Source organism: Oenanthe melanoleuca, chromosome 2 (genome assembly GCF_029582105.1).
Source record: "Oenanthe melanoleuca isolate GR-GAL-2019-014 chromosome 2, OMel1.0, whole genome shotgun sequence".
NCBI lineage: Eukaryota > Metazoa > Chordata > Aves > Passeriformes > Muscicapidae > Oenanthe > Oenanthe melanoleuca.
In genome coordinates this window covers 116402670-116473745 of record NC_079335.1, presented here as the reverse complement: position 1 = coordinate 116473745, position 71076 = coordinate 116402670, and the positions used below count along the sequence as shown (strand labels likewise).

Below are 71076 nucleotides of genomic sequence, written 5' to 3'. Positions count from 1 at the left end.
AGCCTAATTTCTGTCAGGGTGGGAGGTGCAGTGGCTCTGACCCAGGCTGGAGCAGGACAGAGAAGTCACAAAGAGTTATTTGGTGGTGGAGCTACACAGCCAAAGGTGGTTGTGGCAATGTTGTTCTTGTGCTTTCACTGTCTTAGTAAGCTCAAAAGACCATTTGAGCTTGACCAGTTTCATACTCAAGTCATAAGGCTGCAGGTGAAAAGAAAGGATTTATGGCATTAGTAAAGGAAAGATCAATGAAAAGCCTCCTGCAGGAGTGACATGACACTTTGAGAAGTTTTGGAAAGGGACTTGTGTTTTCAAGATTTAAAGAATTAAAAAATAAAATTAAAATATGATTTTACCAAAGATTACCAAGGACAAAGATTTCAAGAATGAGAATCTCTGCACCCACAGGGCTGATCCAGTGAGGGGAGGCTGTGCCATGGTAGAGGAGAGTTAAAGAAAGAGAAATTCTCCATGTAAGCAGGGGAGAGCAGCTCCACAGCTCCATTTTCCCTCAGATCCAATTGTGTGCATTCAGACCTTGCATTAAGAATAATCTATATACTTGCTTTTCCTCAAGAATGAGAATGATCCTCAAAATCTGTAGCCTAAGGCTCTGCTGCCTTTGTTATGCAAGTGAGCTTCCCCTACTTTTTACTGTATAAGCCACAAAAAATGAAGATATATACATTTTTTTTCTTTCATTGCATACCCATATGTTTGTATAGTGATTACCTTTGCAGCTAACAGATGCTCTTATTTTAGGATTCTTAAACAGAAACCCAAAATTATCTTGTATCTACATTTTTCTGATATAGACAGATGTGAAAGGGTTGTTTTTTTTAAGTTACTGATGGAGAAAGTTTTTCTCTGCTTGCCTTCTATATTAACATTTTTTTGAATAATTCATTCCCTTCTGGGTAACAGAAGCAGAGCATTTTCCTCTACCTGCTGATCACTTCTGAGCAAGATGGAAGATCTGATGGACCAAAACTCCTTTTAGGTCGGTATGACAAGGCATGATCCCTTAAATAATTCAATTCCTAGTAACAAATAACAGCCCTTCAGGCACAACATTTGTTGAAATAAACCATTGTTTCGTTTTGCCTTGTGGAGGAAGTGCAGAAACCACCTAAGAAGAAAAACCTAAGACTTTGATAGAAGATTTTGAAAGATATGCATAATTTAAGGATTACAGTAATTGACATGCCTCCTATTCTTAGATTTCTTTCAAGTCAGGGGTGTATTTAGTAGATTTGGCTCTTAAATGATAATATGTGTGAATTAGCTATTCATTCCAGTATCTAGATCTTTGCAAATCATAACATATCTATAGAAAGCAATCTTCTTTCATTTTCTAATTGCTGAGCTCTAGGGGCTGGGTGGTGGGTTTTTTTGGTTTTTTGGGGTTTTTTTTTTGCTTCTGGAGATTACACTGGCAGATATTAAATGGTAGTTCCAGTCTGCCTACCCAATAGCAAAATTACAGCTGAAATTTCAGAACAGAATTTGAAAACATTTTCTTCTTGGCTTGTATTTTCCTAGTGCATTCCAGGACATGAAAATATCCCTTCATAAGGGCATGTAAAGCAAGATCTCTGCCCTAAGAAGAAGATAATTTAATCCAAATATGTAGAATAAGAACAAAAAGATCAAGTGAAGACATGGTGGCAGATAGTGCTGAGGGGCACACTGAGTGAAATCCAAGGGAAAGGAAGACATCTGAAGTGATCTTTGAAAGCAAAGAAGGAATTATCTTAATGAAGGAGTGGCTGATCCAAGTGCAAAGTGTGGCTTGAGAGTATGTGGGACCCAAGGAAAGCTTGAGAGAGCAGCAGGCAAGCATTGAGTGAGGGCTGTTCCTCATGCCTGTTAACAGAGATTTGCTTTTTTGTAATTTACACCAGCAAAAAGCACGTGATGGAAAAAATAGTTTTTTCTTCATGAATACATCTGTTCATCAAGTGATGAACAAGCAGCTTCATACATGTGTACATACACACACTCATGCCTACAGAACCTTTATGTCAAAGAAAGAAGATGACAAAGACAACATGCAAACCTACTACAGGGTTAAAGATACTTTCTGCACAGACCTGGCCAAAATTGTGCCAGAGGGCAGCAGAGAGGAGCAGAGACAGTGAGGAGGCTGTTAGACCTTGAACTACCTGAAAGACCTTTCCTTCCATGCAGAAATGCAGGCAAAGAATAAGGCTGCCTTGGAAAGACAGATAATTTCTTTGAATCCAACATATAAAATAAAGGGAATCAAGGACAGGGTGAAGTAAATGGTCCTCAGAGGGACAAAAGAGAAAAGGAAGTAAGGTATGAAGCCTGTGATCCAAACCCTCATGTATATCAAGTTCAAACTGTCATGAGATTAATATGGGCCCTGATTATTTAATTTATGATGATTTAATTTATGCTGAAAAAATATTCTGATTCTGAACAGCACACAGTTTCAGGTTGGGAAGAAAAAAGGCCATCAGCTCTTCCATTTGAAGAATGTATGATGGCTTCAGCCCACTGATGTTTACAAACCAAATGTGCTAACTTTCATGCTAAGTCTGGTGATTTGCTCAATTTTTTGGTATGCCCTAATTACTCACACTTATCCCTGTCATTACAAAATTCATGTTTTTCAGGTCACCTCCTCCATCACCTTCTTTACAGTAAAAATAATGTAAATTACTTCACTTAGCTTCTGCTGATAATTATTGCTATACAAAAGTGCTATTTATTTGAACCAAGAAAACCTCACCACTTACTAACTAATAATCCTGGCTAATATTGCAGCCAACAATTTTGCTGGATAATGGGTAACATATATTTGTATTGCACTTTTATCTACCAGTACTGATCAAGAACTGTAGCAGTCAGAACAGCTCAGGAATTAAGAATATTGTAGAATTAGAAATCAGACCTAATGTTTTGTACTAGACATTGTAGTGACCTAAATTCAAGAGCTAATCCCTGTCTCAAGTAGTTTGTACTATAGATTATACCAGGACAGAGATTGTGAAGTGGGAGATTATGACTCACCTTTTTGAAGTCATTTCTCTTCACAAATTACTCTTTTTGGAACACTGTCACCAAACAAGAGCTTTATTTATTTATACAGCTCCCAAAAGTATGTTAAACATTTGAGGGCAGAAACAGGCAGGATGCAGAAGAGAGACATTTTTTAGTCTGACAGAATCAAGAGTTTGTACGTGAACTGTTAATTTTTCTTTTGTGTGTTTCTTGCAGGGTTTTTTGTGCATTTCCTAAAGCACAGAACACCTTGTCTTATCTCTTTGCAATGAAGATTGGCAGGTACTGCATGATACTGTCTTAAAGGCACAGAGCATGATACATCATGCCTATTCAAACATATTAACAACTTCTTCCAGAGTGCTTTATTTGAGAGACATTCAACTCCACAGCATTCTCTTTAATGCAAGAAAAAAGCTAAGAAATTACATTCATAGATCTTGTCCTGCAAACCTGTCTGCCAAAGCCTTTTTTTACTGGCAGACCATTAAGGAATGAATTTATTTACCTATTTGTAAATAAAAACAGAGCAACAGATATATTTCATTTTGAAATTGTATCACATGGTTCTATAATTAATTTGGCTCAACTGTTCTATGATTCCATTTGTTCCTATTAATGTAGAAGCATGTCAGAGCTTACACAAAGTTAATCACTGACACTAAGACATAGATGTTACACTGTGCAGTGCATCATTTCCCTTATTGTGCTGAATGTGAATTATTGTGCTAGGAGAAACTTGAATAATGCCCCAGATACCTCATACCTTCAAGCACAGGTGTACATCAGTTTGAGTGGAACTATAATGCATTATATAATTTGTATGTGTTCTCATTTGTAGGAATTTGACCCATTCACCCTTTGCAAGCTCCAAAGACAGAAAAGCCAGATGGGCTGGGATGCTGGATGGGATTTCCAGAGTGTGGAGACAAGGGTGGATTTTTCCTCAAGACCCTGAGCCCCCTCCTGGTAAGTCCCTGTAGAAGTGCCTGTACTCATGGCACAGTCTTAACAGGACTGAGATTTTCCTACTCTCTTTTAACAACACGTGTCTTCACCTTGGTGTCTTTATTTAAGCCTCAATATCCAGATTCTAGAGATGGCTTAGGAAAACCATGGACAACAGAGGCTAAAACTCTGTTCCAAAAAGCCACACAGCTGCTGCTGGGGATGCCTGACTTGCCATCCATCCTGGCAGTGCCTGTGGTCCTGCTTCCAGAGGTGCCCAGGCTGCACAAGCTGGAGCTCCAGCTCTGCATCTGCAGCCAAAATCACCTAAGCCTGACCTACCTTCTCCATATACATATATACATAACAACAAGGCTGAGCTAGAGCTGTTTGCTCCTTTTGCCTGCAGCCTGAATAACCTGGAGATTTCCCTTCTTGGCCCATAGGGGTTCAAATTCTCATCTTTTATGGTATCAGACTTCTGGCTGGGCTGAGGGGTTTCTTCAGGCTTTCTTTGAGTGAAGCTGTGACACCAGGTAGCACAACAAACAGTGGTAATGGATTTCCCTTGAATTAAAGTATGAATATGAGCAGTACCTTCCTGTTGAGCACCTTTCCACCAGGTGTCAGCTTGGGTTCTCCATATACTTGCAGTTTCCCTCTGCTCTTGTGGTGCTCATGAAGTTGCTCTCTGAGAGAAAGGAGATGAAACCTCTTTCTTACATGGAAAAAGACCCAAAATTCATGGCTGTTCAGAGGGAATGTTTTAACTAAGCAGACTATTAAACAAAAGATAAACACCTTCACTGTGCTTTTATTGAAAGAAAAGAAAAAAAAATAAAAAAAAAAGGAAAAGAAGGGAAAGTAAAAGGCAATCTTTATGGTTTCCTTAAAAAGCATTAATTATGAGGATATACTGTATGGAGAAGATATCAGGCTCAGAGTGCTGAGTGGGTGGCAGTGCATGACAGAGCTCTGAGACAGGCACTTAAGAAGTGACATCCCTGTGTTCAGCAGGATTCCTTGGAGGAGGGGAGGATAGGCAACACCCCTAACCTGGAGGGGACCTCACTCCTAAGATTATGGTTTAAGTGAGCAAGAAAGGGAAGAAAAAAGAGCATTTCATTCCTGGGGCACGGGGACAAGAGCAGCTCTGGGGTTTAGACCCTGCTTGAGAAAGAGAGAGGAGACTCCTCAGCATTTTGGGACAGGGGTTTGTATTTTGGATTTCCTCCCATGTGCAGAGAAGGTTCTGTATAAACACTGTGCTCCAGCAGGGACACAGATTCCTGTGCTAAAGGCTAGCATAATCTAGGACTGCAACTCCCAGCAGTCTCTGAGTGACTTTTTCCCCTCTGGCAGCTGGAGGAAAAGGAGAGGTTAAAGCATTCTGCTCGAGGAGCTGCCACCACCGATCCTCACCAGCATATCTAGATGCAAAACAGGAATTTCCTCCCTCCACTGCAATTTCCTCCATGCCTGACCACCAAAACCACAATTTTTTTCTCTGACTCCATTAGTAAAAAGAAGTTATTACTGAAATTAAGAACATTTGTCCACAAAAGTTCCCTCCATTCTGTCATGGTTTAGCCCCAGCCCCATACTAGGTACTATGGAGAAAATTAACTCCATCCCAGCCAAACCCAGTACATTTCCTTAAAGGGCAGGACCAGCAGGGGCAATGTGATGGATTTTCAAAAAAATCTTGTCTGCAGAAAAAACCAAGATCTGACATCCCCAGAGTAACATCTTTTGATGTAAGTACTGAATATACTAAAACAATGTGCAAGCGACGTGAGGGAATCATGAAGAGTTTTGATAATTAATCACTTGGAGATCTCCGGCAGTGAAAAGCAGCAACTCAAACATGCCCTATTTATTTTTGACAGCTGCTAGCAGTTGCAAAGTCACAGAAAATGTTAAAGTCACAGAAGAGGTAATGAAGGCACAAAGACCTAATATTATTTCCTTCGAGGTTGCTTATGAAGCCAGCACTGTTCCATTTGACAGAGAGCAGCAGATGTTTAGTATATCTTGTTGGTACACACAGGTATGGTTCTGCTTATCAGGTACACTTAAAATCTAGAAGGACCTGGGGCTCTCCACAGGGAGTATGAAATATTTGTAAATCCTTCACTGCTAATTTGAAAATGTATTCAAAATGTATGAGAATACGGTTATAATGATATAGCTAAAAAGAACAAAATGATGGCAACTTTAAAGCTGAATTAAAGTAGAGGCTTAGCAAATATCTTTATTTACCTAACAGAAAAGTTGCTCTTTTCTACCTACTGGAAGATGTCATGTCTTTGTTAAATACGAGATCTCACCAATCTATTCTCCAATTATCATAACTTCAATCACTGTCACTGAAAGATGAGAGGTGACTTGTCCCCTAGTAAAAATATTAATTAAAAATATTGGTTAATTGTGTAAGGGCTCATATTGCTAAAAATTAAATCTTTTACAAAACATTTTACAACCCACAGTTGTCAGAACAGAAGTGTCCTCTAGGTTTGAACTTGCTTGGAGTTCTGCCACATTTCAAGATTCCCCAAATTTCTGTGCCACTGATGAACTCTGCCATGGCCCTGGGGTCCCAGAGCTGTCCTCAGGGGTGTGCCTATGCCAAGAGCTGGGGGTTCCCAGGACTTTCCTGCTCCCAAGCCAGGGAGGTGAGACAGGTCCTACCTGTGAGATCCTGTCCTGCTGCCCCTGGGATGCTCCCACGCTGCTGGACCCCAGGGAGCACCCAGCCCCCACAGTGCCCTGGCAGTTACTGCATGTCAGCTGTGAAATTTTATTGTTCTATTTGGTTTTATAAAGAATAAAAAATAACTACAGCTGGCAAAATAAATTGTGTTTTCCAATGCATAATCCTGACCTTACTTGTGTGTGTGTGTGTGTCTGTGTTTCCTTGCTGATTTTTATGAATTATAGTGATTTAAAAAAATTTGCAGTAATTTTTGGCTACTTGTGCCAATTATTCTGTTTCTAGAAAATTCATGACAATAACAAAATAGGGATGCATAAAGTCAATCTGGCTTTATCCTAACAAAGTGCACAGAATTGAAGGAATCAAAGCAATGGGTGCTTCAGGATGCTCAGGCTCAGCAGTGCTGATGTGGCTGGTGCCAAGAGAGGCTGGGGAGCTGGGGATTTGCTTCTTCTCTCCTTGTCCCAGAACCTGCTAAGCCCAGGGATCTCCTAACCAACCCATTAGTAAATGAAATGTTCTGCTGTCTTGGAAATCAAATGGGAAACAGAGCATCTTTATGCCACTGCATAAAGCACCAATAAAGGTGTGGAAAAGGCAAGAAGGTGGATTGGAAGTATGGACTAGCTCAGCTGAAGGTTTTGACTGAGAAAAGTCTGTAACATTTGTACAACAAAAAATGTTTATTCTGTTTTGTTACTGTTTCCCATAAAACAGATCATATGATATAAGGCACAATTAATAAAAGGACCAGACAACAGGTTACCCCAAGCAGCATATGAGGATATTGTGGAGACCTCCACGTGAAGATGTGGAAACCTAAAGTGCAAACAACTTTAAAAGGGAATTGGATTAATTAAAATAGGGCCAGGGACAGCTGAGAAAGATGATGTTCCTTCCAAATGCAGCCTCTGGTGAAGGAAGAGCCTGCACTGTGCATTGCCAGCAGTGGAAGAGCTCAGCACAGGAAGGATCCTACCCTGATCCTCACTCTGTCCATCAGTGCTGGGCACAAGTAGATATAATGAGATCTTTACAGGCTGCAGCAATCCCAACACTAAATACCAATTCCACACAAATAACAAGTCCACTAACTATTAAAAACAGCAGTGAGAATATGAAAAGTGTCTTTCTTCTCTCCAGGCTCTGGAGTGAAACTTCCTTGCTGAAGCTGCTGCAGGAAGCTTCATGTAAAGGCAAGCACTGTGACACCCTGGTGACACCATGAGCAAAGGCTCTGAAATCCATCAGCCTTGGAGTAATGCTGAAGATTTTCTTCTCTGCGACATATGTTTCCCCTACTACCAAAGAACTCCTTCTTTTCTTTTTGTGTGTGAATTTTCATAGGAATTGTAAGTTGTTTCTTAGACAGATGGAATGCTTGAGTCAGTCTTGTCATTTTCTTTAACAGGAAAATGGGATTTGTTGAGGGAGGAAGAATTTTGATAGCTCTTCCATAAGATCTGTATTGCTGATTTAAAGGTTCAGAATGATACAATAAAAAATACAAGCATAACTACCCTTTCTAAGCCAAGAAGTGCATTTCTGGTTGTAGTTGTGAGGACAGTTGTTTAGAATTTTTTTATTACATTACAGAAATCTGCATAATACCATATACAAATGCAGTTTATAAATAGACATGTTTGGGTGAGTGTCTTTACTCCTCATTTGTCCAGGGCATATGGACTAGTGTGATGATAAACTCAGTACATGCACATTCAGGATCTCTGGTTAGGCTAAATGTTTGCCTGATTCAGCATAGCATGCTTTAATAATATAATTCAATTTTTCCTCATTTTTAATGTTATTTCAGCCCGTTAACATAATTTGGGGAGCTATTATAGTTGTTACAGCTGCTAGTTTTGCCCTTAATACTGATTTCACTTATGACCTCAGTCAGAACTAGATTTAAAGTTTGAGATGATGTAAGTGAATAAGGATTATTAGATTTATTCACACGGCAATTTAAATAAGAAACTGCCTGGCTTAGAATAAACGGTAAATGAAAAATGCATGTGATTTATAGACCTGTCCACTTTAAAGATTTATACACGGAGTGGGATGATTAAGTAAGAGACAGACCTGATTACATGAAATATGTAATTTTTGTAATGCAATATTGGAAGCAAGCTGCTAAACAGCAGCAGCATAACAATGATTGCCCCAACAGCTTTTATTACAATATTACTGTACAGCTGGTATGCAGTCATGTAAACACAAGCAGCAGGCTTATGACCATTTCTTTTCCTTGACAACTGGTAGATGTTGTTATGTTCCCATGAACAGCATCCTTCCCTCCCAGAGGCTGCAGTACCATCTCCTGGAAGCAGGCTGTGGGGCTGGAGCTGCCTCCAGGCTTTGTCTACCCCTCCCACCTAAGAGCACCATCTTCCTGTGTCTCTGCTTTCCCAAAAATGTGTGCACGAGCACTCCCAAGGCTGCAGGCCAAGATCATGATTAAACTCTTGATTAAATTCTTCTGTATCTGAAATAGGTAGAGATTTCTGAGGCTTGTTGAGCAATTGTGCCGCTCCGTCAGAACCTGAGGATGTCCAGATGCATCACCGCAGAAACAACAGGATTAGAAAAAATCCTCACACTTTTCTACTACTTAACAGAAAGAAAAAAAGCTCTTCCTTTGCTCTCCATCAAGCTTGAAAAGCAAAAAAACTAAATGTATTTCCTTTCATGGGTTTTAAGGGTGACAGAAGGTGCTGTAATTACTTAACCTTTCTACCACAATATAACACAAGCCGTGGACCTCCCTTCAGCAATTCCAGCTGTCTTCCCCTCTAGCTGAGATCTTGGTGAATCCCTCAGTCTCACCACTGCTGCAGTAAAAGGCTTTCATGAATAACACCAGTGAGGTCTGAGCATTGCTACAAACTGTTGTGCCTTCTCAGGCATTATCTCTGCACACAAGAATAAAAGAGCAATATGATCTGTGGCTATTGTGGCTTTTTTGTGTATTTGTGCATTTTCTCCACGTGGAGAATTGAAGACTAAATGGGAAAATTGATACATTGTGTACAGAGATATGCTGCTTTATATGAATTAAGACACTTTTTAGGAGAAAGCTTAATAAGTGTGTTTCAAACCAGGGGGTCTTCCATAACATAATTTGCAGGGAGCGAATTGACCCAGAAAATTTTAATCTAAATCCCAATCTGATTTGTATAAAGTAATTTAATTTCCTCTCTAGTAGTTATATGGATTTTATCAATTATACCAATTAAATTGTCAAGCAGATTTATTGACCAGTCATCTACAAGACATTTTCTTTGATGTACTATTCTGGTGTCATCAACTGGTCATGAATGTCTAGCCTTAGCATTTTGGTGTTATTATGTGCAGCTCAAAAGAGAAGATTCTATTAAAAGAATGTTGTGAACCAAATAGTGAAATGAGGATGGAAAGTTCCTTGTTTTGAATTGCAGAACAAAATTAAAGGTAATGGCAGATGCAATCCATTTAGATGCTTAGCCAACGTACACAGAAGCCACACATTTGATTTCTGACCTCTTAGTTGCACCTCAGTTAGAGATCTCATTGCTAATAGCTATTATCTAAATTTAATAATTCTTGCCAAAAATGTATATCCAGGAAATTTCAAATATGAAAACTGAGGCATAAAATTAAAGCTTGGTTTTGACCTTGCCAACTCATGTTTTTCAGTATGTTGCATTTTTCTATTGCCTGAGTTCTAGATAAAGGGCAAAACTTTCTCCCTATCCACCCTAAAACATTTTGTTATTAAAATAATTTTTACTTTGTCAGAACAGATTACTAGAATCAGACATCTTGCTTCCATTGAGCGAGTCAGTGCAACTTCTCTGTGACCTTTTCCTAACTTACTTCCACAAGTTTGCCAAATGAGAATACTACCAAAAAAAGAGTCAAGAAGTTACAGATTTTTATAATCAAGGCAAAAACAGAAATTGTAGTTGATAATCAAGGGAGGTTGCTGTGGAGCATATTCAAAAGTCTAAAGGCAAAAGCAAATACAAGTAATGAACTTGACACCCTCTGGAGTGCTTTGGTGCCTATTTGGTGACAAGACCAAGAAGTCTGCAAAAATCAATAGTATGAGATGGCAAAAAGAACTGATATGTGAAAGATGCATATTTTTTGGAAAGAAAATAACTTGTTGAAGCATTGAAGAGCTACTAGGGCTATTCCAGAAACATTTGGCCACATGCCTAATCTCTTTTTTTTTTTGTAAAGCCTGACTGTGAATGGATACTTTAGCCAACAGCTCTGTATCACTCTAGTGAATGATGTCATGAAAGATATTTCATTATGGATATGAAAGAGAAATAACAGCTTTGTCAGTGCCAAGCTCAGCCTTCAGAGCAGCACTCCAGGGAAGGATCTCCACACACCTTAGGGAGGTATGCTAGATGTCCTCACCATGAAAATGTGGGACTGGCCTCTTACAGAACATTGACTGTCAGTCATATGCATTACTAGATTATGTGTTGTCAGGTTTACTCAGCAAAATGTGCTTTGCTGCTGGAAAGGTGTTACGAGCCCTTTGGTTTCTTCCGCTCGACACTTGTGACTCTCACTTCCGTACCAGGGCCTGCACAGCCCTGCTGATGCCAGCCTCAGTCAGGAAACACCTGGCTTTCATATCCTCTAAAAACAGCAGACCCTGTGCTCAACCTTATCAGTGATCAGCAGACCCTCCTTGCCCAATCCATCAATGATAAGCTGAAAATGGGACAAAGTTCAAGCTGCTGTATCCCTGCTCAGGCAAAGCACCTTGGCAACTATTTTCTGCTACAGAAATTTAATAGTTTGGGCTTGGTTTCTGGTCTTCAGTGCTTAACCTAGCTCTAACTATGCAGGACTGTGATTTAAGGAGACAGTGTCTCATTCCTTATTAGTATTTTAAATAATACATAAAAAGGTTTAATTTAAAATGTACATACTGGTATCATCTGAGCAACTCAAGGAGCAGGCATGGTACAGAAGAAAGAATCATTAAATGAATTCATTCATCAGACAGGTCAGCATCTGACACCACGGTGGGGAGGAAAACAAGGTCAGCAGCAAGGTCCTTGTGAGACCCTGCTCCAGAAAAAGACTGATGGATCTCATTTGGTTCCGAACAAAGTGGTGGGAAGGATATGAGTTGGCAGCAATTCCCATCTCCTTCTCTGCCAGCTCCTTTTGGCCACTCACATTGGTGATGCTGCCTTGTGAGCTGTGCAGCCAGCAGCACCTCGGTGGGTTACCCAGCAGGTGGCTGTACTCCCTGCACCAGCTCACAAATCCATGAGGGATGGCTTCTTTTTACATTGTCTTCTGTGAAGAGCTGTGCCATTAGTGAATTAAAAAACATGCCTTACCAGGTGACCAAATAAAAGCCCTGTGTTTGAAATGATGTCAAGTTTTTATTAACGTTCCCTTTCTTTAAAGTATTTCAAAGAAGGCAAAGGATTTTTAGAGTGCTTGAGAACGTGGTGGTTCTAATTTGATTATGGGATTTAAAGTTGATTTCATAATTAAGGTATTAATTCTATTTACTCTATTAATTTTATTTATTCTGTTCTATTAATTCTGTGTGTTCAATACAGACCAAGATAGAAGAGTGTGGTTCAGCCAGCATGGAATTTGCTCATAAATGCAGGTAGCAGAATTCGTCACTAGCAGAACTTATCACTAAACCCATGTTTTCTATTGGTTCTTCAAATACTATTGTTATTGTTACTGTTAGATATCAAAAAGGAAAAGACAGCAGAAAGAGATTTAGGAATATTTAAATATTTTGAAGATAGAGTTATAAGATATCTAAGCACTAATAGGCACTGAAGTGAGATTCAAAAATTGCTCAGGCAATTATCAATAGCATAAAGGCAGCTTGACTAAGAAAACTCAGAGCTGAAATATTTTCTTCCAGGCACAACAAAACATTTTCTGACAGGTGTGGATCCCTAGATCTTCGAAATCCTAAGAAAAAATCTTTTGACCTCCTGTAGCCAAAGAGAATCTCCCATGTTCCTGTTGAAATCTCCAGTTTACATAAACTCCTAAAATTGCTAAGCCTTTTAAGACTGAGGTAAACTGCAGAGCTACTTCTCTGAACTCTTTATGTTCCAGCAAATCCTCATGAGTCAAAACATGTTTGGCATTTAGCCATGAACTCCGTTGCTGGCTGGATGCTATCTTTCCAAATGCTGTGGCTGCAAAATGCAATGCAATCTCCCCTTTCACCTTGCACTATCTTTCCTTTCTACCCTAAGTTACCACAGTCCCAGTGACAAATTACTCCTGGCATACAACTGCATCAATTAGGAAAAAGAAACCAAATATAAAAACATCTTGAAAGCACCAAGTGTTCTGTCTCTACTGTTTTTCTCTGCATTGGTAGTTAGCGGCCAAAAGTAGAACAGTGCTTCAGGCTCTCAAGAGTTAAGGCATTGACTGCCTCCAAAAAGTCAGGGCCTCTTATCACACCATATATCCTTGGATTCCACAGATGCCACTACTATGTAAGTGACAGCTTCAGCTGAAAATGAAATGGAAATGCATTTTTTTCTAGTGACAAGTGCTAACCAAGCTTAGTACATGATGACTTCTGTCCTCTTCCCAAGAAAAGCCAACACATTCCTGCCACATACATCAAATTATTTTATTTTCTGCATTTCAGTATATTTTGTTCTGTTCAAGATTTTTTAAAGGATGTTCTTCTTGGACTTTTCTTCATTCCATCTTCTTTTCTATAGTTTTCAGCTAGTGTCCCTAGTGGGTTTTTTTGTTGTTGGCTTTTGGCTTTCAGTGTTTGGTCCTTTATTTTAATGTGGATCTATCATTTCTTACTTATCACTCTCTCCAGGAAGAAGGCAAGTGTTCCTCAAGTTACAACTGTTATTTCCACTAGCCTTGTACTCCAAATGTGTTTCTGTATATGAGTGCTGCCTTCTCCTCTGGCACATGCCATTGAGACTGTGTTGGTAGGAGGAATTCCTGCTGAGCTGCAGCCTCAGCTGGTCCCCAACTACTGTCTGAAGAAGGAATTCACAGATTCACAGAAAGCTCATTCATACAGGGCTGCCACCACCTCTTCAGGTATTGAGATCAATTGATGTAACAAAAAGGTGCCACAGAGGAACAAAGAGTGAATTTCCCAGAGCTAAGGCTACTGGGACAGGACAAATGGCCTGCCTTGTGGAAGATGGAGAAGGAGCTGGATCGTATCCAGGCACACCTTAAAAAATGTTGAATGTTGGATGTCTGCTATGTTTTGAACTGTATGTCAGCAAGGGAAAATTATACCTCCCATGGTTTTGAAAGGAATTGGCATTTATTTTATGTTCTCCAGATGGTATAGAGATAAAACAGTAAGTAGGTGGATGGTATGGGTCAAAAGAGAAAACCAGGACCCATCCCTTCCTGTGGGAGACTGCTGTGCATAGGCAGAGTGCCAGCATGGGGGTCAGCCTGGGTAAGTGTTTGGAGAAGGAGAGTTGGCAGCTTGAATCTAGGGGATGGGTTGTGAAAAGAAAGTGAGTTTCAGCTTCATACCACTTTTTAAAGTCACACACTTAACCAGCTAAATCTGTGAATGAGTGGCTCATTGCCCAGGGGACAAAGCTGTTTACTTTTTACTCTTTCAATACCTTGAACTTAAGGTCTTTCTGTGTCGAGGCATAATAGATCTCCCACCCATGAGGACAGATAGAGAGATAGAGAGATAGAGAGATAGAGAGATAGATAGATAGATAGATAGATAGATAGATAGATACATACATACATACATACATACATAGACAGACAGATTTAGATTTGTATCTGCTTATACCCCTTGCAAGGAGGTATAGTGAGAAACAAGACATGAAAACATGAGTGTGTTAGACCTGCTTAGAAGGACTTCATGAGCCACCCTCCCATGATCTGTGTCCAGCTCTGTAAGTCATGGCCTCAGCAGCACTAATGCAGCTGTTTCAGAGCCCTTCCAAAGGATTTGTAGTAAGAGCACAGCAAGATACATGATCCAGCCTGGTATTTATACAGTGATTTCACTGGCATTGTATCTGTGCATATGACATAAATGAGAGCTGGTTTGAGTGTGTGAAAGTGATAAAAATGTGATGTGTAGAAAATGGGTTCCAGCTCCATGCTTTGCTTGTGCCGTTTGGCTCAGAAAATGCCAGACCTGGCCACTTCAGATTCATTCACTTTTTTTCCTTACTGCCCATACAAACACTGTAATGAATTTGTTTTTTGCAAAGCACACAGCAAAAATTTAACCAAAATTAACAAAGGGGTATTTTTCTATTTGTTTTAAAGCTAACTGTTAGGACTGAAGCCACTTATGCATAGATTTGTGAAAGAATAGTTAAACCCAGTACCAGTTAGAATCTCCTGTGACACAAAAAGTATGAAAGTGAAACTAGAACAGGGGCATCTGTTAGTGAAGTAATAAAACTGTTGCTACTTGGTCACAGCCAGGGTGACAAACTTAATGTCATGGTGAGAAATTAGTTAGATAATAAAGTAGGAAAATTATTACGGTCTAAAGCTAGGCAACAAATTCTTGACATTTGTATGTTTGTGATTGACAGTACCTGCCTGCTGTTAACACTTGCATTAGCTGCCACAAGGATTTCTACTCCATCACTTACATTCTGCTGTAAATGCTCTGATGGTAAAAGAGCCTGTCCCTCCTTTTCAACACTGGCATGAAGCACACAGGCATGTTGGGGACCAATGCACCAGTCTAGCATAGCAGAATCAACACCAAGTAGTTGAGCAACGTACTTATTAAAGTTGATGTCAATGCTTCCCTGAGAGAAGATTATCTAAATAGGTTACCTTGATTCATGAGAAGTAGGTTCGTAAATTGAAAGAATCCAGAATTATGTATGAAATGTGAGCAAATTTCTTGATGTATTATTAAACAAAATTAGTTGTTATCAGAATTTAGCATAAGGGAAAAAAACCAGTTATTTACTAGATTCATTGAAAGTTAGACTGAGTATTTGAAACTAGTGAAAGATTTCTCTGGAATTAATGACTACAGATGCACTTAGGAGGCTGTAAATTGTTGGGATGTAATCACCTGCATCTCCATACATGAACACATGTACATTCTTTGTTCTCTAGGAATTCATACCAGGGGTCTTGTAAAACCATTGTGGCACTTCCCTGGACTATGTGTCCAGCTTTCCTCTATGCAGAGACAAGTGTAGGGGACCACATGCCATAGGGATCAACTTCCATTTCCATTTGAGTAACTCAGGAGAAACACTGAGAAGTTATTGCATTGCAAACTGAGGTAAAGAAGGAGAAGGCAGGTTTAATTTTTATGTGCCCAGGCAGCCAGGAGGGCCAATCCTGTCCTGGGGAGCATCAGGTACAGCATTGCCAGCCAGGAAAGGGAGAGGATTGTCCTGCTCTGCTCTGAGCTGGGGCAGCCTCACCTCGAGTACTGGAACCGGCTTTGGGTGCAACAATATAAAAAAGACATTAAACCATTAGAGAGTGTCCCAAAGGATGGTGAAGTGTCTGGAGGGGAAGCCTGATGAGGAGGTCACTTGGCCTGTTCAGCCTGGAGAAGAGGAGACTGAGTGGAGACCTCATTGTGGTCTTCAACATCCCCAGGAAGGGAAGCAGAGGAACAGACACCCATCTCTTCACTCTCATGACCAGTGACAGGACTCAAGGAAATTACGTGAAGCTGAGTCAGAGGAGGTTTAGATTGGATACCCAGTAAAAGTTTTTCACCCAGAGGGTGACTGGACACTGGAACAGGCTCCCCAGGGAAATGGTAACAGCATCAAGCCTTTCTGAGTTCAAGAAGTTTTTGGACAGTGCTCTCAGGCACATGATGTGATTCTTGCAGTGTCCTGTGCAAGGCCAGGAGCTGGACTCCTGATGGGTCTCTTCCAACTCATCATTTTCCTTGATTCTATGATTTTTCACAGGCTCAGATCAAGCTTTTAGTCAGACATAGGGAAGCCAATTTTCTCTTTTCCCTGAGCTACCAGAGCAGGCCAAACTGGTCTAAACTGTCATATTTGCTGTGGTGCTGAACTTGACTAAGAGGTTTGGGGAGGTCCCTTGTATAAGGGGTCAATTCTAAAAGGAGTGTTCATGCTATAACATTATCTATGCAATGGTCTTTGCACTGATTTCTCAGTAAACATGCACAGAAAGAATACTGACTGACTTTGCAGATCAGGAGGAAGGGCTGACTGTCTATTTAGACAGTGTCTGGTGTACAAAATAGTCACAGCATTGTTTGGGAGAAGGCACACGAGGGCTCTCTGACACCAGTGTCTTCTCTGAAGGACAGTGTTAACTGAGCACACACTTGTTCATCACTATTTCAGGGCAGGATTTTAAAGTTCTGAATACTGGGAGCCAGAGACCTGAACAGAATCCCTAAATCTGCCACCATGGAATCTCTTCTGAGTGAAGGTTATCTCCAGTTTAAGGCATCTGGGCCAGCCTGAGGTTTCAGTCCCTCTCTAGTGGCCTGTATGTGTTGCTGAGGGCCTTGAGGACCACGGCTTAAAACTCAGTCCAGACAAAAACCTAGCAGCCAAAAGCAGTTCAGAACTTCTGTTAAACATTTTGAACAGTTTGTTGAAGACCCAACGACTGAACAGGCCTGTTTCATGTATATCCTTGCAGTGGCCTACAGTGGCCACACAGAGGCTCTTGTCCCCCTTGGGGAGTGGGATGTGCAAAGTTCCTTCTCAGCCACTTGCAAGAAATTCTACAGGCTATATTCAATTTTTCTTATTATCAGAAGACTTGATCTACAAATATAAAAATTATGTGCAAAGCTTCTGACCATGATGAACCCCCTCTCCCAAATAAAAGGTGTAACACCAATGCATAATGTGGAATATAAGGACTTGTGGTGGCTGCCTTGGCTTTTATGCAGTGAATCATGATTGTAAATATATTTACTTTAACACACATATCATTTATTTTTTCCCACAGCATAATCAACTTTACTTCCACTTTAAAAGCCAGAGATCCACCGTGGCATTAAAAAAAAAAAATAATAAAAAAAAAAAAGGCAATGGAAGACTGTATTTAGATTTTTTTAAAGAAAACTGTTACTTCGTTAGAATTCAAGAAAAAAATTTCGCAATAAAACGTTAGGGATACTGTAATACACTCATAGTGTGGTATCACACCAAAAAAAGGGAAATGTCATCTGCGATAACAGCGAAATTGAGAAACTGCACCCGTTACACACAGAGTTATCACAGAGTTATCACTGGAGAAGTGACACTTTCAGGGTCTGCCCGACCAGCCCAACGCTCTGCAAATGCCAAAACAAGTCTGAAACACTCAGATAAGTATAAGTGATGAGAAGTGATATGAGACCTTTTCAGGGGAGAGAAAGAACACAACTGGAGAATACTTCTCTAGCATGTGCAAGTTCCTGTACGCTGAACAGATGCGCCGAGGAAAATGCAGCTCGATAGGTGGGAAAGGCACTGAAGAGATACTTGAGCAGCAGGTCGATTGCAGTTAAAACCTGTATCTGCATCCTGTAGTTTTGGAGATTCTACTGACCGGGGGTTGTGGAGAATCTCTTCGATTTTTTTTTTTATTTTTTTTTTTTTTTAATTTATTTCCGCCTGCTCCCCTCGTAACTCGTCTCCTTTATCTGCAGCTCGCTGCAGCACCCGCACGCTGCTCCTGCCCCGGCACACAGGTGAGATCCGGGCCGGCTGTGCGGGGTGTCCCTGTCCCGTCCCGTCCCGTCCGCGGCGGTGAGAGGAGCGGGCCCGGCCCAGCGCTCCGCGTCCCCGGAGGGCCCGTTCCGGGCAGCCACGGGGCACCGAGCCCCGGGCCCGCTCCGCCGGCCCCGCCCGGCCCGCCCGGGTGGAGCCGCGCCCCGCCCCGCCGCGGCAGCAGGATGAGGCGGCGGCCCCGGCTGAGGCGGCTGCCCCATGGCGGAGGTAAGGGCGGCGCGGGCCAAGCGGGCAGGGCGGTCTGGGGTGTCCGTGGGGGGCGAGCGCTGGGGATGCGAAGAGGGACGCTTTTCTGAGACAGGCACCGTCCCACAAAGGGAAAAAAAAATAAGGGTCTGGAGAGACACACACCTCCGGCGGTGTGTGGGGCTGTCCCGCAGCCTCTGCCCGCGGAGCGAGCCGCACCGGAGCGGGGCCAGCCTCCAGAGGTGCCCGGGCCCCAGCGCCGCCGTCACCTGCCGGGCAGGGCTGTAAGGCCGGGACGGACAGTTCTGCCTGGCCTTTCCTCCGGCATCGCCTCTGTTTCTCCATGTGGGCACAGGGGCTGCTCAGGAGTATCAGGAGTGCAGCTCCTGCAGAGCGTTTCTCATGGTGCGCGCCTCACCGGGAGGTGCGCGTCGTGGTGCGGTCACTACACTTGTCAGGAACATTTCGGGGTCTCAGTGCCAGGGCAGACCTTTATCTGCGCTCCGTGCTCAGCGCGGTATCCTCAGAGCTCTGCAGCGAGCACCAGAGCGCTCACTGACCGCTTCTGTCCCTGTTTGTTCGCTCCTGCGGCCCGCGCTGCGCTTCTGTCGCCTGGTGCCCGCTCGGTGTGTCCTGCACAGCTGTAGCTCCAAGATTAGCCGAGCCGCTCAGCCGCCGGCTTTTCCCGGTTAAATTGCGGTTGGGAACAGCGTTTCCTTGTTTCCTGCGTAGTTTATGGTCCGGGACTTTCGTGGTGCACACAAAAGGTGCGGCAGTGCCAAGAGGTGGGCTTGTGACTCTGATGTTCAGTACATTTTGAAATACCAAGTTGGGCTACCAACATTTTTCGAGCTGGTTTTGAACAATTGTGAATAGCTGGTTCTTACTTTGAATTAATGGATCAGCATCATCTGTTTAATTTGTCGTTTTTGTCAAATTGTTTAATTTGTCATGCATGGTAGATTTTCTTTTAAAATTTTCTTTTAATTTATTTTTCCTTTTCCCTATTTCCCCATGCGTTAACTTGGTTATTTTTGTAAAGTAGTTGCAAAACTAGTTTCAACACCCTGACTGTAAGGGATAGTGACGAGAAGATGATTCATTTCTTTGCTAAATGTAGGTCTGGGCCTCTCTCTTTTGCACAATGCATTTAAGTGAAATAATGATTGGAGCAAGATAAGGCATTGCTCAGTTCTTGAAATCTAGTGTAAAGGGACATCTATCTGGAAACCCCCCTGTATCTTTCACTGGATGTCTTTGGAAGCACACAGCAGATCCAAAACATGAAACACAGATCAAAAAGTAGGTCTTTGTTTTTAAAGTGACCTTTGGTAGTGTTGACTGAGTCTACTAATGCTGTCAAAATGTTATTGTAATAGCATAATGGATTCTAGAGTAGTTCAGTTGATTTATAACCTTCAATTTGGAAAAATAGATTTGAGCTATTTTTAGCATTTTTCTTATCCATACTAGATCAGGACAAGAAGTCTATGTAAACAAATGGAAGTATTGTTTTTTTCTGCTTGGTATTGTGTGGCATCATGAAAAGTTTGCAGCTGGGTTTACCCATCCCTGGATTGATTTTATCCATTGGACTCCAGTCCCTGCTGAGAACACTGCTGGCAGTATAGTGCAAGCTGCTTGTCCTCATCCTTTGAGATGTGGTGCTTAAACTACTCTTGAAGAACACTGCAGATGAAAATTAAGTGGCCAAAGCATGCTGTTGGAGCATACTAAACTGCAGGGGTGTGCCTGTTTTTCTGTCCTGTGCTGAGATGAGGTGCAGTGTTAGAACAGCCTGAGCACTTTGGTTTTGACAAGGAGTGAAGTGAATAGGTGGGTTCTAACACTCAGCTTGCTGCCCAGCAGTCTGGGATCAGCCCTAACCTTTGTGTTCACTATATTCCCAGCAAACTATTTCATTCTGTTTGTTTCTGTAATCAAACAGGCTTGCTGAGGAAATGTAAACCCCACAATATTTTATCGCCTTAGTAATAAAAATAGCAAAATGTGTTTCCTCTGAAACACACCCTTTAATGGAGAAAATAATCATACTGTCTCTGTGTCTTGCTGCTCATTTTCTTAGATGGATGTAATAGGACCAGGGATAAAAGTGTTTGTATTGCTGTGGAGACTATATTAAAAAAAAAGGCTTTTTGTTCCAAATTCTGCCTGTCCATACTGCCCTGTCCTGCATCCCTGCAGCAGGTCAGAGCAGGTGTTGGTAGATGTGCCCCATGGCTTAGGGTATTAGTTTAATGCCTCTGCACTGTTCTGGCCTGGGTCAGCTGCAGAATCAAAGCTTGTAGGTTTCCTTCTCAGGGATGTTTAAGATTGAGACTAAGCTCCATGAGAACCATGAGTTTAGAGGAAAATAAGTTAAAAAGCAATAAACATTTGCTTTGGATAACTGGAAAAACATACATCAGTTCATGCAAGGAAATGGATTAATTTCTGTGGTAATGAAAGGTGGTGATTCAGGCCCTACCTCTTTGCAGAGCACCCAAGACCAAGAGTTCAGGCTCCAGTGGGCATATTTGCTAAGGAAACAGATAAAAAGCCTAAAAGTGAGCCAGGTCTTTTCTTTGGGGTGGTTATTTCTCATGCTACTTTTTTTTTTCCCGGATCCAACAGTGTTTGTGCTGCACCTAGTCTTTCTCTTCACAGTTTGCTGGAAAAAGTTTGCAGTCCTGCTTGGTTTGGTTTGTGGGTTTTTTGGGTTTTTTTTAAGAAGGGGTTTATAATGGAAGCACCACTTGCTTCTTAATATTCAGCTCATGTTTGAATCCTGACATCCCCTATTGAAAACAGGGTGCCTGATGTTTTTTGTCCTACTGAAACTTACACAAGTAAGTCATATTGAGTAGGCCACATTGAATTACTCACACAGGTAAAGTTAGGCATATCTGCTTATTTTTCCCCAGGGTGCTTGTAAAGTGTTGTTGGATTGATCAAGGAAATAGCGTATTTTAAGGAAACTAAAACTGAAATATAGAGGCACTATGTGGCTGTGTACATTTTAAAGTTTTAAGCTCAGAAGGAGCCATAAAAAAAAGGGGAGGCAGGGGAAAAACATGTAGCTGACATTGGGTGTAAGTCTTAAATTGGTGGGGAAAAGAGAGAAGCCCATTCTACAGGCACATAACTTGGGTTACATTCCATGCCCCACTCTGCCAACTGCATTTTCCTTAGGCTTCTCAATATAATGCTGCCTCAACAAGACTTCTGAAAGTTCTTACACTAAGCCATAAGTCTTTAGGAAAAATAAATTAGATGCATTTTCCAAAGCACCCTAAAAACTGTGTGTGGGGAAATGGGAAGCCTCAGTGCTGCAAGGTGTGGCATCAGTCCTATGTGTCTGGTAATAGTGTTTCCAAACAGAGAAAGTCTCAAGAAGCCTGTCACACATCAGTGTCTTAGCTGAAGGTCTTGCAAGGGTTCAGAACTGCTCTACTTGATTCAGTAATTTTCTTTTCGTTTTCTTTTCTGTATATCAGTATTTCTATGCATGTGTTTATGTACGTATGTAGACATTTGAAGAAAGGGTGTTTAAAAACTCAGTGGTTTCTTTATCTTTTACAGAATATGCATGGGATAATATTTAGATTAGCATTTAGATTATGTGTAGCTCTTCAGCTTTTTCTCTGTGTTAGTCTTACAGTAAAAATGTTCATTCCAAATCACATGAACCCCAGGCACTGATGCTGCCCATGCCAGCAGAAGAGGCAGTGCCTGAATGAGAGCAGGAGTTGCTGTGCTGGATCATTGCACTCCATGTGAAACAAGCTCCAGATCAGGGTGGGATGGAGCAGGAAGGTTCTGCTCCCACACAAGCCAAGTAGGTTTGTTATATCTGAATGTATTGCATTCTTTCAACAGATCTTTGAGGCCCTTCCCAAAAGCTGAATTCCTGCACTCGATTAAAGAACACCTGCTCTAATTAATAATTAACAACATAACATTGCTGTTGTTTATGAATTACAAAATTTAAGGAAGAAGATACAGCGGATAATTTGTGTTGTTTGTACTGTTGTCTCTATGTTACTTTTTAGAAAGGGAAGTTTGAGTCAGGTTATGCAACACCTCATATAAGCACAGTTCTTTGAATGCTGTCAGAGGCAGAGTTTTGTGGTATTAAAACACTGGAAGGGGGTAATCCATCCCAGACTTTGAACCCATTTGAAGTATTTATATTTAGTGAGAATAATTTGAGTTATGGATTTTTTTTTTTTCTTGGTGAGTGTCAAAATTTGGTAAAATGAAAGTTAAGTAGGAACTAGGTAGGCTTTTCTGTGAAGATTTTTCTCCAGAGGCTTTCCTCTAGTCCATTTGAGAGCTTCCCACTGAAGCTGTGTGCCTGACTTACAGAACATATTTAAATTATTTTGTTCTTTTCTTCTGAATTCATTGAGCAGTAGGACACAGTAGTATTGCTGTGGAGTTTCTGTCTGGAAATAGATAAATGGGCTGGGTCCCTGCTTGTGAATAGCCCTTACCTGTTAGCCAGAACTCACCTTAAGGAGGTGGGGGAAGGACTTCATGGTGTTTCAAAAAGAGGTGGCATAAGAGAAGAAACTCAGACTTAGTCTTGAAGGGTTTGAAAAAGCCTGGTCAAAAGAGTGTTCAGGCAGGTGTTAGAGGAGGTTGGAGTTGTGGTGTAGGGCTGACTTAGACCAGCATTTTCCGGTTCTCTGGAGAGTGGCCGAAGTATTCCCAGTGCAGGGGGTGCATGAAAAGTGCATGTGAGAGTAGATGAGGGGAATATCAGGCATAGAGAAGGAAGAATTAGAGTGTGGTAAATGTGGAAAACAGAAGAGGAATTACAGATGAGGGTCAAAGGGAAAGCAAAGATACTCAAATCCTGTGACTTTTACAGTGCTCCCTGTTCAGAGCTGTGAGTTGGCAGGCATTTGGTGTTGCAAAGAGGCTGGTAGCGTGGAAAAGCTGGGAGTCGAATAAATTGGGTACCTGAGAAAGTATGTTTGCCTAGGAGGACTCAAAAGGAAGACATCTGGAACTGAATTGTGGACAAAGTTTTATCTGGAAGGGTGGTCCCTGGGTAATTTTGTCTTTATTCAGTAGAGAGTACATCATACCAATGAGGGGTGTATAGCCACTCTATCGTAAAGGTAGAACAGGACTGGGGGGAGGTGTCTTGCTGTCAAATAGTTCACTGACCACAAAAGAAAGTATCTTGGAGCACCAGAGGCATAGAAAGAGGGTTTGGGTTTGTTTTTTGGTGGGATTTTTTTGGTTGGGTTTTTTTTTGTTTTGGTTTGGTTTTTTTTTCCTTTGTGGGGCCGGGTGCGGGGGGGGGAAGGGGCACATTTGGTTTGGTTTGTTTTTTTTTTACTGTGCTTCATCTGGAAGAGTGACTGAGTAAATTCAATTACCCTCATCACATTTACTCTCAGGGATATTGCATACTTTTCTAGCCAATTTTGGTATCAGTAAACAAACTTTCAAACACAATTTGAAGTATTAGAAAGCAGACATTCTTTATTCTTAGTGCGCTGAACACACCCAGAGGATATCTCCTGTAATTGGGTGTATTGTGAAACTTTACAACAAGGTATTTATTCCATCAAGACCATGCATATTCATTATAGTGTACTTCCTAGCTAATACATAAACATCACTTTGCCTAGAACTAATTTGCATGCCTGTGCCTCTTAGTACAAGCCCTTTTATGGTCCCAGGGGGTTGTCTGAAGGGGTCTCTGGTGGTCATACTCACAGAGTGCCCCCAGTGTGACAGATGACCTTGCCTTGAACTTGCCGTAGGGCATGCACTGTTGCTTCTTGTTACATGGCTTTGCCACAAAAGCCACTATTCCTCATTATCTGTTTATCCACTGGTTCCAGCTGTATTAGCATCCTGTGTGTCTACTTCTGCATTCTTTTATCTATTTTGCTAGTTTGTCTTTAAGCTCTATTTAGCAGCTTCGAGGGGAACTGAAGATTTCTATTCTCTATGTTGTCTGTCATTATAAGGAAATCAGTTTCTGGTGAAAAACATCTGCACAGGACCAAATGGCTGGAATGTGCACCTGTTTGGTGTGTATGTTAGAAGTTGTTTTAAAAGCTCATTTTGAAGAGGATATTGAGCTATTTTCAGTGTGAAAACTGATGTTTTAATTAAAATAAATGACAACACTATCAGTCTCTGTGTCTTCAACATGTACCTGTCTCTGCCTCCATCTGGGGAGTAGGCTGGTGTTAATTTTGTGTTGGAACAGTGTGCACACAGTGTGTGTGTGTTTTGTAATAGCTGACACAGCTGGCCCCTGCTATCTGTGCATGTGGTTGGAGAGGTGCTGTCATCTCACTGCAGCACACAGGAGGGTTCTCACAGGGAGTGTTTGGTTGCAGCCCAGATGGCATTATTAGGATTTAGAGTATGTATGTCATAAATGTTTGACAGGTGCCACATTTGGGGTGACATCTATGAGCCATTTGATTTACTCAATTGCATTGCTTAACTTTCATGGTCATTTTTAAGTCCAGCCATATATAACATGGAAGTTATTTTGATATTTGGTGTTTCCATCCACTATTGTACCCTCCACATATCCTAAACTCTGGCTGCATTTCAAAAAATAAAGTACTGTTCTGCTCTGGTGTTTTCAGGATATTTTAGGGTTTATTAGGAATATATAAAAACAGCAAGGAATATTTTTCTTTCTTTTTTTCTTATCTATTAAGTATATATCAGTTTGTAAGATTACTGTCACATGTTTAAAGTACCCAGGCAGAGAGCAAGATGACTAAAATTAGAGCTGAATGATATCAGGTACACATCATTATATTTAATTATTAATTGTATTTAATCCTACCAAGTAGTAAAATGAAACTGCTGGTTATGTTACTAGAAACTGTTTTGCTTAACTTCTGCTGATATTGTGCAAACTTAAAGGATTGTTCCAACACAGACTGTTCTGTGATTCTATTCTGGAAATGCTGTTTAATTATTCAAAACGTGGCAAAGAGCAGCAGGCTGTGCCACATCATCTTTTCAGCTAATAACAAGGAGAAGGCTAGTTCTACAGAGAAGTGCAGTTAGTAATGGAGAAGGGACAAAAGTTTGTAGAAAACCATTTCAAAGGTTAATGACATCAAAGGAGCAGTTTAAAACTTAACAACTAAAATAAAGAAAGCATAGTGTAGAGTAATTAGAAGATAGCACATGAACAGGATACATGAGTAATCAGAAAAAAAAAAAGTTATTTTGCAGATAATTGTGGTCATGTACCTTTGCTCCAGCACTGGGATATTTGTAGTGATAACTCTGAGTCTGACTGCACTGAAACAACTTTCCAGGGGCACATACCCCCCCTGCCTCTCAGTGCTGTCTGTGCACCCAGGCAAGCTACCCTGCCTGCTCTGCTCTCTTCCAGCAAGACCTTTCTGTTTCTCTAGAGCTAGTTCAACTCCTTCTGTGCACTTATAGCCCTGGATTGTGTAGTTTTAGTCCTATGTGCCAACTGCACACAGATCAATAGCTGAAAACAGATTGATTATGCTTCCTGCTGCTCCTTCAGAGAAATCTTTTTCACCCATCCAATACACTGTGGTAGACCTTTTTGTATTTTGATGTCATTACAGGTTCTGCTTCCTGTACATTCTTTTAAGGACAGTAGATAAGACATGGGTGTAGGAAGCAAGGGGAGGAGATGTGTGGAGGGATAGTTTGATGAACAGTACACTTAGTTCATGCTAAGATCAATACTCTGACTTACTTAATTGAAAACTGAAGGCTCTATTTATAACACAGAGTAAGAAACTCTGGAAACCTGCCAGAGCAGGCAGCATGCTTCCAATTAAGTGTAGGCCAGGCCACCCACAAAACCATACTTTCTCTTGCTTCCACATTGATTCTTGGCTCTCCTTAAGTAGCAGATTTGACATAAACTACTATTTTTCATATTCCAGAGACTGCCAAACTGAAGCCTATAGCTGATCTGTGGTAAGCTGTACTGTAGAGAAAGGGCAGGTGCATGGTTAGAACCCAGCCCTCCACATACAAGGCTGGTGGATAATTTGGTAAATCATACTCAGTCTCAGACTGTGTTCTTTAATGCAACTGGAACTGGTAAGTGGCAGAAGCAAGATGAAAATTTCAGATACTTGGGATTTTATTTTTTAATTATTATTTTGTGATGAGGATTTTAGTGTAACTCTCTGGCTCTCTGTGCTTGCACAGAAATCCTTCCAGATGCAAATCAAAAGTTGCCCTCAAGTAGGGTTGTAGTTTACCATTTGCAAACAGCCTACTGTTGGAGGCATGAACTTCCACACCGTCCAGTGGTAGAAGTGGAAAGGCTGCTGCAGTAGATAGATTTGGTGGTATTTTTAAGTTTTCCACAATCAGCAAAAATTAAGTCTTTTTCTCTATACAGAGACAATCATGTGTTGTCCCGATTACTTGGTATTGCTGTAACTCAATTATTGTTTCTTCTGTTACCCTTGTTGCAAAATAAGGATGGGAAGGACAGAAACACTGAATGTGGCAGCACAGTGCTGAGTAAATAGTGCCTACTTATCCACCTTGTCATTAGATTAATACCCAGACTCTGTAATAAAGCTTTTGCCATTAGATGTACATCCACTATGTAGAATTAAGGTATCTTTAATGAAATGCCTTATTCAAAAACATAGTTTAGTTGTTCCTGGGAAGACACCCCTCCTATTGTCCCCATAGCAGTAGTCCAGCAGTCAGTCCCAAGTCATACAACAGGCATGGAAGGAAGCATTCTGTTGTTGAGCTATGCTGTTCAGTCATTCTTCATCACTGAGAAAAATTAACAAGCTGATGTGAAGTGTAATAAAGAGCATAAACCTTTATCAGCATTATCCAGGGGATTTTTGTGAAAAGCCAAAGCAGAGAAACGAAGGCAAAAAAGGTTCTGGTTGTTTGCTATATAGAGGATTTTGCTGAAATTATCTCATAGGTGAAAATTTGTGATGTGAAATATCTTACATGTGCTGTATCTGTTCTGCCACTGTTGTGAAAACCTGGCTACAGGGCCAGGATCGTTCAGCAAGTGCTCTGGTAGTGGTGAAAACAGATCTTTTCAAAGGATGGAAAACTTACTGCAGTAATAATCATTGTGAGCAGGCATGAGTATATTTTAATATAATCTGCCAGAGGAAGAAATGGTGTTAGTAAGACTAATCTTCAGAGCAACACAGTGCAGCATTATTAACTCACTCAGAAGAGATGGCACATTCCCTTTGGTAAGCTACAGGGATGGGCATGACTTCATATGAGACCCTGCTTCCCTCCCTTCCCCACTGGCACCTCTGTTCCATTCACATCAGCAGGAGCTCTGTGCAAAGATCAGAGGGAGATTCTGACCTCCCTTCTGTGCTTAAGGCCAAGAGTCCTTTAGACAAAATGGTTTGTGATTCTGTAGTGCAGCTGGCAGCTCCCAGCCTGGAGACTATGGGTACCATGGCACCATCTATGGCTGAGTAGAGAAAATAGTTTGTTGTGGTTTTCTTTTTTCTTAAAAGATACATAAAAATGAATGCAGACTCCAGATAAATTCCAAAATTTGTAGTTGGAAATATTCTCCATTTCCTTAGCAGTCAACAGTTTTATATATTGATAAGAGAAGACCTGAAAATTCAGTTACCTTTGACAACTTGGGGAAATTAATGCAAGACTGTTTTCACAAATTTCTGTGAGCTTCAGGAACATTAGTTTCCCTTCAGAAAGGAGATGTCCCATCAGGTACATCAGAAATTTAGTTGTCCTCACAGTGGTTTGGGGAAAGACCATCTTCATTTTAGGCTTTAGCAGACCAGTATCATCTGCAGTCAGATTTCCACTTTAAGAAAGTTGAACTTTGAGAACTTTGAATAGGACACAGCATGGGCTCTTCCCAAAGTTACCCTAAACTTTTCTTTTCCCTGGCAGGGGAATAGGTTTATACCCCTGGAAATTTTAAAAGGAACAGTCAAGTTGTGACTCATATACCTTCTGTATACAAACCCAGTGCTTGCAGTTGGTTTTCTGAGGCATCACATTATAGATAACCACATTTTGAACTATTTCCTGCATTTGCCTCTTCTGCAGCCAGTAGAGTAATGAATTTGCTGTGTTATCCACGAGCTGAATGCTCTGCCACAGCAGCAGCTTTCCAGGCCACTTGGCTCCAGAGGAGCTGCTTAAGATCTTTAATTGAACATTGTCCTTGACTTCTTACTGACTTTTGCTGATCATGAATTTCATTAATTAGAATATTAACGGGTCATATTAATTGGACAAGTATTAGCTTGGTTCTCTGTAAAATTAAAGCGTAGCCCTGATCTTGCAAGCACATAAGTATGGTACTAACTTCATGCCTGTGATCTGCTCCATTGGACTCCTTTAAGTGTTTGCAAGTAGCTGCTTACCATGTTCTCAGTGTCCTGTATAGTAAATGCCCTCTCCTGTTTAACTACATAGAGAAAACTGTTGGTTAGGAGGTTTGTTTTGTTGTTGTTATTGTTGTTTCATGTGTATATCTGGTTTTAGGCAAATATATTTGTTTTCTCATATTTGGCAATAAAAAATCATCTGGTCATTTCCACATGCAGCTGACAAAGACCTAAATGTATTGGAATATAATTTCTAATGAGTAGAAACTGTGTGAAGCATCATTGAAGGAAACTCTTCACTCTTACATCAGAGTGAGAGATGAGTGCCCTGTACATCTGCTTATTTTTACAAATGGCTGTTTATAAACCCAAAGTTCTCCTCCAATCTTGAAAAAAAAGTACAGAAAAAATGAAAGCCAACAAACAAAATTAGTTTAAAATCAGTTTTCATATTTTTAAATATTTAAGTAGAATATGCAAAATGGAAAATAATATTCATTTGTTTTAAGGTTATATTTAATTTTACTACAGAGTCCTATTTTTAAACTTTTTATATTTACTTTTTAATGTGTTTTACATGAAGAAACAATTTTAAAACTTTTATATGTTTTGATGACTGTTGAAACTGTAGGTTTTATGTAATTTATGGTTTCATTACAAACCTGTAAAGTAAATTGTTTGCTGAGATTTTGAGAACTGAACACTAGCTTATTATGTTTGTTGCTTTTGAAGACTTGTCTTTTTTGCTCCTGCCACAGCATTTTGCTGGAAATATCTGGAACTGATGCAGTGTGGCCACTTGGTTTCCTGGCTGCCATTCCACTGAGTGGAACATTTTAATAACACAGACTTGCCCTGAAAAAGCTGAAATACCAAAGTATTTTAAAATATAAATACACACTTTTTAAAAATAGGAATTAGTACTGATTCCTTTCTACTCTAGCAGTACTCCAACCCTATATAATAAACAATGAAGAAGTCTGATTATATGAATATAAATAAAATAAAACTTGAAAATTGCTTCTGAGGCCCTTAAATTTGAACAAAAAAAAATCTCATCACTGGAGATTAAAAAACTCCATCATTTGGATAATTAAAAATGAGTAATGTCTACATGAAAGTGATGGGAAATAGAGTTGATTTTGCTAACTGGCCATGTATAATTGCTTATTTTAAGATTCCATCATTGAGTATCTGTCTGGCTTGGATATGTTGTTGTGAAATGATCTCCAAAAGACACTGATAGTCCAAACTTTTAGTGAAATCACATCATAGTTCTTAGAAGAATTTGTTTCCAGTGTCCATTTCTACTGGTTGAGTAGATGGGTTCAGTGCCTGGGCACCAAAACAGGAGGAGGTGGCTGCCCCCCCCTGAGCTGACACTGGTCTTATTCTGCCCCCAAAGTCTACACACTCAGTTCATCCACACAACCTGTTCAGTGCATATTTTATTTGCACATTGGAAATTTTATTGGAATGCTATCACTGGAGAAAAAAAAGTGCATTTTAAAGATTATTTTTGACAGCATGCTGTGTAATAGAACTGTTTTATTTGTGTCTTCAGGATGTTGACCTGAAAGCATGTCAGGGTGCTTTGGATGACTGCTGTCCACCTCGAAGAGAGGACCAGCTGGAACTGCAAGAAGAAGAGCAGAAAGACATAAATCAAGTAAGTGATGAAAAGAAGGGAAGAAGGAAAAACTGAAGAGGAAGCGGGGAAGGATATGGAACTTATCACTAAGATAAATAGTAGTGAAAGGTTTTGAAAGAAATAATTTATTTCCTCTTTTTATTTGAAGTGTTCCTTGCCAGGGCAAGAAAAGAATACTAACTTCACACAGTGCTTTGTGAATGATGCCCTTTTACACTTTTTTGAAAATTGCATCCTTCCCTCAATCCCCCACTATTTTTTCAGTAGTCAAAATATTCACAAGTTTACAGAAAACACTTGCAACTAATAATTTTTAGTTTGGGTTTATATTCTCTGTTGTGAAGGTGTTGTTCTTGTGGGCAAGGATGTTTTTGCCCACAAACACCAGAGACATGGATCCTCAATTATACTGCTCTCACCATTTATGTAAAGCTTGATGCCCAGATGTAGAGTAACATTTGGGATAGTGCAGTCTTCAGTTTTGTTCTCTCTAAGAGCTACAATGAAAGGGACACTCAGTTTTCTTGAGACCTTGTGAGAGCTGAGAACATCTAATCTGGTGTCTCACCAGCCTCTCTGTTTGCCACTCTCCTGAGGGCTTGGCTTTGAAAAAATACCTGATTTTTCCACACTGGTGGGGAGGTACAACTCCAGAGGAAAGCCCAGTTCTGCTGTTGTGGGCAGAGTAGGGATGCTCAGGCCATGGAGCTGTTCTGCTCATTTACAGCAATGTTTCATCTTCCATCAGGATGAAGACTTGGTGGTGGGGTCACCAGCAGTATTGCACTGTGCTCTGTTTCCTCTCAGACTTTGATTTTTACCTCCTTTTGTGTAAAATAACTGCTTTACACCGTGTTTCTCTTTCTTTTGTCACAGAGCAACAGCAACCATGTAGATTCCCTTCTCTCCTTAGAGGGCTATTTACAGCTTCTGCCATCGCAGGTGGAAAACATGCTAGAGGTAAATGAGAAAATACATGTATTGCCAATAGATTGGAGTACAGTTAGCAATTACTCTGCTTTATCAAACAACCATAGCCTACCCCACCCACTCTGGGAATATATTAGCAAATCAATGTAGTAAAACTTACCTGAAGCTTCTAAAGATGCTACTATCCACCTTTCACCTCAGCTCTCATTGGCTGTACTTGAAAAATTTTGCCCAGCAATTTGTCTAGTGTAAGAGCTGTGTCTTTACTGTGATCTGGTGGTCAAAGTTGGATGGAGCCATTGGACAACTCAATTAGTTCAATTAATAGTTGCCTTTCTGAAACCTAATGCCAGTTTGTATTTATGCAGCAGCTCGCAGTCTGTTTCTCTAGAGCAACACTGATTTATTACACAGTAGCAGCTATTGGGCATTTGTGGTGAAAGATTACATTTGTCATAGACATTGGGTCAAGTGCTTACAGGGTTACTTCTCTCACTGCAAATCAGGTCAGTCAGCATTAAACCCATTTAGTGTTTTGGTTTCTTGGGTTTTTTTTAAATCTTGTGGCCCTCTAATACTGTATTTCACTTTCTGTGTGCCCGTCTTCACAAAACAGTTGTTTTCTTAGTTGAAGTCTCCCTCTTCTCCCACAGCTCATGGCTGCAACCATTGACCATGAAGCTAATCCCTACATTCCTTTTTTGCAATACTTCAAGGGCTTCTTACATACACTTCCTATCATTGGATCCTCTTCTGGGGTCATGAGTGTTTTCCATATAACTTCATGCTTATCTAGTTTTGGGAATCTCCAGCTTGGATATTGCCTTCCAGCCCATAAATTAACCTCCTCTTCAGTTCAGCTCTGGAAATGGATTGCATACTAATGAGATGTGTAAGTTAATCAGTTTAGTTTTCTCTGTTCTCAGAATTTGAAAAGAATTTGGCTGTAGCCTTTATGCAGCTGTTACAATACACAGTAACATACTGCATATTTTATTTAATATTATTAATGCACTGCCATCTTGTGACAATCTATCTGTTAAATATGGATTGATTGTTTCTGCCAATTATCAAGTCTTTACAGTGAGTGGGATTTTTTTGACAGCTGACTTACTAAGAATCATTCTTTTCAAGGGATTAGTTGAAAATAGCATCTCTGTCTCCCAGACTGCAGATGGTCTAGTACAAGGTAACTTCCTAGGAGAAATAAGGCAAGACCTTCTTCTATTACCTGAGCTTCCAGTAAGAATAATAGAGAACTTCAGATGTTGTTGCCCTTATGGTACATCATTCCTTCCCTGTGGAAAGTGCATTTTACATAGTCTGTTCACTAAATGGCAATCAGAAAGTCCTGTCCTGAAACACAGTAAGGATACTCAACTATGGAGGAATCCTGTACACCTCCTACTTGATCTATTTACATAATCTTGGACAGTGGCTCTGTGTTTCTAAGACCCAGCAACTATAACTCAGCTCCACAAAAAGTGGGCTTTAGTGCTACTGCAGCATTACCAGTCCAGTTGTTTGAACATCAGGACCGAGGCATCATATGTCAGCTTTGGTTTTGCAAAAAAAAAAAAAATCCAAGTAATAATTCAAAGTCCAGACATCCACAAAAGAAGTGATTTGGTGGGGAGGATGTTGCCTCCAAACTGATCAGTAAAACTGTTCAGCTGAGTTTTAGATGCAGTCGACCTCAGTTAAATGGAACTAAACCAAATGTGGCACCTCACAGCCCTGTAAACTTCTTAAACTCTGAAGGAAGTAGTGAGACTGCAAGAGCACAGTCTTAATGCTCCTGTCTTCCACTCCTCTTTTCTTCACTGCTGTCCTTACTGGTTAACTTCTGCAGAGGAGCTATATATCTTCTTGAAAAGGTTTGTTTTCTAAGTTTAGCACCTTGAACCAGCTCACCCTTGAATCATCAATACCACTACCATGACCACTCCTCCTAGAAGGACTTTTTCTTAGACCAGATCAGACATAACAGATAAACCATAGTTTGTACACTTGGCAATAATCCCTCATTCATTTCTCAACCCTCATCAGTCCCACACTGTTCTTTGCAGTTCTTCTTCCATCCTTCAGTCACTTTTGCACCCTTCTTTCTTCCTTCTGCCATATGCCAATACAGATTATGCTTTGTACAGATGGGAAACAGCATTCCAAATAGCTAGAAGAGTTTAACATAAAAAGATTGGCTTTAATAGAATTAAATAGTGGAATATTGAAAAACAAATTGATCGTGACTGTGTAGGCGAGGGATGTAGAAGCATTCAGCTTATGAAAGATCCCATTTTTCCCCCCCTTCATCTTTTAGGTGAACTTACTGGAAGATTCACAAGTTGCTTCTTCTAGTAGAGGCCAAGACCCATCATCCTCACACCACAATATAAATTTGACCCAGACACTTCAGAACAGTTTCAGTCCTCCTGATGCCATCCTACTAAGAACAGACTACCCCACTCAGTTAAATTCAAAACCAAGACACTTACAAAGGCAAGAAATTTTCCCTCAAACAAGCTCCGATATCACAAATCCAGAATCACTACTTCATGGGTCAAATTTGATAGGGCTGTTTTCAGCTGCTGACCTTAGAAATCTAACAGCCCATGAGGATAATTTTGATGAAATTAAGCTCATGTCTTTGGCTTTGGAGGAAGGCTTTAGTCCTATAGAAGTTTCTCAGATCTTTGAAGAGCCTGGCTCAAATTCAGGACTGTATTTGAATTCAAATCACAGCACCACCTCTTACTCAGTCTGCTGTGAAGATTCTGTTGGGTACAGCAGTGATGTTAAATCTGCTCCTTCACATGGCTTAGGAGTTGTTGGTGGCCACTGCCAAGAAAACATTAAGCTCAGCCATGTGGAATATCCAGGTGATGCAGAGTGTTCTACAGAAGCCACACTTCAGCAGTTTCTTCATAATCACACTTACAATCAACTGCCAAGTCAAGCAGCATTCACTGCAGAGCATTATCAACAGATGTGGATGAAGAAATCAAATGAAGTAAAGGACAGGTGCCATAATTCTTCTGCTACACACCAGAGCAGAGATGAGCGTTGTGCAAAAGCTCTGAGAATACCATTTTCAGTCGATGAAATTGTGAGCATGTCCGTCGACTCTTTCAACACCATGCTAGCAAAGAACCAGCTGACAGCAGCTCAGGTATCGCTTCTGCGTGACATCAGACGAAGAGGGAAAAACAAGGTAGCTGCCCAGAAGTGTCGTAAACGCAAACTGAATGCAATTCTTAACTTGGAAGAAGATGTGTGTAATCTCCAAACACAAAAGGAGAGCCTTAAAAAGGAGCACTCCCAATGTAGCAAATCAATCAACCAGATAAAGCAAAAGTTAAACAACTTGTACCATGACATTTTTAGTAGACTGAGGGATGACCAGGGTAGACCTGTTAACCCATGCCAATATGTCATTAATTGCAGTAGCAATGGTAGTGTTTTCATAATACCCAAGCATTTGGCCAAATCTGAACAAGATAACAGAAAAGAGCAGAAACAAAAGTAAGATGACTAGAGATCACCTAAATCACCTTATTTTGCCTGAAAGGATGATAAGAATACTTGTGTGAAGAATAGAGGTCAGTGATTACAGCAGTTCAAAAGAAGCAACTACACTTGAGGAGAAACACTCTGTCTTCAACGGTCTGGCAAATCCAACTGTGATCTGTTAGAAGGTCCATGAGCTTCTGGATGAGGAATGCTGATTAGTTTTAGTTAGAATTAAAGGTGCTAGACCATCAGTGTAGTGTAGCTTTATAGACCTATGTTAAAACTAGGAATTTAGTTACTGGTAATGGGGGCAGAGGGGAGAGCATCAGTGAGGGATAAAAGTCAACTTTAGATCAATGTTACACATGCAAGAAAATATTTCAGTTTTGAATACTTGATTCTTTATACAGAGAATGACCTTATTTATTCTCTAGCACTGAAAGAAAAATTACCTTCAACTTAAATTCATTGTGGATTTACATAGGTTCAAGAGATAACTGCGTGCTTTGCCTTTATTCAGAATGGCTCTGCTTTTCTTAGTTTTCCTTTGAGAAGAGCAGCCCAGGAGGCTACTGCATTTTTTCTCACTACTTTCACCATCATAAATCCAAGCAAAGATAATCTGCCACTTAAGTTTACAACTCATACACTCAGTCTGCAAGCAGATGTTGAAAAAGGGTGATTCAGTACTGTTTTACCTTCATCTTCTGCAACTGAATCATTCTCAGCTTGCTTCCACAAAAATGACCAATGGTGAAGGAGTTCCTGTTCTGTTTCCTAGTGACAGATACTTACTTATGTACCTTCTCTTTTCCTCCCATCTTGAAACCTTCCTCAAGAACTACTTGAGTTTTTCTCTGTGGCTTTTTAACTGGTATTTTTAAGTGTCTTTAATGTTTCAGATTTAATTTTTTAAAACACACATTTTATCTAGTCTTTGAACCAAATTACTATTTATCTATGCTTATAATTATGAGGTTACATTTTGATAGTGGTCCAAATAAAGTTTTTCAGCTTGACATTTATTTGTGCTGTTAAAAAAGAGAAGTTTTATTCACTCACGTACTTAAAACATCCTATCCTTTACTGTTTTATTGAAAAAAGTCTGCAAAAGAGATGGTCTAAAAGGCCTGTAATGAATAAGGAAGGAATGTTGAGGTATATTACTGTGAAAATAACTACTATATTAATATCTTGATAACAAAAAATACTTCATTTTATAATTAAAATACATAAAGCTGGTATTTAAAAAGTTCTCATTGGTCTTGGCATGATGGCAATGGAGCAAATTTGCATTCAAGTATGTTATAAAATCACTAGTACCAAACGTTCAACAACCACAAACTGCACATACAAGCTTAAATGCTCAATTATACCTACGGCCACCGGCATGGAAGTCACATTGGCTGCTTGCACTTTGTGTAATAAACCTGATACTATCAAGAGGTATTTTCTAAAACGGGAGCCCTAACATGGTGCCAAGTGCACTGAATTACCGAGATCAGCCTGTTTGAACAATTTTCTCAGCATATTCTATTAAAATATTTCTTTAAATATATGTGTGCATGTGTTCTTTATTTGTCTCACTACAGCCTCACATTGGTAAGGGTAAATTTGTAGCAGAGGCATTACTGAGGCCATGCAATTTCTTGCTGCTGGTTAAATCAGTGTGAGACACATCTATCCAAATTGGTATTCACATGGGATTTGTCTAGATTTGGCTAGATCACAGACTTCAACCAAAACATGTAAGAGGTATCAGATACATATGACAAATTGTGAACTTTATTTCTAGTTGTAGGGCAAAAAAGGACATATTCAAGTCAGCATGATCATAATTGATTGAAGTCCATGCACTTACCCTTTGCAGGACGAGATCTCTAAACCTACTTCACACTGCCCATGTGCGTAAATTCTGATAGCTACTAGGTTAGACTCATAACAGAGAAACCCAGAAAGCCAAGTACTTCTGCTTTAGGGCCTCACATGGGGTGAAAAAAAAAAAAATAACAAAAAACAAAACAAAACAAACAAACAAAAAAAACCCCTAAACTTTCTAGTGCCCACTCCTTCAGTACCAGGGGCAGGTGAGCTCTGTGGGACTTTTTTAAGGCCCGCTGCTAATGGAGTATTGCATTTACCCAGCTGGTAAATAGCTAGTTAAATTTTGGCACATGTGAAAAATAAAGTATACTGTAACCCTTTCAGAACACAATCCTAATGGAAAGCAGCGTACTCTGATCCCTGTAAGACATCAGCCCCAGTCCCATTCTATTACCTGTAAATTTGCAGAGCGTAAAGGATTCTGAACTGTCCTCAGCTAATTCAGCTGTTATTGCCCAGTAACTATTTCTTTATTAAGCTGATGTATGAACCTTAGTTTCTCAGAACCCAACAAAGCAACTCTAACCCTACAAAACCTCTGAGCTGAAATATCAGTTTTGGGGAGACTGAAACAGTACTGCTGATACAATGTGTTATGCCTGGATGTGTGTTTTTCAAATCATGAGCAACCTGCCCGCAGGACAAAACCCTAAAGAATTCAGACCAATGTCCTGTTTTTAATTGAAGCAATCATATTTCACCTAAAAGCTGCTGAAGTGTCTTCAACTAGCCTGTTGCTGAATTCTCTGAAACTTGCCTGTTTAAAGAGAAATCCCAAACACACACACTGGAATTGAACTTCTCAGGCATTTCCATTTTTTGATGGCAGCAACGTGTACTGTGGAGCATTACCTGCTAGCTGCTCTAAGATTCACACATGTCCTGGAGAAACATCCACCAGCAAAGGTAAGGCAAATACTCCATCAAACTGCAACTCCCATTGCATGTTTTTTGACCTGTAAGGCTGGATACACTCCTGTAGAGGGATCCTGTGAAGAAGCACTCCCGGAACAGACAATATTCTGCTGAAACACTGCACACACTTTGAACAACCACTAAGTACTGCACTGAAGTGCAGTTCTAAATTCATGGTTCAGGTTTTATTCAACAGATCTGGCTTTTTACAATGCCGAATTTTACAAGCTTAAGATGTTCCTGCTCAAGAGCTTACAATCTAGTTTTAGATGGGGAAACCAGAAGGACAAACTTCAATGAGGAAAGAAAGGACAAAGCACTTCATTGAGTATCAGTTTGCAAATGTTTGTCCCAAAACACACACATTAGTTCATCCTCTGGGAGTCAGTACAGTTCTAAGAATCTTGAGGACAGAGATGGCAGAGACCTATAAATGAGGCAACAGGACACTCAACGCCAGGGTGTAGTAAAAAACTTTATTAAGTAAACCAGATAGAGATAGAAGACGTAACCAGGTGAAGTCTGTTTACTGTAGTGTACCTCAAAGTACTTCCACTTGAAACCTGCTGCACAGCTACTAGAACTCCATGTAGGTCCATCAGCCACCCCTTTTCACCAAAATGAACCAAACAAAGGGGAAAGGGAAGAGTGCTAGTAATAGCAATTTTCTAGGCCTTTCCCCCCAGTCACCCTTTTTTGTACAGTGAAGAAACATGGGAGGTCACATAAGGTAGTCTGTGACTAGGAGGTGCCCAAACACTGTTGACCTAGTATGTTCATAGCACTCTGTCAGGCAAGTCATACAGCTATTTATACACTGTTAATTTTACTGCTGATAAACAAACCAGTTCTTTCTCCATTAGCTGGAGTAACTCCTGACAAAACTTCTATGCAACACAAACCAAAAAAAGCTGCAAAGCAAAACATGACTGTTAAAAGGGACAGTACTTCTAGCAAAATCGATCATTATTTCCCAGGCAAACCCTTCCAAATAACACTTCCTATACATTCCTGGACACACTGAAAACATGGCTGAAGAGAAACAGCCATCTTTCTTAGGTGAAAAGAAGTAACAGCACTACTATGGGGTTTCACTTCATCACACACTGCTTCAAAAACCAACTGAAACACTAGACCTACAGGGAATGTACAGCCCCAGTATGTTCCCAGCAAATTACCCTCTACCAATGAGGTCAAGCTGCCAACATAAACTCAGCTGACAACTGTTTGAAAATTCAAATCCATTTCTGTGGCTTGGGTTTTCTTCCCCAGAAGTGGTATGATTTCATCACCAAGAGATCAAGTACATTCATCATCAGACTAAAAGATTACACTCACTCCTACACATAATAAAGTTCAAGCCCTGTTCATTTTACAGTATTTACAGCAATTTTTCACATTTTCTTGAATGTTTTTTAGCACCTAGAGCACAACATTAGTGAATAAAATTCAACTTTCAATGTAAATAACACAAAGTCTGAGTGGCCAGAACCCTACTACTGACCTCTTTTCACCATCACTTTATAAATACAAGTCATACCCAGCTTTTGTGTGTTCTCTGGCTCACATAACAATTATCAACAAATTATATTGTTTTCCTTTCTTCCCTCCCTTTGCTGCACAAAGTGTTTGTTGGGGGAAAGCTGGACCTAGTACTGACAACCTGATCCTCAGCTGTTAGTACCTACAAGCACTGTAAATGTTACACGAAGACAATGTCTGTAGTGAAATATCCCACTTGATAGAAAGAATCCATTGTCTACCAACTGATGACCAGTAACTGACCACACAATAGCACTTTTATTTGAAGCTGCTAACTTTCAGTATCAGGTTGATTCGAAACTGGGACTTCTCTTACCACATTCATTAGTAAACAGTTGTTGACTGTCACATGCCTTAACTTTTAAGGCCATACAAAGAGAAAAGTCAGGAAAGTTCAATAGCAGGACATCAGGAAACTTAAATACACCAGGTTTTCAAGACTTTAAATATCCCGAGTAACTTCATTCTTGCACAGTGCTGTCCCCCTACGTGCTCCCTTCCCCCACTGCCAAGAGATCAAAATGAGAACATCCTCATTATGGAAAACACACTCAATTCAACTGAATTTGAAACTGTGTTGCTAAACTACTGAAACAGTACTTTAAACAGAAAATAATTAGAGCCCTTTGAAGTGGTTTTGTTAGTTTTTAAAAATTGTATATGAATGTGGACTTGGCAACTGTAAAGAAAAAACTTCCATCAACTACATCTAAGTTATAGGAAAGAAGGCAAATTCCTTATGATCTGGTCATTCTGTTGGAAAGAAGAAAGTAAAGCAGGATTTGTGCGTCTTCGTTTTCTGCTTCCGTTGCAGCCTGCTGGTTACCTATGCAAGTATTTCAAAGTTTAACTTAAGAAACAGAAAAAAAAAATTGTATGTGAATCTTTAAACAGTATTATAAAGGTTAAAGACACAATGATTCTGCCAAAGGATATAAATATCAAGTATTGAATAAACCATGCATGAAGATAAGTGGTTAAAACAGTATAACCTCAAGACACCTTCCCTTAAATACACTCTCAACTGAAGCTTTCCCAAGCTCACACTTAGTGTTTGTTTTAGTGGTTTTGTTTGGTTTGGCATTTTTTGTTTTGGTATTTTTCTTCCAGATGCAGCTATGGGCAATACAGTTTTGTACAGCAGGAACTCTACATTCTAGTCAGTCTGTCTGTCTTCACGCTAAAAGCTCTTTAAAAGTGCAAATGATAAAGCCCTTGTCCTATTGCAATCTGGTAAACTGACTTAGGTTGTAGTTTCATTAACTGGAAAGTATGAGGTAATATAAAACACAGTCAAAAAAGCTACTTTTAAGCACTTGTGTCCAACAGCAAAGACATCAGCACTTTAAATTTGCAGCACTGTTTCTCCCAAAAGAGAACAGATGCCCAGGTCAGAGAAACAAGTTCCATGAACACACTTGTCAAACTGATTCTGTTTTAAATTCACCTCAAAATGGAATGTTTCAAATCATGAAAGGGTCTAAACATAAACATTATTTAATGTTAGATACGCACTAAGTTTTTATTAAGCATTACACTAGAACTATTTTGGTATAAAAATACTTTTATTTTAAAGCTATGAAAGTTATAAATATATGTAGTTAAACTTTCTACTCACAGAATGTTTGCTATTTTAACATTAGTGATTTGTTTCTCCTAACGAATCTGAATTTTATTCGAAAGGTTTACAAGACATTTTTACTATAATTTAAAAAACCCATCATTACAGGGAGCTGTACTAATTGTGATGTTTTATCAGTATTCATTTAACCTCTAGATTTTTAATGAAGGCAGCAAAAACAACTATTTTCTGATGATACAGAATTTCTTATTTCTTGAAGCGTTTCTGTGGTTGACCACTTCTTCATTAGTTACCTGCAGCATGGCACCTTCCTGCCAAAGAAAAAAAAAGTGTATCTGAAGATGTTTATCACATATGTCTAAACCAAATTACCAATAGGGGAACTTCAGCCATTTTTAAAAAAAAGTATAAGCAGTTCACTGGTGTGTCTAACACAAAAGGAACAGGACTTTTGTTAGCTGAGTCCACGTTCTTCAGTAGGTAGCCTTTTAGAGGCTATGAACTTTGAAATTAAGGCATTTTTGGTTGCCTTTTTTTTTGGATAGGTTTTGTTGATTTTTATTTTAAAACCAAATCTAGTAGAGTATACCACCCTTACTCTGAGTAACTCATTCATTACTTGATAAATTTCCATCAATTTGAGGTGCAAACATTCAATGCAGTGAGAGTAAGGCTGAATAAATTTGGCACTAAGGTTTGTTAGCTGCAAGAACTATAAAAAATGGTGGAAACCTCAACATTCTAGCCAAATTCCAATTTACATAAATACATTGTACACTTATGAAATACCACCTGCAGTTTCATTTGAAGGTTTCACTTCCCCTCCTAAAGAACTGCTTATGCAGTTGTTAAAAGAATGGACGACACATTCCTTCACAGAGGCAGATGTATTCTGTGGTGCAACTTTCCTTACACGTAAACAGTCTACAGTTACTTGGGAACCTTCAGGATGAAATGTGTTATATAGAATAGATTACAGCAGACAAGACACGTAACAACATAGTTCATTTTCAACAGCACAGAACTACCTTCATTGCATTACCTTGCAACCACCATAATGCATAGACTCCCAAGAAAAAAGAAAATGTTGCAGGATGCAAAAATAAAGTTGTATGATTTAATTAACTTGTGACCTACCATTTTAACTACCAACACCAGGGATGGAACCCTTGCAAAGCTTTACTAATGGACACTTGCAGGTCTCATTTGTTCAACTGTAGCAGTGTACAGTGGCAGCAGTCTATGCTTGTCCAGGGTTCATATCATAGCTAGATTCCAGTAGGAAAAAAATATGTTAAGTAGCTGAAATTAACAGATTTTTTTTTTGTAAAATAATTTAATAATACAAGAAAACAGGATTCACAAATTTCTTTTCAATTTGTAATTGTTAATTCATTGCTATGTTAAACTACATAACGATAATCACTATACTGAAAGAATACTGTCATACATTATTAGTTTCTTGGTTTTGAAACATTAAGAAAGGAAAAATAAATAAGATCTTACCTAAAGAAGTTTAACTGAAGCTTAGAACTATTTTGCTCTACACCCTCAGCCTTCGTTGCCATCCTTATAAACAATCTACCGTAGTTAAAGCTTTGCAGAGATACAGCACAGCTTTTTAAGACTGGCTGAATTTTTAGTGACGTTTTCAAGAGTTCTCTTGTACTAGACCTGCGTCCCTGGAAGAGTACCTTGCTGGGGGTTTTTCCTTTCCTTGCCATTGAAGAAGCAGCATCTAAAAAATCTAGAAAGGTGTTTCTCCTTGCAGAGATACCCCTTAAGTTACCTAGATATTTTAAACCTGGTAATTTACAGACAACATACTTTTTCTCACCAGCATTAAATTTTACACGTACAACAATAGCTTTGTATTATTTGTGGGACCTTATACTACCCACTCCTTGCCTTATTTTACAGTATTAAAAAAAAAATCTAAAATTACACAATATTTCCTTTAGAATTATTTTATTAAAATCATAAATGTACAACAGCTTCTTAACTCTACACACACACTTAAATTTTTAAAAGGAAAACGTTATGTCTTATTACACCATGATCCTGGCTAAAAGCTTTTCAAAACTTTGAGAAAAATCTTAAAAAAGGTTTCACATGTCACCTGAAACTTACAAATTTAACATTATCAAAGGAATGCTTCTACACTTACAAAGACCACTAGAAAGAAACAACAATTAAAAAGCTAAGAAACTGTCTCAAAGGCATTTTTACAATCCTTCCTCCACAGTAAGGTAATGTTATTAAATAATCCAAATCCATTCACAAAATGGCTCTCTGCATCTGCTCTGGTGTCTTCTGCCATATCACTGCATATTTATGCATGACTGAGATAAGTGTTTCCTTAACATTGTTATTTCGATAACCTGAAGCTGTTCTGTTACCTCTGGGCTCTCATCCTCTCCTATTTATACAGTGAAGCCTGTTTCAAACAGAAGTAAAGAGTAAAAAAATAGGTTATGAAATTATTCATCTAACCATTTTTTAAAGGAAAGATAATATCCTAAAAAGCTTTTAACTCCTGCAGCTACTCTCAAGAATCACTGCAATTTTAACACTTAAAAACATACTTACCCATGGCATGCTTGAAGAAACTCAGTAACGGCTCCTCCCTCCATATCCACCACTTCCTCCACTGCCCCCTGGACCATAGTTTCCTACAGATGCATAACAAGAAACAGAATGGTCCCATCAGTACATATTTTAATCTAGGAAAGTTTTTGACTGAAACAATCAATCAAAGCTTGACTGAATGAAGAGTAACATCTGCTTTACTTCCAGTGACAGCATATGGAACAAAGTCTTAACATTTCACTGTCTTCCTCTAAAGAACCTACAAAGACTGCGAATGGAAGCAACTACAAGCTGAAATCTTAAGATTCAACAGTGCCACATGTAATTTGATGCACTGTGCTGCCTTGAGCCCATGAGGGCTGAATTTGCTTGCAGGCTAAACTTTAGAAGAAAGGGCTTCATGTTTGTTTCCATTTCACAAGCCTCATATTCCATATTAAGTAACATTTACAAACAAAAAGCAGGAAGCATCAGAAAAAAAGACAAAAGAGGAGGATAAAAAGAAATCACAGCAAATACGATTAAATAGGAAATTAAGTACCTAGACTCTACAAAAAGAGTGTGAGCTGACAGCAAAGGAAACTAAATAGAAGCTTTAAACTCAAAACTGCAAAACACTGTAGGAAAAAGTTAGTACATTTTATCTGTTTCAAAATAAAATAAGTTTTCCCTGAGATGAGCTTTACAATCCCAAGATGAAACACTGAAGCCAACTTGCAAAAAGAAAACAGGCACTGAAGTCTATCTATTGCAGAAGTTATCCAATTTCTAAATATCCATCTTGGAATCATATAGAATGACCTGGGTTGGAAGGGACCTTTTAAGGTCATCTTGATCCATGGGCAGGGTTATGTGTCACTAGACCAGGATGCTCAAAGCCCCATCTAACCCTGCCTTGAACACAGCCAGCAATGGGGCACTCACACCACCTCTGAGCAACCTGTTCCTGCCTCATCACTCTCACAGGAGTTTTTTCTTCTAATCGCAGTCTACAATTTTTTTAGTTCAAAACAGCTACCCCATGTCTTCTATTTCCCCCAAATTCCTAGAAGCCCACCCACTCCAGCTACAAGGAAATATACAAGACATATACAGTACCTCCACCATATGGTCCCCCCATGTTCCTGCTGCCACCAAAATTTCCACTCTTCATCGGACCGTAATTTGAAGGTTGTTGGTTGTAGTTGCCAAAATCATTATAGTTTCCACTTCCATAATTGCCTGCATTATCAACACAGAAGTGGAGAAATACCTAGATGAGCTAAAATGGATACAACACTCAAAGATACCCCATTATAAAAATTTTAAGTAGAAAATCACACATGTATGCCAGCAGTGTGTACACCAAACATTGTTTTCATTCTATTTCATACTACTTGAAAAACTTACAAATACCCCTCCCCCTCAGCCTCAAAAGATTTGTAATAATTTGTAACTGAAATGATTGAACATTTTAAGCCTAAATGTTACCTCCTCCATAGTTGTCATAACCACCTCCATAGCCCCCACCCTGGTTTCCATATCCAGGTCCTCCTCCACCATAGCCTCCTCTTCCTCCTCCATAACCAGGACTACCACCAAAGTTTCCACCTGTGATAACATAATCCTTTTTAATTAACTTTTCCATACAGAATGCACTCAAATTATACACAAAGGTGTTTTTTCTGTTTAGAGGAAGAGAGAGAAAGAAAAAGGTAGTTTTGTAAAGAAATTTCTATGAACAGTATTTTTTTAAAGCACCTACCAACTCCCACTCTAAGTGAGCTATGACCAAACCCCACCAATCACACTGCCTGAAGACCTCAACTGAAAGGTTTAATTAAAATCTTAATTTCCAGGAAATTTAAGACCCACTCTTATCTTAAAGGAAAAGAATGTTTCTCCAAGAAATGAGCATACAATTTGCCATATGGAAATCAGACACTCCTTAAAGCCAACAAAATGGCTCAGGTAGTTCAAGTAAATTTTATACATATGGATATAAATATGGAAGTATTTCCTAATGAGAGAAAAAAAAAAATCACCACCACAACAGCAAACTAACCTCCAGGTCCTCCGCCATATCCGTTATATCCATCACCAAATCCACGGCCACTTCCATATCCATCTATCAGGAAAAAAAACCCCAAAGGATTTCAATTTACCTGTAGCAAACTAGTCAAATCCTCGAAGCCTTATGACCTTAAATACTAAATCTGGGAAATTATCAGTTAAGAACACGTACAATTAATATCAGAAAAGTAGAAGTGAAACATCCAATCACCGTTCTACATTTTTCCTTTTCTTGCATTTGTACAGTACCCAGTTTTAAAAAATGCTGCATAGAATCAGAGAAATCTCTGACCTTCTTAGAAAATAATTAAGTTTAGGTTACTTTTGGCTTTCAATAAAAGCTAAAAAAACCCAAACCAACCAAAAAAACCAACCAAAACAAATCAAAACAAAAAAAAAAAAATCAAAACACAACTTCACTTGCAAATTACTTTTCCCAAAAATTCTCTCAACTGCTACAGCTGCATTTAAATTAAACAGCGTCACAGCATACAAATTTATCCAGAAAGACAGTATTAATAAGGTAAAAAATGTAAATGCTACAAACATGCCTGTCTTACCAGCTCCCCCTCTGAAATTGCTGCCAGGTCCTGGACCAAAGTTGCCGCCACCTCCGCGAGCATCACCAAAACCGAAGTTCCCTGTATCAGTTTAATGTTTACAAGTAGTGAGATTGTGGAAAGTGAACACCAAAATCAACCACAAACCATTAACCACCATTACTTGTACATACCTCCTCTCCCACTCCTAGAATTTTGAACTTCCTGCATTTCCTGTCTAGAGAGAGCTTTCCTTACTTCTGCATTATGGCCATTGATGGTGTGGTACTTCTGCACTGTAACCATATCAAATAAGAGGCTATCAGCATTTAACTGGCAACAAATCAGAATATCAGAATTCCAATCCAAACACATTCTGAATCATACAAAAGAACAGAGAATACCATATGATTTTTAAACAAGGATGTCACTACTTATTTTAAATACATGTTCCCACACAATTCAGCAATCAATGATGTAAACATAGACACATAACTAATCCCACTATCTCTGGAAGTTCAGCTTTACACACCGAGGCTGCAAGAATTAATACTATCCAAGCAAAGAGTGAAATTACTTACATACAATTTTATCCACAGGATCATGGTCATCAAATGTAACAAATCCAAACCCTCTCTTTTTACCAGACTGTCTGTCAGTAATGATTTCAATGGTGTCAATTTTTCCATATTCCTCAAAGTAGTCACGAAGGTGGTGCTCTTCAGTGTCCTCTTTAATACCACCAACAAATAATTTTTTCACAGTAACATGAGCACCAGGTTTTCCGGATTCCTGTTAAAAAAACTTTTTTAATTAGCACAAAGGAAAACAATTTCACAAAGCACTATTTTACCAGTATTTCAGGAATAGAATTGAGATAAACTAGGATTTTTGAAACTCTAAGGTACAGTCCCTTTTATGAGGTATGACCTTGCAAGCTCATTTAGAGCTTCCTAAGAGAAAAGTAACAGGGTTACTTGGAGGTTTTTCCTCCCTTTGTATCAAAGCCTTAAAAGCACTGAAAAACTATACTGATCAACTGTTTGAAAGAACTGCAAGTATGCAATGCTTAAGTAAGAGCGTGATTTTTGTAATTGTTTAAACGAAGATGCATCAGCTTCTTCTGTCCAATTCCCTGACTGCAGTGAACCCACACTCCACTCGTTTGAAGGTCCTTTAACCTCGTTAAATTCACAACTATGCATTTTAACCCTATTAAAGAGTATACACACATGCTGCTGTAATTACCTTTTTCCAAATGCTAACCAACCCTGCATTCTGCAGAGAATTGAAAGAAAATTGGCATAGCTAACAGGGGTACCAGTGATTACAATTTCCATTTTCCCATACCTTTGGGACGGCTCATTCAAATCCAGTTCATTAGTCCAAATATATTGAACACCTCAGTCTAACCTTAATCTGGTAAACACTCCCAAGAGCTCCCATGTGGTGAACAGAACTTGCCTTACAATGCACCCTTGCTCCTCAATACCTCTGTGTCACAGTAACCTGGCTTACAGGTTCACCTTGTTCCTGTACACATAACCCCAATTTGTACCCTGAACGGGAAATCTGGAGATCTTGTATGCCTGGAGCTAAAATCAGCACAAGTTCACAGATGATTCTGTGCAACACCACTGGAAAAGCTTCCCCACTATATTCTCTTTAATGTACCTTTTAGAAATACCCCAAAAAGATATTGGAATAGTCAGAAAGACTGACAGGAATTTTATTAATTTGAGGCTTGTAACAGGAACTATTCCAGAGAAGAGTCACTTTGGAATTTGCGTAATTACAGATATTCAACATAACATGTTTGCTACAAGAGTTTTCAGACCCCAGATGTGTCCCTTGCAGATATGGTTCCACAACTAAAATAATGTAATAATTGACTGTAATAATCCACATTTATATAAGAGACCAAAAGTATGGAAAATAGTGCCCCAACTATAAGCTTTTAACCAGGTAATTTAAACCCACACAATTTCAAACAAGAACAAAGCCTGTCTGACCAAAACAGGTATTTTTTGAAGCATGAGAAGCATTTGCTTTCAAAGCCATACTTACCTCTCTAGCCACAGCTCTCTTAGGCTCAACCACCCTTCCATCAATCGTGTGAGGTCTTGCAGCCATAGCTGCATCGACTTCAGCCATAGAAGAGAACGTTACAAAACCAAACCCCCTTGATCTTTTGCTTGCGGGATCCCTCATTACCTAAAACCAATACAGACATTTTAACTATTTATATCGGTCTCATGTTATTTAGTATTTAGAGTAAGTGTGTAAGGCTAATTTATATTTTCCTTATACAACTATTGTAAAGTACCAGACTCTGTTGATTTAATTAATTCTTTTAAGCTTTATGAAGACCACAGACTTTAAATCTGTGTCATGATTTACTACTCCCAAGACAATTCTACCAGTGCCACCATCCCTGTCGGTATTTAAAAGACACACACAAACACTGTGCTTACAGACATGGTTTAGTGATGAACTTGTCAGTGCTGGATTAACAGTCGATGACCTAAATGGTTTCTTCCAACCTTAATGACTCTATGAAAACATCACAGAGAAATAAAACCATCCTCCTCCAGCTTTACTGAGGCTGCTTACTGCTTACGACAATATGAGCATTTTGCCAAATGTTACCAACCACACAAATGTACTAGTGCTCTGTGTAAGCACTTCCTAATGCACTTCAGCCAATGACAGCAAAGTTGAGCTGTTGAAATCAGTGGTTAGAGATAATCTGGGAGAATTTTGCAGAAAACAGATTATGAATGCTCCCTAACTCTTATCAAGTCTGCAAGAGAAAAATGCATGCATTTTTACCATTAAAATCTGATTTCCCATCTTCTCTAAGCCATCCAGAAACCAACTACCATTTAAAGTTCCTGCACATTCCATGTCATTGCTAAGTATTGGTATGCCAAACTTACCACACAGTCTGTAAGCTTTCCCCATTGCTCATAGTAACTCCTCAAGCTTTCTTCTGTGGTTTCAAAGCTTAAGCCGCCAATAAACAGTTTGCGGAACTGCTCCTTTTCCCTCTGCCACAGAAAAAAAGAGATTACATTAATATAATTTAAAACACCTCTTCTGCACTAGCAAATCAGACATTAACCAAGATTTTCCTAAGTGTCAAAGATTTTCAGCAAGACTTATTTCCAAAATAAGATCTGGCTCTTCTAAAGGTTCTTCCCCTATTAAGGAAATTAAGCAATTTATTCAATTCTGCAAGTCCACTTTTAAAATAAATTTTTTTTTAATCCTTATTCCTGTCTCTCCCTCTAGATATCAAAAACAAGGGACCACAGTTAAAAACTTTCAGAATATTCCTCTCAAAGACCCATATGAGATACTTTTTAAAGAAAATGACAACTTTGCGATTTGTTTTTATTACAGGAAATATGAATCAATTTATACTGGCTGATTCTATCCCAGGTAACATTCATTTCTAAAAACCATTCTGGCTAAATTGTGTTACATGAATACTACAGTACTATTAATCCAAGGCATTATAAGTAAAAATAAATTAAATACATCCAAGTATGTTCTGTAACAGATTAACAATTCATATTTTCTCCATAATTACTAAAATAAAGTCAAGAATCTATAAAATTAATCTGGGATCCCACACCACTGGAATTAGCAACAAACCTAAACACCCTCAACAGAAGCAGTATTCAACTAATGCCCTTTAAAGTAAAATGTGAATAATACATATTCACATCCACTAATATCATGCTTTTGGTAAGACTTATTTCCTTGCAGAGAAATTATCACTGCACTTGTTAAGCAGTGATCTCTTATGAAATGACAAGTGCATAATAAAAAAACCCAAAGCAATCCAACAAAGAACAGGACCAGTAATAAGGTATTGCATTTACTTTTTTGTATTTTGTGGTAAACTAAAGCAGGAAGAACAACCTTCTGACTTCTACCAGTTTGAAACACTTATATAGTAACTTTTTCTACAAATCAGGCCTTGTAATTGCCAGTTTCTACATACAAAAGTATCACTAGATCAATTCATACACGTGAAAATTTCACGCCAAACTATTTTAAAAATGCACTAAGAAGTAGTCCCCTTTCACAAATGTTCTTTTGAAGAGAACTGTTCTGCTCAAGAGAACTCATTAACTAACTTTAAAAATCAAGAAAATCTGCTTGGGTGTTGTTTTTCTACAACTCAAGCACAGCAGCAATTGACAAAAGAAATTGACAAAGTGTAATTGACAAACACAACATGATTTAACTGTGCAATGGACATTAACATAAATTTTAAAACGAAACTAGGAAAACAATGAGACTAAGAAAACAAGGAAAATACTTCCGTGCACATATGCTTTCAGAAGTATTAAGCTAATTTGCATGTAGACCAACCCGTCCAAGGCAGGCCTGGATCGAGATGCATATTAACTCAAGACAATTACTGAAGGCAGTAACAAACCAGGTTTTATTTTTAAAATACACCTCCATTATTAGCAGCTTGACATACTGCAAGTTGACAAGAAGTCAACTTTCTGTCCTCCTTCTTCCAAACACATACTCTATTTAAGACTAATCAGTTCAAATTTCTCTTGAAAATATTTGGAATCTGCTGTTGGAGCTTGTTTTTTTTTCTTCTAGAAACACCAAGAAAGCTACTACTACTGTCTCCTCCTTGCACAGACAGGCAAAGTAAGACAAGTGTTCATAAGCAGCAGACACATGTTTTAAGTAATTTCCTTTCACCTCATTGCATAAAAGAACAAATGAAAGAACGCAGCATACCAGACCAGTATTAAATATTTTTAAGCAACAAAAAAATCCTCCCTTCAGTTCTGCTGCTTGAGAATTGGGGACCACTTGCTTACAGTTTCATTGGTCTACAAGACACTTTTTCCTATATAATTAATTGCCATGCATTTAATAATGATCGTTATTGTAAAAATATAAGAATCAAGAAAACTTAGTAGGCAGGTAGGGTATTTCCAGTAAGTGTTATGTTTACCCTGAAAACAGCTATAAGCCTGTAAACAGAACTCAGGAGAAGAATGGAATCTATCAACTGTAACAATGATAAAAATATACTACACATAACTGAGAGACATTGAACAGAATAGTAATGAGTTTTACAGATGTATTTACGGTCACGCCCTCCCCAGAACAACATCTAAGCACCACAGAAAACAGAAGTAATGAAATTCATTAGCAGGTCTTTAAGGAAAACCAGTGCAAAAACAGCACACACATGCTGCTCCACTAACACAAAAACCACCTCTCAATGTAGAGAACCAATTTGTCTTAAACAAGCCAGTTTCAAGAAGCTCTGGTTAGCCTAACATCAACCTCCCACCAGAGCCCAGAGAGTTCTGCCCATGCGAAGTTTGTGCTGAACGTGTAAAATATGCAGTGACTATCGTCATGCCAGGACCTCTTAGAATCCTGAGGAAAATACTCTTTTGATAAAGACACAGATACGTCATTCCTACGAAGGGCCACATATAAAAGTTGGAGGTAACACGTGTTTCATGATTTCTACAGTATGCCCCGTGGCAGGAACCAAGTGCCAGGGGAAAATTTTACAAATTCTGTAGGATAATCATCCGTGTTTCTTTTAAAGTTTCCTTCACAGGCTTAAAGCAACTTGAAAGGACGGGAAAACGCACAACCTTGACTGAAAAATGAAACATCAGAGCAAGGAAAGGTGTTTAACATAGCAGTAACGTGCGCGCACCCACAATCCACGCTGACTGCGGAATTAAGAATTCGAGTAACGAAAGTGTTTAGCGGAGACAAGCGAGGGGGTTCCCTGAACTCCAGGGCTGTGCAATCCCAGCGGCAGCTCGCCCGCCGCCTGTGGCGGGTGTACGCAGCGGCCGGGCCGGCTCCGCCATGTGGCGGCAGCGGGAACACCGCGGCCCCGCGCCGGGCGGGGAAAATGGCGCCCGGGAGCAGCCGCCGCCTCCCGGGAGAGCGCCGCACGTTGCTTCTAGCGTGCACCCACACACACGGTGCTAAGAGCTCTCCGGCGCTCCTTCTCGCTCCCGTGCATACCAGACGACTACAGCTAGCCCGCGCCCTAACCGCTCTGCAGGAGCGATCCCCATCGCCCTTTGCAGCCGCGAGTCTCGGCCAGGCCGCCATTTTACCCCTCCCCCTCGCCAGCGCCATTACCCGCAGCGCCGCCTCGGCCGCCCCGCGCCTGGCAGGGCCAAGACGGCCCCCGGCCCGCGGAGCTCCGATTCCCCCTCCTCCGAAGACACCTCAGCAGCAGCGCAGCTAACAGTCATGGCCACGGGCTCAAGAAACGCGCTGTCCGCCATGCGCGGTTACCGCAGCTTCCGCCGCCTCGCCCGGCTGCGCGCCAGCCCCAATCGCCGCTTCCAGAACCTTCCTCTGCGCAAAGACATCCAGCATCAGCCCCGCGTTGCGACCCGGCAGCAGCGCCCGGACTTGCGCGGACAACTCAAGCTTGCTTGTAATTCCCAGCCCCGAAAAAATTCACTCTGTCTGCACAAGCAATACGTCTCCCTCCTTAAAAGCAAACTCTAAATCTTCCCATTCCACGTACCATGTTCTTCATGGTTTACGTATTCCTGCTCGAGAGTACCGTACAACCGGTCGGTAATGGCTGCCTGAGCTGTTACGTAATTTGAAATTCAGCTCCGCGTAGTGTTAGCGCCCTCCTACTCCAGCCCGGGCTCGCTTCCGAGGTTTAATTAATTAAAAAAAAAAAATTAAAAAAAAAAAAAAAAAAAGGCCAGGATCTGGAGCCTAAATATCTCCAAAGGGGCTGCAGTTCTGAATAACGCCCCGACGTGTTTTTATCGTGTAATGAAAAGTCATCGACTCCGTTAGTAATGGCCGTCTCCGAAATGAGCCGAAGGAGCTGTCGTCGTCGAGCTTATCCGCTTCGACAGCCGCCGGAAAAAGCCGAACCAGGACTGGAAGCCCATTCGGCTCGCTTCGGTAATTTCCGGAATCTGCCGCAGCAAGCGAAAATGGCGCTCGGCGCCAGCTCGGCAATTTCCGGACAGAAAGACGCAGCAAGTCATCGACTACTTCAGCCAGCTCGTGTGTTTCCGACAACCGACAGGCTCGCGAGCGCAGCCGAAGCGGCCTGGAACGCTGCTGGCATCGTGTCACTTGTGTTTGTATTTTACGGAAATTGACTAAAGGCCCCGAAGGCTCAAATCTCTGCGTTAATATTAATCGGGGACGGCCGCGCATCGCCCCCCTAAACCTCGCCCTGGCCCCGTTCCCCCCTTCGCCCGGGTGAGAACTACACAGATTTTGGCACAAGCGCGGCACATCGCGGAGTCCCGGCGGAGGGAGGCGGACTTTGCCGCAGCCCGCTCCGCTCTATCCCGCACCGCCGGCATCGGGCGTGCCGCCCGCTCCGCCGCTGTTCTCCTCCCCTCTTCCATCCCGTCCCTCCCTCCCTTTTTCTCTCTCCGGCGGCCCTGCACGCACCGCGACAAAGGGTGAGTGCTGCCGCCCCGCGCGCCAAAGAAATGGCGCTGGAGCGGCTCCTTTCTTCCCGCCCCCTCTGCTCCCCCTCCCTTTCAGTTTCACCGCGGATCCACCCGCGGATCTCCCGCCCGCAGCGAAGCCTCCCCAGCCGACTCCCCCGACCCCTTTTCCCACTTATCAATGAGTTCTCGGGCCCCAGAGCCCCGATGCTTTCCGATCCCGCTTCCCTCCCCCCACCCCTCGCTCACGCCGGGGCCTCCCCGCCGCAACGCGGGAAATGGCCGCGCTCCAAGGGGCGCCCCCCCAAACGTGCCTCAAACCCACCACAGCGCTCCTCGCCCGCCCCGCCCGCGCCCGGGGCCCGCCCGGCCGACTCGGCCGAGGGCCTCGCTCCGCGGCGGCGGGCAGCACCGGCCCGGCGGGCAGCATCGGCCCGGCGCGCATTCGCAGCGGCGGCCATGATGGCGGCAGCGGCTCCGAGCTCCGCCAAGCCCGTCCGCTACCGCAGCCTTACCCAGTCGCTCTCCCTGTCGCCGCGAGGCATCTTCCTTCTTTTGGACGCCTGGCGCGGTCCTGCGCTCGCCCCGCGTTGGAGAGACGTCTTGGCCCCCCTCCTGTGCCGGCGGCGACGACGGTCGGAGGTTGTAGCAGCTCGCGCGTAGGCGGCGGCGGCGTCGTGCGCTCTGCCCCGTCACAGCCGCCGGCGCGCAGTGCTCGCCCAGCCCAGCCCAGCCCCGCCAGCCACCGCCGCGCCGCTCCCCGCCCTCCGCCTCCCGCCCGCCCTCTCTCTCCCTCCCTGCCCCCACCCCCCGCCTCAGCCCCCCGCGGATGTCGCTGTTGCTGCCTGCGCCGCTCAGTGCGCGCAGGGCGGGAGCCAGGAGGAGACGGGAGACCCGAGCGGCTGGGCACCATTGAAGTCTGTATCCTTCTCTCTCTCTCTTTCCCTCTTTTCTCTCGCTGCAGCCGCCTCCTTTCACCCCTCTCACCCTCGACTCCCCTTCCCTGACTCCCCTTTCCTCTGCGGCTCGCTGCGGGCCGCCGCGGGGAGATGCGGAGCGCAGCCCGCCCGCCTCCCCCCACCGCCGCTTCTTCCCCACCCCCGCTTCCTTGGCGGTGGCGAGCGGCGGGCGGAGCGGAGCTGTCGGGGGATCGGGGCCTCGACACCCGCACGGGGAGGGAAGGAGGGAGGGAGGCCCCCGGACCCGCGGGCGCTGTCTCCCCGGGGAAGGCGAGCAGCGCCGGGGGCGGGGGCAGCGGCACCCGCGCGGCAGACAAAGCCGGCCCGCCGGCGGTCCCTGCGAGCGCCCGGCCCGGGGGAGACGTGAAGGGGCGGGGGGAAGACGGCGCGGAAGGGGCCCTGTCACGGCGGCGGAAGCGGCCCGGGGCCTGCGTCCCCGTTAGCTCGCCCGGGGTGGCCCCGCCGGCCTCATGTGCGCCCGCCGCAGGCCTGAGGCGCAGCCGCCCCAGCAGGCCGCCGCAGGCTGCCTCTGTTTGATGGTGGGGGGGTTCTTATGGGGTTTCGGGGTTTTTTTTTTTTTCACCCCTTTCTGCTACCTGTCAAGCGGGGGGGACACAAGGCAAGACCTTCCTTCGGCGCTGGCGCCCTGGCCCCGGCCCTTCTCCCGCCTCGCCTAGCCCACCGCCCATGGGACTGCCAAAATCCGCCTCCTGTGTCAGGGGAGGATTGGGCGAGATTGCTGAGTCCGGGAGGCTTTCTGGCCTTAAAGGACTTTCCTGCCTTACCCAGGCATATGGGGAATTCTAGCAGTTCTATAGCTTGCTGCGGGGCGGGGACAATACATGCCTATGGAGCTGGTCGGTATGAGAAATGACATGGAAAAGGGGATGGGTTGTGTTCAACGTAATTTGCGTAGGTTAAATATGTAGTATGTACATCTTAGCTGAGTTAATATTGTTCTAGGACCTTTATTCTTGCAAACTTGAGAATCAGAAGGCAACGTTATAGTTGCATTAAGATAAATTTGCTGTTTATAAGAATTTGCTAGTGTATAAGAATAATGGGGGATTCATTACACCACAAATATGTATCTGTTCCCCATCAGATTTGCCATTAATATACCTTAGGTATATCTTCAGCTGCTAGAATCTGAACTCTTGTTCTATTTGGTTTAAGGAAATAAGCATCCCTGATGGTCCTCCCCCTTTTCCCTAGAAATATGTCTGTGCTTTTGAAGGCCTTGGGAAAAACCGTTTTTCAACCCTATATACCACCTTGTCAGTATCATTTATCCTGGCTAGCCTGATGGTGCATTACTGAGTTATGCCGGACAAAGTAGTAACCTACTTTTTGTTCTGGATTTAATCCGTGTAAGAGATGTTGTATGCAATGAATACATGGGGGTTGGAACAAGGACCATGCTTGTCTTGGGATGCCTTTCTTTGAGTAATGCAAACTTCCTTTTAATTGTCATGCATTTTTCTAGTAAAAGCTCTGCAAGTCTGCAATAAAAATGGCCTCCAATAAAACTACATTGGTAAGTTCATGCACACCTAAAGTATATAAGGATTTAATCAACATATTTTTCTTCAAACTGATAACTTGGCATCTCCATTTAAAAGATACATCCACATCTCCCCTCCCCAGCATTATTCTGACCAAATTTTCAGATCCAGAAAGTAAGGCTACTAGAAAGGACATTGTCTTTGGTTTTAATAAATCTGCCATTTCTAAAGAGAAACTTGTTGGGAAAATAGTGTGAAAGGACTCTGCACTATTTCATCTATCCTACAATAGAAAACACTAAGAATTTTTTTAGCCTCCTTTCAGCATACCATGTAATTCATCATACATGTAAAAATAAAGTCTAAATCATGCAGTCATTTAATTTCTCCCACTCTATTTGGAGAAAACTATTTGCCTGACAAAAGGCAGTCTTTACAGATTAAAAGTAACATTATTGAGAAATGATGTGGCATAATTAAAGTGCCTTTTGAAATGATTTTTAACAAATAACAGTTTCTTTGAATTTCATAGGAGCAGAGATTATCAGATGTCAACCCCTCCTGGACCATTTTAATGATGCATTCATGGATCTCAAGTCCTCTAAAGCTTTGCTTGACATTAAAATATGGACTCCTAAGGGCAGTTGGTTGCTGGTTACAATTCAACTAATAATGATACATAGTTTCCTGAAGGACAGACCTGTAGAAGTATAATGTGAGATATATCTGAGGTTGAGATGGGGAAGTAAGCAAAAAATATATGTGCACAATTCAAAAATTTAGTAGCAGAACAACTGGTTTATAATATACTCAAAAGGCCTGTTCTTAAATTTGCAGAAATTATTATTCAGCTCAAAATATATTCAAAACTTGTGACTCCTGGCTTAGAAGTGCACTGGAGTGCTTCCTCTGTGTTGTACTGTTTTAAAATATTTCACCAAGGTGAATGTCTAAACTTTCTGTTAGCAATTGATTGTCCACTTATCCTAATTTGAAGAAGGAGTTAGCCAGCCTGGGGAGGGGTGCTTTAGAGAAAGGAAAAAATCTTACAAATGCAGTATTTTTAATCTTTTGATGTTAAGAATTTTGCTGCACAGGTCAGGAAAATCAGTTATGGTTCCCATGGGAACCATAACTAATTCTGCTTCGCTATATATTTGCATGCAAAACCTAAATATGTTAAGGGGCAGAGTAGCTCTAGAGCTGTAATTCCAATTTTCTTACATCTTGTATGTTAAAATTCTACACCACAGTGGCACATCAGTGTTTTAATCTTGCCCCTGAAAGAAAGAGTGATTATCCATAGATCTGCATGTCGTATGTGGTGTCGTATGACTTATGAATGCAGAAAGAGAAATGAGCTCTACCTAAGCCTTCAGTGGTCAAATGCCCAAGTTACAGCTTACAAGATGCAACCCTAGAGAGCTTCAAGGGTGAAGTGGACATTTAGAATGCTTTAAGTTTAGTCAGGTGTCAAAATTCACTTGTGGGCTGAGATTTGCATGGGCTTGTATAATCCCAGAATGTACAGGTTTTTAACATGTTCAGTATTTCTGCAGGCTCTGCAATCAAGTGTTATTTTAATAGGCTCAAGAGTTTGAAGAGCAGTGCTGATGCACAAGACCTAATAAATCTCTAATATTTAAAACAGAAGCAGCATACTCTTAATTTTGCTATTCCTTACTGCACTTCAAGAAAAAAATACAGACCCCCATGACATTCATTTTCCTTTGTGGAAGATACTTAAGATACTTAAGTCTTAGAAAATAAAAAACCAAATTGTTGCTTTGATACAGAAATCCAAAACATTGATCTTTAAGTGACAAGAATTAGTGAAGCCGAAAAGAGTACCAGAAAACAGTCTTCCATTGAATCAAAGAATTTTAGTCCAACGGAGAATACAGATGGAGATGTTCCCCACTTGTAGCCTGCTTGCCTCATCACCAGTAATTATAATGTTATTACTATGGTATAATGAGTCTGTCTTTTTCTGTGTTGTCGTTTTTCCCTCTGCTACTTTTATTGTTTGTTTATTTTCCTCATATCTACCCCTTTCTATTTCACACTTCCATTTTTTGAAAGAAGCTGCCCTCATAGAAGCCTTGGACATCTTCATGTTGTATTTCCCTTCAATATCAGTCTTGCATTCTTTTTCCTGTGAAGGCAAAAAAAGCCAATATGCTTAAGTTAACACTTTTCAAACATGAATGCTGTGGTCAAAATACACCTGGGATATGCAGGCACTTAAAATCTAATTGGAAGTACATGCTCTGTTCACTCTTCTATGCTCTCAAGTCAAAACAATTGCCATGTGAGATATATATACAGAAACTTGCTGTTTAAATGAAAAACTAGAAAGTTTTTCTCCTCTTTGTTGTTTGAACCTTCAATTTATGGGTTGCTAACCATGAAGAGTAAAGTATTTCGTGGAGGGAGGGAAAAATTAATTTATGAAAAATAAGAGGTAAAAGACAGGGCTTTGGCAAGAGAATCATCTTCCAGTCTTCACTAAAAGAAGACAGTTTTTGTTCTAACATACATTTTTTTTAACCTTTCACCACATCAAGACAAAATTCTACTAAATCTAAAAGTTTGAAAATTTCAAAATTACAGTGTTGTCCAACTAACCCACTTTAGAGAGGACTAGAGAATGACTATCAAGCAAATAGATGTGCTTTGTGATATTTGCTTGTCTGTGTTTTGTTATAGAGGAAGTGCTTTAGTGAGGAATTAGTTCTGTCCACTTTGATTTAGGGTGCTGCATAACTATGTTTAAGGAGCTTAATACTTAGTTTATGGCTGCCACTTGACAATTTCCTTATGAAGTGCAGTCCAAAATGGCAAACAAACTGCTTTTGGTCTGCTAGTCCTCCAGAAATGTGATACAACATGATAGGCTTGTTCAAATTTTTTTAAGATTACAAACAAGGAAAATCTGAAATGTGTCCTTCTACTGCTATTTAATTGTGCCTTATTAAACTGGGAATGCCTTGAGGATGATGTGGATGTAAAATTTGTTTTAAGAACTTAAAGAATATTACCTGAACTATCAAATGTAAACTTTTAAACACTTAAAAAGTTTTGTAAGTTAGCAAAATTCCTTTTCTGTGTTAAGTGCTCTACTTAAGTGTAGCAGTCTTAAATTTATGCACCTTTGTGACATCTTTTGCAAGTTACATGGGTGCAATGCTAAGAATGAGAAGGAACTGTAGTAGTGGAATGCTCCTAGCATGTGTCCTGTTCAATAGTTGCAGATTGTTGTTGAGTATTTTGCTTTTTGTAGCAATACATCATAAACCTTCACTTTTCTGCCATCAGTTTCTCCTTGGTTTTTTTTTGGAAAAGGTAGAAACCATCGTATTTCAGTACCATCCCTTTTCTATTTTATGCATTTTCACAGTTCCCTTATTACTTCTCTTTACTTCTGCCTTGCCCTCTGCCTTTTCACAGGCATAGAGTTAACTTTTAGAAGCTTCCTGATGTTTTGAGCATGTAGCACTGAGAAATAAATTTTTAAGGGGATTATAGTCACTGAGTATGTGGACAAAAAAAATTTTCACCTTTTTAAAAACTGGTGTTGGGTATCTCATTAAGCAACTGAAAAAACCCCAAAAGAATAATAACATGTCTTGCTCAGGTTACCTGACCACATGCACTAACATGAAAGGAGTCTGAGCTTCTGGCTTTAGTGTTAATAAGCCAGTGAAGTAACTGTAAAGCAAAAAAAAAAAAAAAAAAAAGAATAACGTCATTCTGAATTTCTTTTGTAGCACAAAATGGGAAAGAAACAGAATGGCAAAGGTAAAAAAGTTGAAGAGGCAGAGCCTGAAGAATTTGTTGTGGAGAAAGTCCTGGACAGACGTGTTGTAAATGGAAAGGTGGAATACTACTTGAAGTGGAAAGGATTTACAGAGTAAGGCATTTCCTTTTTTTTTTTTTTTTTTTTTTTTTTTTAGAATGGTAAACACCACTGATTTGAAACAACTGTGCAAAGAGGAGATTGGATGATGGGCATCCACTTTAAAGAACCTTGAGGGAAGGACATGCATAAATGCATAGTCAAGTGGGACAGTTGAGTATGAAAATAAAATAGAAGATAATGTAGTTCATTGTTCACACTGTATAAAATATTTGAGCACTTTTACCAAGTTCTTTGTGGTTGTTCTTTTACCATTCTGATAGAGCTTGTGTCCATAGCTGTCAAGGTAAGATAGACTGACAGTTACCATACATGTAGCAGAATGAATGGTACGTCTGAGTAACCAACCGTGCAGGAATGTAAACTGCAGGCAGCTCTGAAGCAGATAGTTTGCTTATTACTAATTTTCCTGAACTGTTCTCAAATCAACTGAATTTGCCTGTGGAATGGTTGCCTTCATTAGGCATACTTGAAAGGAAGTTTTGAGTGTCTTTCCCAGAACTTACGTATGTACGTGAAAACTTTACAGTAGACTTAAGAAGCTGATTGTTTAAGAAGGAATGTAATTGTGCCTCCTTCCAGTGGCACTCTGTGGCAGCTTGCTTTACCAGCTAAAACAAGATTATACACCTTGAATTTCTGCAGTGATATTATTGTTGCATACCTCCCAAAGTGCATTGCAACACCATGCGCTCTGGCAACCTGAAATATGTGCATAAACACAAAGTACAATGTGTTTAGTATTTGAGGGTCTGATTTGAACTCATAATAATATGTTACTGTAAAGGAAAATTATTTGGAGGTATAAGTTGCTTCTTTTAGGGGGAATCATGGGGCTAGTTTTACATTTTTCTTCTTTACCCAGTTTTACATAAATGCATGTATGTTTCAGTGCTGACAACACATGGGAACCTGAAGAGAACTTAGATTGTCCAGAGCTAATTGAAGCCTTTCTGAACTCTCAGAAAGCTGGTAAAGAAAAAACCGATGGTGCCAAAAGAAAATCTTTGTCAGATAGTGAATCTGATGATAGTAAATCAAAGAAAAAGCGTGATTCTGTAAGTATATGTTCACGTGTTAAGCTTTTGTTTCCCTACATCTCTCCCCTTCCTCTCCATCCCCCAAAAATCATATTGTGACTTGGATAATGAGACTAAATACTGATTTAAAATGGTAAAAATTTCATAGCATCTATATCTGTGGTTTGAAAAGGGTATACATTCATTGCAGTTAATGAGACTGTCCAAATGATTAATAAAGGATGATTGACTGACTTGATGATTAAAAGTTTTTACATTGTCCAATAACACTTACTGAATAATTGAAAGTAAGACTGGTCAAGAATTATTAATTAATGGTATTAAGTGATAGGTTTATATTAGAGCAAAAGATCCATTATTGGAACAAAGATGAAGTTCTTGTTTGCTGCCATATTTAGTATATGATTTTGAATAGGTGAGTGGCAAGATGGCAAAATATGAAAACCAAGCAGTTACTTAGACATGATGGTGGAGAAGGAGTAGAAAGGGTGAGTGAAAAAAGCTTACCTTTCCTAAGAGACCTGGATTTCTCCTTCAGTTTAAATGAGTAAACAATTTGACACATTTAGTGCTGATAAGTACAGAGTAATGCACACTGTTCAATAATAATGAAAAATGTTGAATAGTTCACATTTTCTTCCGTAAACTTCTGGACTAGCGGTTTGAAACCACTGACACTGCCAGTCATTTTCATGTACTGAAGAGAGCAGGTGGTTGGATGTGGTTACTGTCAGAAAGGTTGGAAGGCATCAGAAATAATAGTTCATGAATAATAAAAGGAATATTTTGCTTTCTCTGTAGAGTCAGTTGTTTGGCTTCATCTGGTACAATAGTGGCCACTGTCTCTAAAAGGATATTGTGCACCTATAAAGAAGCTAATACAGGAAATAGTTGTGATATTTTTGTCACCAGTGTGATGTCAGTAAGCCAAGAAGAGTTGAGGTGTTCCTCAAGGATGCAGTTTCACTGTTGGTTTAGCCAACACAAGCCTGCTGTTTTTTCCACTTCCAGGCATGCATTTTTACTTTGCTGCTTTTGTTATTTTTACTGACCATGCTTGCTTTTCTGCTGCAACGATTTTAGACCATTTGTTTTGTCTGTCATATTTTCAGAAATAAATGCTGGAAACATGGATATAAAACCCTTTATTAGTACCCTACCTTTAGATGACTTGGCCTGAAGATTGATCATGAAAAAATAATATGTAATTATAGACTTGATGGGGTTTTAAGGCTCATTTTTTTGTTCTGATACGTAAACACACAAACATACATATACATGTATGTCTCTAATACCAAAATAGAATTTTGTCTTAAACTAGATAACCATCTTCTAACTTACTAGGTTGATAAACCAAGAGGGTTTGCAAGGGGTCTTGATCCTGAGCGGATAATTGGGGCTACGGATAGCAGTGGAGAGCTTATGTTCCTCATGAAATGGTAAGTCTTACATCCACAGTTCTTGTCCATAAAGGAAGGGCAGGCAGCTGCACTTAGGCTAAAGAGACAACTTCATTGTAGGAGTAAGATACAGAAGCTGATGGTCTCCTTATTAGCCTTGTATTCTTAGAAAAGCAAGCCTTCTAAATTAAGTTAGGACTTAATCCCTCTTCCTTCAAATCTCAAAATACCTTTCATTTCTGTTTGTTCAGTTTTACTTTGAAGGGTAATTTCTGATAAAATAGGGAGAAATTAGCATTTGTATGGTAAAACTGGATCTAGGTAATGCTCTCGCAGAGGGAATGGCAGGCAGAAATCCAGCTTTACATGTTTCAATAAGCAGAAGCCAGCTGCTGTATAGCCAGCTGTTTAACCAAGTGTAGTGCCAGCTGTTCTGCATGCATCAAAGTGGAATTGGAAGCAGCTAGGGGAGAAAACAGAAGTGGAGATGAAGAATAAACAATGTGGAGAGGCTTGACAATATGGACTAGTAAGAGGGGAGAGTGATGTGGAGAGTTTGTGTTGTGGGGAGGGTAGGTGGGGACCAGCTTTTTTAGCTACAGTGTTGGGAGAAGGATTTCTTGCTTTGTGAACAAATGGGATAAAATTATTGCTTCTTCCCAGTGTTGAGAAATGGAGATTGAATTAACATTTACTGAGAGTCAGATTTCTTAACGTGATGGGATAAGAAGAAGGATAGCTTTCCACAGCCTTTGAGAAGGGCAGATTTTCAGAATGGTGTCAAACTGAGTGATCCCCTGAGATGTGATTTGTCTTGGGATGTGCCTAGACTGCTGAACATTAGTGCTGTGGGACACTGTCTGCCTTCTGCCTTGTCAAATTCTCTATAAATGTTATGTGAAACTTAGAAAAGTTGCAAAGCAAAGATCATAAGTGTTTATATTTTTGTAGTGGTAACTGGAAAAATCAAACACAAAGGACCTTTTTTGTTTGTTTAGTTCAGTTGCAGTTGATTAATTTTTCGTAATTGGTCTTAGGTAACAAACATAGATATGAGTTTGTATGCACAAAACTGACTTTAGAGGCAGCATACACTTTTAAATGGAATCTGAAGCATGTCAGACTGGCAAGCTTGGTTTGTTACCCCAAGACAGCATCAAGAATAACTGTATGAAATACAGGAAGTTACTTGCATAAACAGTAAATGTAATTTGCATGTAAGTACTGGCTCTTAAGATTGGTCCCATTGATTTTTAAGTTTTACTTTGAAGCTTTGATTTGTCTTTAAAAGACAAAATTAATCAAGTTTTACTTTTTTCATTACATACTGCAATATGTAACCTTATAACTGATTCCCTTAGAATGGCATTTTCCTTTCAAACAGAAAAAACATGGGAAGAACAATGGAGCTATGAAACTTAGTCATTACCATTAGCATGGAAAGCCTTGGTAGTTTAAGTGAAAGTGTACTGGAAACTGATTTCTAATTGACATTCTTTTCAGAACATAGGACTTATCAAGAGATGCTAAATGTTTGAAAATACTGATTATTAATTTGCTTAAATCCTGCTCTCTTCTACATCAGGAAAGACTCTGATGAGGCAGATCTGGTGCTGGCCAAAGAAGCTAATGTGAAGTGTCCTCAGATCGTAATCGCTTTTTATGAAGAACGGCTAACTTGGCATTCATGCCCAGAAGACGAAGCACAATAATTGTTTGCATTGCTTTTTTTATATATAAGAATATTAAAACCCGAAATTTGATTTATTAGCAATGTGAGAGGCATACATTCTAACAAGTTTCAAATTTGATATTTTTTTGAAGTAGTATGTTTTGCATCAACAGCAAGTAAATAAAAGCTTTCTGCAACTTGTTTCATTTATCACAAGAGAGCATTTGATACTACTACTTCCTCCATATTAGGTAAAAGCTTTTATAAAACATCAATGAACTTCCATAGTTACTACAGAATCATAATGAATGTCTAAACAAACTCACAGATGTTTTGTAGTCTTCTATACTATTGATGTGCATGTATCTTCTTTACCCAAACCTAGCCCTTTAAACCTGTAGGGTCATTCTTTTTAGTATTTGGGATCACCTGGTCTTACAAAGACCAGGTGAAAACTAACTTTGTAGTAATTTGAATGTTATCAGACTGTATATTGTTTACTTTATTGTAAATACTGGTGAGCAGTGGTCAATAAAATAGTTTTATATTCTTCCTTTATACTGATAGGCTGTGACTCTTTTGAAGCGGGGTATTTCTCAACTTTTGATATGTTAAACTCAATTTGTAATATATTTAACTGTAAGTTGTTTTCTTGGGGGGTAGGTTATTATTAATATTACCCCACTGCTACTCTTACCCAATACCAGACAAGTACCAGGCGTTGATTATTAGTTGGGAGGTTTTTGTGAATACTGCCTGAGACACGGGGTTTTTTCAGTCAGGAAGGGCCTGTAAAATTAATGTGGTTTGAGTACTCCTGTAAGTCACAGATGGCAACCACACGACTTAGGTACAGCAGTTGGTCAAGTAGCCTCTGCAGACATAATAGGAAATATTGGGCATGTATTGACGGTATTAGCCCTTGCTTTAAGTTCAGAATTATTCTTCAGGCCATCACCTGAAGAGTACTTACATAGCTCAGCTTTTAAAGTGGAATATTTAAATTAAGATACTTAAGTCATATACTTGGAACAAAAGACTTCATTTTTATTTCAGATTGAATTTTAAGATTAGTCCTATAATCAGCTGCTTGGAGAATACCTTCAGAAGGGCAGAAGTAAAGGGTGGGGAGCTCAGGAAGAGTAAAGTTGCCATTCATCTTTTCACTTGCTTTTATCTACACACCATCTTTTCTTTGTGTTTTGACTACCTTTGTATAGTTTGCCTTAAGCTGTGCTTATATGTCAATGGCCAAGATTATTTCAGAATTATCCTTAATTTACAGTTTTGACTAAAAAATATAATCCTGTAGTACACTGTCAGTATCAATAGACTGATAGAATGGTTTGGGTTGAAAGGGACCTTGAAGATCATCCAGTTGCAACCTGCCTGCCATAGAGAGTGACACCTTTCACTAGACCAGGTTGCTCAGAGCCCCATCCAATCTGGCCTTGAACACTTCCAGGGATAGTTTGTCAGCAACTTCTCTGGGCAGCCTGTTCCCGTGCCTCACCATCCTCAGAGTAAAAAATGTCTTCCTGTAATATCTAACCTACTATTCCTATAATATCAAATCCTGCTCTCAGTTTGAAGCCATTTCCCCTCATCCTGTCACTGCATGCCTTTGTAATTCCTCTCCAGCCTTGTGAGCCTCTTTTGGGTCCTGGAAGGTTCTCTAAGGTCTCACTGGAGCCTTTTCTTCTCCAGGCTTAACAATCCCAACTTTCTCAGCCTGTCATCACAGGAGAGGTCCCACATCCCTCTGATCATCTTTGAGGACCTTCTCAAGGGTGAGACAGTTGGGATTGCCTGGGTATGTTATTTCAGAAGATTAAAATAAGATGGATATTCCTGGAAACCCTCATATAGTGTGCATAGCCTGAAGAATGAAGGAAGGAATCCAGTCTCTTTTGATTTTGTTTTGATACCATTTCATCAATCATTACTATAATTATTTGTCCTTTCAATAGTTTCAAAAGCCATTTATATTGTGAAACAAAGCCTGTCACCATAGAACACCTACTTATATATAGTTAAATAGCAGTGGCTAAACTTGCTACATGAATTTTTTCCTAAAGACTTTTTTGTTACTGGTTTTGGGCAGGATTCAGTCTCTTTTTGTGGCTCCAGGAAAAACCCAATATTCCTGTTAGTAATAATTTCAGCACCTAGCTAACCTTTCTTGCCTGTTTCTTAGACAAATCACCCCGACTTTATCACATGTTTAAGCCTTCTACAGAGTTATGGCTTAAGTTTTAGGAGGCCTGTAACAGGAATATTTATACACCTAGTATATAGGATTCTGAAATCCTTGCTTTTTTATCTAGGAGCTTGATAAACACATGGGCTAAAGAGGAATTCCAAAGCAGCTTGTGTTCTGTCAGTTCCTTCAGTATGGAGTGCTTTGTAAAGAGTCTTAAAACCATTACTGTATAAGGTGCATTTTACTGCCTGAAACTTTGCAGTTTCTGTAACACATTTCAAGTGTGGTTATCGAGTCTGTGTGAAATTGCTGATTTGAAGCGACACAGGTTAAACAGTTGTTTGTAATTACTGTTGGTGGTAGACAAAGATTTTTGTTGAGAGGTTGGTTCTCCTCAATTTGTAACCCTTAAAATACAGATTTGTAACTAGATACAGCTTTTTACATTATATTTGGTTCTTCCTTCTGACTTAATAAAAATACACTGTATTCACTTTTGAACAACTTTGCAGCTTGTTAGACAGTTATTTAGATTGCTGATTTTTTTATGTTATGATGGTAAATATGCTGACTGGTATTTGTTTCCTTTTTTTTCTCCTCACTTTGTGTCAAACTGAGTTTTGCTAGTAATGAAATGCAACACTTTAAAGGTACACGTTATGTAAAGTTATGCTGAATGTGCTGCATACATAGGCAAAAAGTTAACAAATGTTATTAATTTAAAGTTAACTGATTAAATAAATGAGATATCTTCTGTAGTTAGTTGAGTTGTGCAGAAGTTTCTCGTCATTGTCTCCTTTCTTACACCAAACCAAATGGGTTTCAGGCTGTCATTTTGTGATTGCTATGAATTAAAACCCCACACAAACCACAAAAATTCCAGTTGTGCTTGCTCCAATGCTTCTCACTGAAGAAAATACTCAGGTTAAACATAAGTGGGTAGTGCTATGTTATGTCAAATTGAGATGATGATCAGTTATGACAGCATCCTCTTAGACTCTACTCTTTGCTAGGAAAGAAAAAAACTCATACTTTGTTAATTAGTATTGTATTAATTGCTAATTATCAGAGTAATTGCTGTTAAATTGAATAAAACAAATACAATACCTGAAAAAAAAACCTATTAGCGTTGCAATTGATTTTTATCAGTCCAGCACCAATGGATTCTGCATGTTCTGCTAATTCTTCTAGATTTATGGTGCAGTTCTCCTTAAAACTATGTGACAGTTTCTTAGCAGTAGATTATTTTACATTTTGGACTCAACATATGTTATCATAAGAAATGTACCTAGAACTACATTTTTCTTTTAACTGCAAATTATCTTACTTGCTCACCTGAATTGGGCTCTTGCTGCATAAAAGATTGTATTCCTTTCCTATTTTCTCCAATATTCTCAGCATTCTCCTTGCCATTGGTGTTCTTTTTCTGTTTAATATGTCTTCTCAAAATGCCACCTTTTATTTCACTCTTGAATTTGGCTGCTTGTGTTAAGGCATATCTACTCTGCTGTCAGAGGCTTCTAAACATGGGCTAGTAGCCAAGGCAGATGTCCCCAGGTTTGTTTTTGAGGTGCCTCTCCTGAAATGAAAAGTAGCTGCACAGACCTACTGCACCTTAGAAGCTGAAGTGCAAAACCACAGAAGTAGGGCTGTGTGGTTCCTGGAACAAAATGTCACAGGATCAAACAGAACCATGTTTTTCCCTCTAGGTTTTTAAAGCTATGTCTCTACCAGCTCAAGGTGTTGTGCTTTGTTTTGCAGAGTGAATATCCAGACTGGCTCTCGTAGGTTACCTGACTGATGTATACTTTCACAGGCGGTTTCCACCTGACAGTGTTTTCTATTCTCTTAGCTTTTAGTTCTGACAGCACTTGAGGGCTTGCAGCAGTGGAGCTAAAAGTGTTTGGTAGTACCTTCATCTCAGCAGGACCAGGAAAGAGTTGCAGAGGCTTTGTGCTTCATTCCTGCTGCCTTTTGTTAGTGCAATCCCAGCCATGAGTTTGGATAATACCACATCCTTTTGAAGTTTAAATGGAAAACTTCCATGCCCCAAAATGCCTGTCAGGGACTCCTATGAAAGCATTCTGGGTTCTGATTTCAAATAAATGATAGATGGTTTAAGCTAAAAAACTATTAAATTATGCCAAGCAAAATTGAAACACGTCCCAAAAAAACGAGCCTGCAATTGTTCCAGTCTGATGCAAGTAGAAATGGTGCTTTTCTTCCTCGTAGAGTGCTGCAGCATTTTTTAATTTGGTGAGAGAATTGAATAAGATTCCCAGGGCTCCAGATGGCACCTGCCAGATGGAAGCTCATATTGTCTTAAGATGCTGGCATTGATGGCATGGTGTTTGAGAATGCAATAACCTTTTGTGATGGGTTTTCTTACTAGATAAAGTAAGTGGTCAAGTATTTACTTGCATTGCAGTGTCTGCCAAAATATTTTAATCTGGTGAAAAGGTCACACTTTTGGGGATGGGATGGCAGAGTTTGGTTTCTTTTTTTTCTTTGACTGAATGAAAAAACCCTCAGATTTGCTTAGACCAGAGGAAGCATCATTGGCTTCTATATACAATTTCTCCTTCCCAGGAATGTTATCCAGGTACATTGTTCTGCACAGAATTACAATTTGAAATGTGTATGTAGTTTTGCTCCAGAATCTTTGTTGAAAAGCACTGGGTCTTGTTGCCTGAGTTTTTATAAGCAGGATCAACAATCAGGAAGTTCTGTCTTTATAAAGAAAAGGCATGTTAAAGAAACTTAGAATCAAAGAATCATTTAGATTGGAAAAGACCTTTAAGGTCATTGAGTCCAAACAGAACCTCTGGTGTCTGGCCAACAAGTGGATGCAGCACCATTCATCACCACTCTCTGGGATCAGCCATCCAACCAGCTTTTTACCCAGTGAACAGTGCACCTGTCCAAGCCATGAGCAGCTGGTTTCTCCAGGGGAATGCTGTGAGAAGGGTGTCCAAGACTTTGCTGAAGTGCAGGTGACGAAATCCGCAGCCTTTCCTTCTTCACTAAGTGGGTCACAAGGTGACAGGAGATGAGGTTGGTCAACCCATGCTGGCTGGGCCTAATTCCCTGGTTATTCTGCACTTGCTGGATATATGATGAGCTGCTCACTAACCTTCCCCAGCACCAAGGTTAGACTGACAGTCGTGTAGTCACCCAAATCCTTCGAGCCCCTCATACAGATGGGTGTCACATTTGCTGACTTCCAGTCAGCTCAGACCTCCCTGGTTAGCACAGGCTGCTGATAAATGATGGAGAGTGGTTTGCTGAGCATTTTCATCAGCTCCCTCTGTACCCTTGGATGGATCTCATCCAGCCCCACCAGCTTGTGTTTCTCTAAGTGGTGTAGCAGGTGGATCACCATTTCCCCTTGGATTATGGGAGCTTCATTCTGCTACCTGCCCCTGTCTACCAGCTCAAGAGGCCAAATAATCCATGAACAACTGGACTTGCCATTAAAGACTGCAGCAAAGGAGGTATTAAGTATCTCAGACTGAGCTCTAGCCAAAGCTATCTGTTCAGCCAGGCTGGTTTTCCCCACTGGTTCATCTTTTGCATATGGGGACAGCCTGCTTCTCTGCCTTCAAGATTTCCCTGTTGAGAAATGCCCAGCCTTCCTGGACCCCTTTTCCCCTCAGGACTGCCTCCCAAGGGACATGTTTGCCTCCTAAACAGGCCAAAGTCTGCCCTCCAGAAGTCCAAGGTGCAGTTCTGCTGACCCCCTTTCTTACTTCTCTGGGAATTAAAAACTCTGTCAGTGATGGCTATATTACTAGATAGGTATGGAGGCAGAATACAATATAGTATCACACAATTGTAAGTAGAGCACCATCACCCATCCAAAGCAAAAATGAGTGTCTCTTTGGATGGAAGATGAGCAAATTACCTTATCCTCAGCTTGAAGGTATTTTAAATTCTGGAACTGAGAATATTTTTTCACACATTTAAAGGCACACATCTGCTCTGGAAAATCATAATGAAAAGAAGATAGTGTCAATTTTTTTCTTCTCAATAATTTCGAGATGAAATTATTTCAATCAGGGGTAGTCTCTTTTTTTAAGGAAGTCACTGTTTCTTATCATATTGTTCTAGAGCCCACCTTTCCCCTTTTGTTTTCATCTCTGCCCCTATATGCTGCACAGGCCTGGGATGTGCAAAGTAAAGAGATGCTCTCCTATCCAGGAGACCATGGACCCCTCACTTCTACATCAGAGTTTGTCATGCATAAAGCTGGGCTTAGCACCACACAACAATTCTATTTGATTCATAGAATCATAGAATGGCCTGCGTTGGAAACCTTAAACATCACCTAGTTTCAATTTCCTCACTGTAGACAGGGGATTTTGTCTTCCTTTCACTAGTCCAAGTTGCACAGAGCTCCATCCAACCTGGCCTTAAATGCTTCCAGGGATGGAGCATCCACAACTTCTTGGAGCATTCTATTCCAGTGCCTCACCACCCAGTAAAGTTTTTTTCTGTTCTATTCTCTTCCCTGAACTCACAATTGGTTGAATGAAAATGACATCATTGTTTGCATGAAATGCCAGGGGTTTGTCAGTTACAAAAATCACTTTCAAGAAGACAAAGCAAAAAGGTTACAAGTGGAAACAGAGTTTTATTTTTCTAAATCTGTTTCAAGTTGATGTTCACAAGTATAAAAACAATGTACATGTGGGTCAGGCAGGCTTGTAGCATTTCAGAAATCTCTTGCATTTTTCCCAGGGAGTGTTTATAAATTT

At 40.3% G+C, this 71076-nt stretch overlaps 3 protein-coding genes across 23 annotated transcripts; 2 read left to right on the top strand and 1 right to left on the bottom strand.

The window, feature by feature from the left end:
- The first annotated feature begins 18562 nt into the window (after positions 1–18562).
- Positions 18563–36616, top strand: NFE2L3 (NFE2 like bZIP transcription factor 3). Its single transcript, XM_056485489.1, has 4 exons — positions 18563–18624; positions 30532–30636; positions 31495–31578; positions 33869–36616. The coding sequence occupies exons 1-4, from the start codon at positions 18616–18618 to the stop codon at positions 35072–35074; spliced, it is 1404 nt and encodes a 467-aa protein (XP_056341464.1). The 5' UTR covers positions 18563–18615; the 3' UTR covers positions 35075–36616.
- Positions 36617–38319: 1703 nt separating this feature from the next.
- Positions 38320–54220, bottom strand: HNRNPA2B1 (heterogeneous nuclear ribonucleoprotein A2/B1). 15 transcript variants are annotated; one of them, XR_008839901.1, is made up of 12 exons: positions 54137–54220; positions 49101–49211; positions 48229–48375; positions 46743–46953; positions 46356–46457; positions 46174–46263; positions 45615–45677; positions 45041–45160; positions 44669–44791; positions 43571–43653; positions 42119–42249; positions 38320–41292 (listed from the first exon to the last, which is right to left on the bottom strand). XR_008839901.1 is itself a non-coding variant. In XM_056485428.1 (11 exons), exons 1-10 carry the CDS (start codon positions 54164–54166, stop codon positions 43592–43594), a joined length of 1059 nt encoding a protein of 352 aa, XP_056341403.1. In that variant the 5' UTR covers positions 54167–54220; the 3' UTR covers positions 38320–42249; positions 43571–43591. The 15 variants fall into 15 exon arrangements, 11 of the variants coding, with proteins under 11 accessions (XP_056341403.1, XP_056341404.1, XP_056341406.1 ...); XR_008839902.1 differs by having other exon boundaries at positions 46183–46263; XR_008839903.1 differs by lacking the exon at positions 54137–54220 and adding an exon at positions 52721–53054.
- Positions 53141–67081, top strand: CBX3 (chromobox 3). Of its 7 annotated transcripts, XM_056485442.1 has the most exons (7): positions 54482–54538; positions 56067–56117; positions 57882–58031; positions 59856–59998; positions 60897–61062; positions 62389–62483; positions 64030–67081. In XM_056485442.1, exons 3-7 carry the CDS (start codon positions 57990–57992, stop codon positions 64154–64156), a joined length of 573 nt encoding a protein of 190 aa, XP_056341417.1. In that variant the 5' UTR covers positions 54482–54538; positions 56067–56117; positions 57882–57989; the 3' UTR covers positions 64157–67081. The 7 variants fall into 7 exon arrangements, with proteins under 7 accessions (XP_056341419.1, XP_056341421.1, XP_056341418.1 ...); XM_056485444.1 differs by lacking the exons at positions 54482–54538; positions 57882–58031 and adding an exon at positions 53141–53633; XM_056485443.1 differs by lacking the exon at positions 57882–58031 and having other exon boundaries at positions 54421–54538.
- Positions 67082–71076: the final 3995 nt, after the last annotated feature.

What these genes read in the sequence shown, in the direction of transcription:
- NFE2L3 (XM_056485489.1), top strand. An exon ending in AGCAGAAAGACATAAATCAA is followed by an intron (nt 30,637 to 31,494) that starts GTAAGTGATGAA and finishes CTTTTGTCACAG; the next exon opens with AGCAACAGCAACCATGTAGA. An exon ending in AGGTGGAAAACATGCTAGAG is followed by an intron (nt 31,579 to 33,868) that starts GTAAATGAGAAA and finishes TTCATCTTTTAG; the next exon opens with GTGAACTTACTGGAAGATTC.
- HNRNPA2B1 (XM_056485428.1), bottom strand. Translation starts at nt 54,166, where the DNA reads ATGCCTCGCGGCGACAGGGAGAGCGACTGG. An exon ending in GCGACAGGGAGAGCGACTGG is followed by an intron (nt 49,212 to 54,136) that starts GTAAGGCTGCGG and finishes TTTCTGTGGCAG; the next exon opens with AGGGAAAAGGAGCAGTTCCG. An exon ending in AGAGAGCTGTGGCTAGAGAG is followed by an intron (nt 46,954 to 48,228) that starts GTAAGTATGGCT and finishes TTTTTTTAACAG; the next exon opens with GAATCCGGAAAACCTGGTGC.
- CBX3 (XM_056485440.1), top strand. Translation starts at nt 57,990, where the DNA reads ATGGAGATGTTCCCCACTTGTAGCCTGCTTGCCTCATCACCA. An exon ending in GCCTGCTTGCCTCATCACCA is followed by an intron (nt 58,032 to 59,855) that starts GTAATTATAATG and finishes TTTCTTTTGTAG; the next exon opens with CACAAAATGGGAAAGAAACA. An exon ending in AAGTGGAAAGGATTTACAGA is followed by an intron (nt 59,999 to 60,896) that starts GTAAGGCATTTC and finishes TGTATGTTTCAG; the next exon opens with TGCTGACAACACATGGGAAC.